The following is a 70003-nucleotide window of genomic DNA, read 5'->3' on the forward strand; positions in this document are numbered from 1 at the left end:
GATACCTTTATGACTTGGATTAAGTGAATGTCGTTGGATATACTATAGGAACATCAATGAACCTAAATGATGTACTACCTCTAAAGGTTATGGAGCACGACCCAAGTCGCCAGACACCTTGGGATGCTATTACAACATGGAAATAAAATAAATACCAACGAAATACCTATTCGTCTCCTAAAGTTCTGATCAAGGATGATTCTGATATTGATCATATCAACTGGTGCAGTCAGTAATAAGAAGTGAATAATAGTGAAGTATTACAGTCCTAATGATTGACAAGTATCGTAGTATTTGGATCTGCAGTTCAATCAAACTCGAAATCCTGATAATTCAATACATAATCTTGAATACCCCAAATCATCGCTATATCCTTATTGAATAAATTAATGAGGATTCTCCAAGAAAAAAAATGTATGGAATACCCCTAACTGTTTGAGTAATGGAATCACTCCTGTCATACTTGAAATCTTAAGCAACTCTGATGTACATGTCTTAATGCCTTCCTGATACTCAATTGCCTACGAAAATATCTGAATATTGTATGATATTGATAAATAACTTCTAGAATGATTGATGAATCAATTAGATATCAAACCCCCTTGTTTTAGGAATCTTGATTCTAAAATCCTATTAAATTACAAAAGTTTTATGGTCCCTACCTGATAAATACCAAGTATATCCGAATAATATATGGATCCTCTAGTGTATTCCTTATGTGACATGTAAATATTTTTCTTATTTTAAAACTTGATTTTTTGAAATCATTGATTTACTGATTAAATGGTTTATGAGCTATGGTTACCTAAAATATGTTCTCTCGTTACCTGTTTCACTGTAAAAAATTATCATTCCTAATTTATGGATCATGGAATCCATTGATTACTACTTAAACTATTTTATTGGGACGTTATCTGGGTAGGATATTGGAGTATGGAGGTTCAGCTTGGTCAAATTGGTGATTCCTTATATAGGTTTATACCGATCGAGCTGGTAATTCCTTACGTACCTAAGGTGACCCTTCGGTAGGCTCCGAGTCCCGAGAAACTTTCTTATGTAGGCTCTCAGGTCCCAAGGCACTCCCTTGGGTAAATCATGGGTGTAACCCCCCAGACCCGGTCTATAAGTTAGACTCAAACCTAAGTGGTCACATATCCCATTCAGAGATTTTTTTAATTTATAACAACTTATACAACATTACAGATAACACAGAACAAAATATCAATAATACAAATATATCCAAAACGATAGCAAAATACATGTCAGCAAACACAATTGAAAAACATATAGAGATATACTTTCGTACAAAATAAAGTAGTTGATCTCCCCTGATGCCAAATCTGCTAGCTTACTATCTGTTTCTATCTGAAAAAGGTTAAAATTTACAGAATGAGCTAAAAAGCCCATGTGCTCCATATAGTGTATAAAAATATACTAATAAAATATTTCAATAAAATTTGTTTATGCAACATGTTTTGAAAACATGAACACTACCCCCATTCTTTCACAATCTATTTGTGTAGGTTCCCCAGAACCATACACCCCGCAAAACCAGTAAGGCCCTGAGCACACAGTCGAGGAGCCTACAGATAATCCTCCTCCAACAATATTTCCCCCTCAATGATAGTAATGAACATGAATGTATTCAAGTAAAACAATAAATAATTCTTTAAAAACATAAGAATGTTTCAAGCTTGAAAACCATAAGCAGAAATACAGAAATCAAAAATCAAATCAGTAATGTATGGTAATTCAGATGTTGGGTAATCAGTATTCAGAAATCGGTATAAAATACCATAACCAGAAATCATATAAAAAATATGCGATAAATTAGATATCAGATACACATTATTCAGATATATATTTTAAAACAGTAATGTAATATTGTTAGGAAACACACCCGTAACAGTCTGAGAAATCAGATAGGGAAGCCTATTACTGGGTCTGTCAATCACGCTCTGCTGCAGCGCTAGATCCTACGAATTGGAAAAATCCATATTGGAATCCTAATATAAATAATCTTAATCCTTATTCAAATAATATACGAAAACCTACGGGTAATTCTTGTAGTATACGGTTCGGGAAGATATGAAGAATGGACAACACCAGACCTAACTGATCCTCGCTCAGGTGAAACACGAGTACCTTCATAAAATATTTTACTAAATCAATTCCTTAACCAAATCTCAAATAAATAATCAAAGACAAAATAACCTCAGTGACCAAAAATGCCTTATAATATACGATTTTAACCAACTTTTTTTGGATTTTCCAAAATGACCAACTAAATCGCAATGCGATCGATAATTCGCAACGCGATCTCCGGTATCGCAAATCAGTTTCTAGATTCGCAACGCGATTCTGACTATCGCATTGCGATTTTCCAAATTCGCAATGCGAATACGTAAATCGCAACACGAATTTGGAAAATCGCAATGCGATTACATAAATCGCAATGCGAATACATAAATCGCAACGCGAATACGTAAATCGCAACGCGAATCTGACTATCGCAACGAGATTCTGACTATCGCAACGAGATTCTGACTATCGCAATACTGAATTTCAAATTCGCAACTCGATTTCTGAATTCGCAACAGGCTTTAGTTTCGCAACACAAATGTTTTGGGTATATAACTACGCAGCAGCAGCAACTCATAACCTAAATCCCTAAATCGCAACTCATTCCATCTCCATCTATCACTCTCTCCGGTAACATCCGTTCCTATATCCAACGACATCCTTCCCCATCCGGCAACATGTTTTAGTTTCGCAGCTCGTTTGTTTAGTAAATTAATTTACAATAATGAAATCATCTAATGTTGATCATGTTTGGATAGATTTGTGTTTTGGAGGGTCATGGAGAATGTTCATGGTGTTTTACAATATATGCCTTTACCCATGAATCTTCAACTAAAACTGTCATTAAAAAAGTTAACTTATGAAACTCTAATGTTACGTGTTGCAAATAAATTGAATTTAGATCCCCTAAGTGGATTTAGGCTATCTTATTAGAGAAATGGTAAAGTTTATTTGTTAACCGACAATGAAGATGTTGAACGATTCATTGCTTACATTAGTGTTTCAAGTGATGATGTTACATTGTATGTTGTTGAACCTAGAAGTAGTGAAGTTGGGTCAGTAGCGGGTAGTAATCAACTAAGTTTTTCAACCCCAGTTTATGGTGCTCAAAATTTAATGGTTCCACCATAATTTCATCACCAAGCAAATATTGTTTCACCACATTTCCAATACCAAACACAATCTCAAAACCCATAACCTTTCCCTAATCCAAATCCCAATCAACTTTCAGCACCAAATTCCGGTTTTCGTATTGATCAGTTAGACGATGATGAGCTAACAGAAAAAATTATGAGTACTAGTCAGTATTCGAAATTTGATCTTGGTCAATACCCCGACTTTGATCTTGGTCAATACTCGGATTTTTATGATTTTTCAGAAGAAGAAACAGACCCTGCATGTAATGATTTTGATATTGGTCAATACCAGAATTTTGATGATGAAACAGCCGTTGCCGAGGAAGATGTTGTTGATGATAATGAGGAGGAAGTTACGACTGTAAATGAACATGTTGAACATCCATTCTTTAATTCATATAACACTGAAGAAGAAAAAGAAGAAGAAGAAATCCCCAAAGAAAAGTCCCCGAAGAAAATACCACGGGAGTATAACTGGAATATGCCAGAATTACTTCAGATACCGGAAGAAGAGTTGGTAAAGATAGTAGTTGATTGTTACACAAAAATTATTCGTATCAAGAAAGATGATTGTTTTGATACAAAGGAAGACTTGAAGATAGCTTTGTATACGAAATGTGTGGAAGATGACTATCAACTAAAAGTTAACAAATCAAGCAAAGATCGTTTCGAAACAAGGTGTATGATTGACAAAAATTGTATGTGGCGTATGATTGCAAAGAGGATAAAAGATTGCGAAATGTTTTAAGTTAGGACTTTTATTGATAAACATACATGTTCAAGAACCCAAGTTTTTCCTTACCATAGACAGGCAAACAAAAAGGTGTTGGGTGGTTTTCTGGCTGAGTTAATGATTTTGAATGGCAGGGTATATCGGGGACATGAAATTATGACTGATATGAATGCTCGGTTCAAGATTAGTATCTCATATTCTCAAGCTTGGAGAGCCAAATGTTATGCCTTGGAATTGTTGAGGGGGTTGCCAGAAGCATCGTTTGCCCAACTGCCGGCTTATTGTCACAATTTAAAGCTGAAAAATCTTGGGTCAGTAACTTATATCAAAACAGATAGAGATTGACGCTTTGAGTTGCTGTTTATCGCCATTGGTGCTGCGGTTAGTAAATCAATATAATTTTGTTGACTCATTTTTGTTAGTTACATGCATTTCACATTTAAATGATCATATTTCTTGTGTATATGATTTTGTAGATTTGTTCGTTTATTACTTGCATGCGCCCAGTTATTATAGTTGACGGAGCACATTTAAAAGGTCGATACCTTGGAGTAAACTTATTAGCAGTAGCCATGGACGCTAACAATGGGATACTGCCAATAGCTTATGGGGTTGGCAAATCTGAAATCTCTGATTCATGGACATGGTTTATGGGGCATCTTAGGGATTGCATAGGTCCTATTAGCAATCTGACAATCATATCCGATAGGGCAAACTCAATTGACAACGCTGTTAGAAGGTGTTTCCCAAATGCTTTTCATGGACTTTGTTGTGGTCATTTGTATAGAAATCTAAAATCAAGGTCTGCTGGTATAAAAAGTCACAAATGGATATACTGGAAGGCTGTAAAAGCTTATCGGGAAGTGGATTTTAATAAGCATATAAACTGTTTAAGACGTGTTTTGCCTCAGTGTGCTCAAACACTAGAAGATGTCGGGTTTGAAAGATGGTCAAGAGTACATCAACTTGGAGCAAGATATGGTTTCATGACGTCTAGTAGTGCAGAATCAATCAACGCTCTAAGTCGTCATTCCCGGAAATTACCCATTACTATGTTAATGGAGTTTTTTCGAGCCTCTATTCAACAGTGGTACTACAAGAAAAGAAACCATGCAGGTATTATTTCTTTAAATTCGTAACTTATCATATATTTTACTAAGTATTATTTATTTAAATTTACAGGAACATTGGAACATCGTGTTACACCATGGACTGAAAAAAAATATAACGAAACGTGTTGTGAAGTCAACGTCATGGAGAGTTGAACCATGTTCAAACACTTTGTTTGAAGTATTGGATAATAACTTAAATGGGCTTGTCGATCTAAATGCAAAGACGTGTAATTGTATGAAATGGCAAACATCTGGTTATCCATGTGGCCATGTTATAAAAGTTGCTCTTCATCTAAACCAAGATGATTCAAGCGCATACGCTATGGATTGCTACACTACAGAAGTATATCGACAGACTTATGTCGAGATTGTCTACCCTATTCCACATCCTTCTGAGTGGGACATACTAGATGACTTACAAACAGTTTTGCCACCATCCATGGACAGAAGGCTACTTGGTCGACCAAAAAGTCACGATCGTATACCGTCTAAGGGTGAAGAGAAGAAGAGATCGACATGTAGTCGGTGCAAGGAAAGTGGTCATACAAGGTTGACATGTGGATCACCAGTGCCATCACAATCATCTTTTCCTCTACCAAAATATGGATCCTCATCAAAATCCCAATCACAACCGGCTTCACCTTTTGGGACTGTTAACTTACGTGATTTTTAAATGCAAACATTGTATTATGTTTATATTATGTGTGAACTTTTAACATTTTCAGTTAGGCATGTATTAGTAACTTGAGTTTGAACATTGTTATGATATGTTCAGTTGTTATCACTTATTAGACATTCATTTGACTATCGCAACGCGGAAATCGCAACGCGAATATGGCTATCGCAACACAGAAATGACTATCGCAACGCGGAATTGACTATCACAACGCGAAAATGACTATCTCAATGCAAAATGAAAATCGCAACGAGTGAATCGCAATGCGAAAATTAAAATCACAACGCGAATTTAGTTTCACGTTGCGATTTTCATTTTCGCATTGCAATTCTCTCGTTGCGATTTTTATTTCGCGTTGCGATTCTCATTTTGCATTGCAATTCTCTCGTTGAGATAGTCATTTCCGCGTTGTGATAGTCTGTTTTGCATTCAACATAATGCAGATTGAAATCAACAAATCAACTATTACATTTCAATCAATTAAACAAGCAAAAATAATAATTATGTACACATCAATTAAACAAATCAACATTTACAAATCATCTTTTACAAATCAATTAAACAATCAAAAAATAATAATAAGAATTATTTCCTCATCAATTATTGAATCAACTTTTGCACCCATACATCCATTTCAGGCAGCTCACTTCAGGATTAACCTGCAGAAACCAAACATTGAATCAACAACACTTTCTACACATCTAAAACCTACAAACAACAAATTATTGAATTCTAGCCACTTAACCAAAAATTTTCAAACCAAAAAGAGTATATATGTTTAACAACACTTGCATTTGACTTACAAATTGTTTATGGACACTTTCATAACGCGGATGCAGGTAGGCAGCGTCTCGTATATATCGCTCTAGCCATAAAATGCCGAAACCACAAGCCTACTGCACCTCTATCTCTATCGGTGGGAGGTAGAAACTATGTACTTCCTGTCGTCAAACGCTCAAGCACATGCATACGAGAGGACCACAATCCCCTCTGGCTTCCTTCGTTTGTTGTGGCGCGGTCTCATCTCTGATAACTGTAACATTGAACTTCTTTGGCTTCTTGTTTCCAGAATTAGTCCAATAATTAATTGCATCCAAGAATTTAGCCAAATGAGAGCTCCATCCCTTAATAATATCTCTCAAATCAGACAATGATATGTAATTTATCATGCTGTCATATACTATTATCTTTAGGGATGGGAGCTGAAGCTCGACGAGAAGCCAATGAGTACGTTCCAAAACAGGGATAAACACCTGCATCGAAATGTAATAATTCAAATTGCGCACTTATTTATGAACATCTTTAAAATATTTAAACAAATATACTAACCTTATTGACCTCCCACCATGTAGGATAAAGTTTAGCTTGTCTATTAGCCAACACATATGATTCCTGTCATTGATTCTTCAAGTGAACTACGTGAAAAGACGTCGGCATAATTGTATATCGCGTTTTCTTATATTTTTCTTCAATTACCTTACAATTAGAAGACGTGTCACCCATGCATCAATATGCTGTTTTACAAAAAAAGACATATATTAGTGAATTACATAAATTTTAAAAAAAATTAATCAAACTGAAATATAAGAAGAAATATAAGACTTACCCTCCCATCGAAATAGCCGTTGTCTTCAACCCCTAATAATACACCCCACCAAGACCGTTCAATCAACAAATGCATATCATCGTTGAGTTTGTATATGTCAGCGTAACACCCTTGGCTCCGCTCATGTAGATAAAAATCAACTGCAGTCTTAGCCCAAAGGGTATTATCCATAATTGTTTCCAGTAGTTGTTTCATCTCCACTTCATCTTCCGGAATGGTACTGGCCGGTAACTTATACGAAAGCTAACAGTCATCCATCATGTCCGGCACGTGAGGGGGCTTCTCAATAATTCGATACATTACGCCATGTGAATCGGGCTCTAGAATGTTGGGAGTGACCTCTTCAACGATGACAGTGGCCTCTTGAACGGTGGGAGTGGACTCTTGAGGGATGATAGGGGCCTCTTGAACGATAGGGGAGGCCTCTTGAACAATGATAGGTGAGTCGGGCTTTTTCTTACGGATTCTTTGCACTATTAGGGTGAACAAGACGTACTGGCACGTGCACGCCGTCTGATGCGTGAACTCAGTCTTGCAAGAAAAACCCAACGTAGAGCATCCACCTTAGCGGGCCGCTAAAAATAAATTAATACATAAATCAGTAGATAAACAGGCATGATATTAAACAGTGAAAACAAAGACAAATATATTTCAAACTTGCACGGTATTCACCCAAGTCATTATTATATCATTGTTCACAAAATGCATCAGATAAAATTCCAGAAGTAAGCACTTATATAAACATTTAAAAGGACAACATATAGGTTTAGTGCATGTCTAATGACAACATAAAGAGTAGTAGTTTATTCTTGAAACTTAAATTTTCAACACTGTGAAGTTAGTATTTGTCTTTTGGTTGAAGTAATGCAATTCATTCATGTTTCAATTTGCAGAAGAAGAATAGAATCTGAAACTTAAAATCGCAACGCGAAAATGACTATCGCAACGCGAAAATGACTATCGCAACGAGAGAATCGCAATGCGATTTTCATTTCGCATTGCGATTCTTTCGTTGCGATAGTCAAATTCGCATTGCGATAGTCATTTTCGCATTGCGATAGTCATTTTCGTGTTGCAATTTTGTTGTTGCGATTTTCATTTCGCATTACGATTCTCTCGTTGCGATAGTCATTTTCGCATTGCGATAGTAAACTATTCTTCTTCTGCAAATTGAAACTTGAATGGATTGCATTACTTCAACCAAAAGACAACCAAAAACAAATACTAACTTCACAGGGTTAAAAAATAAACAGGTAAACAGTATTGGCAGCAACCGAATGAATTTACTAAGCAATCTAAGTGAAATTACGAGTAAATTTATCATCAAGTTAAATATGAAAAATATTAAACTTGCTTCGTTGCGTAGAGTATGAACCTCGTTCTACAACGATGCTACAATCTCACGTAGAGCTGCTACCTCACCACGTAAAGTAGACACCTCAACACGCCATGCACCATTGTCATCGCGTAAAGTACCGACCTCCTCACGCAAGGCATTGACCTCATTACGTAACTCCCCTAACTCATCCCGTGGAGGTGGAGAACAGGGAGATCAACGTCGTGGCATCTTTGTCGGTCGCCTATCATGAGGTGATGGTGGAGAAGAGGCTCGATGATGTGACAGAATAGGTGATGACTCTCGTTGTGGAGGTGTCTATTCGGGTCGATCAGGTGATGGCTCTGGGTGAGGTGATGGCTCTCGAAGTGGTGGCTGCTCATCATCCGTGCCATCACAAAAAAGCTTACTAGCTTACCACCAATCAGTGGCAAGCTCAGCTTCCGTGGGTGTCAGCCTCTGTAATGGAGTGTTGGCCTCCTAACAATATAAAAGCTCAAACAAAGTTAAACGTGTACTAGTAATAACTTGTTTATAAACATATGGTAGTATTTGTGTTAACTTACATTATTTATTGTAGTATACGGTAGTAAATCTTCCCATTGCTGCAAGGACCATTTCCTCTTCCAGGAAATAGCCCTAGGAATATCATTAGAAGTTTTTAATGCATATGTCTGCATGGCGGGAAAGGCCTCAAATATCCAAATCTACAAACAATATAATAACAGACATTAGTAATTGTTAAAGAATTAATTATAATTTTGGAAACATTATATAAAATTTATTACCTTAAAGGCCCAAATAAAGCCTGACAAAGTGTATTTGGAACCATCGCCATGCAAACTTTTTCGATCATCAAAGGTAGACGACAACTTATTCCATGTAGCTCTCCATAGATACGAACACCACGAAAACAGGTTCCATGCATTTAGGTCCTCTACAATTTAATTAGATCATTAGGAATAGGTTGTCGGGCCTCTCTGCCTAAAAAGTCATCTTGTAAAAGTATTAGAAGGCATACTCGGACAACATCGACGTCATCCATCCGAGAAAAACCATCTTTCTTATTCAATAATCTTGTCAAGTCTTCCACGTGTAAATTCGACTTCTCCGTTGACAGCTTAGGAAAAACCCGGGAAAACCATGATAGGCGGGTAATATGTCTAGTGTACCGATCTACATCATCGTGTCCGAAGCGTAGACCGGTGATTAAGCAAAACTCCTCCCGCCCAAAACACGTATACGCCGGTGGAAAATCAAACCATATCTCTTCATCACGACGTTGTATAGTCTCTGGTAGATCTCTAGTCATGGTTTGAAGAAACATATGGGTCAACATAGCATCTCCACTCGGATGTTGTACTTTCAGCCATGGCCCGAAGCAAGTATCCTCAAATATTTTTCTTTGTACAGGTGAAAGCTTCGACGTAATTGTTTTGGCCAGGCTTACTTTATTTCTTAAGGTCAATTGAGCCGAATAAAAGTTCTGCAAAAACAATAAGCATACCAATTTAGATATACCAAAACTACACTATGAGATATAACAAGAACAATAAACATAAAGTAGTAGTTTATTCTTCAAACTTAAATTTGCAACACTGTGAATTTAGTATTTGCTTTTGTTTTTTGGTTGAAGTAATGCAATTCATTCAAGTTTCAATTTGCAGAAGAAGAATAGTTTCTGAAACTTTAAATCGCAACACGAAAATGACTATCACAACGCGAATTTGACTATCGCAACGCAAGAATCGCAACGCGAAATGAAAATCGCAACGACAGAATCGCATTGCGATAGTCATTCTCGGTTTCAAATACTAAATTGAAAGAAACTTGAATGGATTGCATTACTTCAACCAAATGACAAACAAAGACAATACTAACTTCACAGGGTTAAAGACTAAACATTTAGCAGTATTGGCAGCAATCGAATGAATATAATAAGCAATCTAAGTGAAATGGTTATCTATATTGAAATCACTAGTAAACTTATCATCAATTTCAATATGAAAATCTAATAATAATGCAAAAATTTAAAAATAAAAATAATTAAAAAAACTAACCCTCGGTGGTTGATTTGGTTGATTTTCCATTTCTGACCGTGAATGATTTCACCGGAGATGAAGACTGATATCCTCGAAGATGGGGACTGATTTCGTCGGAAATGGGGACGGTTGTCGCCTAAGAGAGTGAGAGATGGAGATGAGACTAAGTTGTGATTTAGGGTTTTAGGTTATGAGTTACAATTACAGGATATACTGTGGACGGTTCAGTGTTCCGATATATTAATATATTCGTGTTTGAAATTTGAAAAAAAAATACGCGTTGGATACGAATGGCGCTATGTAAATCGCATTGCGATAGTCAGATTTGCGTTGCGATTAACGTATTCGCATTGCGATTTACGTATTCGCATTGCGATTTACGTATTCGTATTACGATTTACGTATTCACATTGCGATTTACGTATTCGCATTGCGATTTACGTAATCTCATTGCGATTTTCCAAATTCACGTTGCGATTTACGTATTCGCATTGCGAATTAGGAAAATCGCAACGCGAATTTGGAAAATCGCAATGCGATAGTCAGAATCGCGTTGCGAATCTGGAAACTGATTTGCGATACCAGAGATCGCGTTGCGAATTATCGATCGCATTGCGATTTAGTTGGTCATTTTGGCAAATCCAAAAAAAGTTGGTTAGAATCGTATATTATAAGGCATTTTTGGTCACAGAGGTTATTTTCTCATAATCAAAATACTAAGCCTTTTGGGTTCAAATGCTCGATTCGTGAATTTTGGGTCAGAATTTGGAAAAACAGACTTTGGAATTAGATTCAGGACGTCGAAAAACATAAAGTATGACCTTCCGGAAATTTGAATTCTTGGTCAAAATCAAAGTCAACGGGTTTGACTGACAATTTGGAGACTTTTGGGTTTGAATTTGGCAAAACGGGCCCCAAAAATGGATTCGAGACTTCAAAAAATATCAGGATAGGTATACTCAGAAAAGATTAACGGTCGTTTAATGGCCGGTCAAAGCTGGTCAAAGTTCTGGTCAAAGGTGGTCAACAGATGATCAACCATTTTACACAATTAGCACCCTTTTAAGAAATATTTATGAAAATGTTACCCTTTTAAAAATAATTACAACTATCACATTTTTAAAATAATTACGAAATATCACTTTTTTAAAAATATAAATTATCATTTTAAAAAATTACAAAAATAGCACCATTTTCAAAATAATTACCAAAATACCACCAATTTCAAAATAATTACAAAAATACCTCCTGGTCACGTCGGGTCGGGTCAATGGGTAGGGTCACGTAAACGGGTCGGGTCGGGTTGGAACCGGTCAAATTTTTGACCGGAGAGCTCGATTTCAACAAATCAGAAACTTTGACCGTCTCACCTCCTCACGCGTCGCAGTCGACGGAGACCAAGGATGATATCGGCGGACTCGAAATGGCACAAGGAACACGGTGCTGCGGGAGGTGTCGAAAACGGAGCAACGATCGGCGATGAATTTAAGATTTTCTCAGCATGGTGCTAAAACATGTCGAGGCTTTGACTTGAAATTCACGACTTTTGGCAGCGTTTAACTTTAATTAATTTAAGGGGTTTGTTCCTCGCTCGACGATGAACATGATGGTGGTTTCAAAAAGACGATCAGAGGTTGGACGGCGTCAGAATTTGGTTTGGAAGTTAGGCGTATGGGAGGGGATTTTATGAATTGGTTTCTGTGTTTTCACGTATAACCAATTCGTTTCCTTTAATAGAAAAGCCTGCCGACACTTTTTGGGTTAATTCAGGGCTTGGTCCCTGAATTTTCTTCAACTTTAGAACATGCTACAAATTTTAAAAACTTTCAATTTAGTCCCAAATTTTCACCAATTTACACAATTAAATTAATTTTTTTCCAATTATTCGGGTTGTTACAATGGGACTACATATGGTGTATGGGTGGATGGTATTTATGTTATTGAAATAACTACATGATCATTTTTACTATATATTACTGAATCATTATTTTGATATTAAAGTTATTGCTCAATCTGATTTCTACTGGTACTATATGGGTAGGCTAGAGTAGCAGGTTCAGCTCGGTCAAACTGGTAATTCCTTACATATGTTCAAACTGATTGAGCTGGTAATTCCTTACAGACCTAAGGTGACCCTTGGGTATGCTCCAAGGCCCAAGAAACTTTTTTAGGTAGCTCTCAGGCGCCAAGGCACTCCATTAAAGTGGCTCATTTGTTGTGTGCTTATGGTAAGTCCTTATGGATATAGTTATCAGGAAATTGCATAAAGGTGTTCGGTTGGAGGGTTTTAGTATGGTTTTAAAAATGTGTTTTAAACTATTATTATTTTAAAAAGATATGGACCCTTTTCACTAGTTTATGGTTGGAATAAACTCGACATCCTATTCTAATCTCCTGAAAACTCGATCCTTTGAATGTTCCTTTCGGCTTCGTTAGTACAGTACGATACAAGTAATTAGGGTGCATGTAGGTCACATTTGATTTTCATAATGAGTCTTTAACTTGTATTTTAAATATAAATTGTTTTACGATTTTACATGTTTTAACAAAAAAATTAAATTTTCCTGAATTTTTATTATGGGTTGCTCTGGTGGCCCTAATGTGACACTTCAGATCGGATCAGGTCACCCGCATCGGCATATGGGTGTTACATTTAGTGGTATCAGAGCTTAGGTTGAGACAAGTCTTTTGGGTAGATCGGTTGGTCAAATATCATAGGATGATTGGTCTGTACATGCCCCTAGATTACAGTCGTACTCTCTGAGTTGGAACTCTGATTTTAAGAAATCATCTTTTAATAAGTATACCAAGGTATTTTATCTACTATGACTTGAACTGTACAAAAAGGGAATAGTGCAGTATTTGTCCCAATTTTGGAATTTACCCTGCAGGTAACTAGGGGGATTATTTAGTTGAGAATTTTGACCTGACTCCCGACTTGAATTTGAGTAATTACCCCCAAACGCTCTATGATGATAAACTCATAACCAACCTTTATAAGTAAATATTTGAGGTTAATAACTACTATCCAAGTAGATTACAGAACAATGTATAGTCCAAACCTAAAGTCCAAAACCTAAATAAGGTGTTATTCCTTAAAAGGTTCTATAATGATGTACTGAATTAAAGAATTTTGGAAGCATGCTCATTCCAATTTTACGAGTTTGACACCCAATAAGTGTTGAGCCTTTTTCCTCAACGATTTGAGCAATATGAGATTAAAAGGAATGAGAAGTGTTAATGGTAAAAGTGTAGATCTTGAGGTGATTCCACTAAGTCTGAAAGAAAACATTTATGCATGCATGTTTTACTGAAAGTAAGCAAGTATTATGCTGAATAAAGATTGGTATTTAAGGTATGTTTTGTTCTACGATGAGAATTATTTTAGATTCTAGGATTTTGACAAAGAAGAGATATGTGCATAGTAGTTTAAAGTCCAGTAGAAAATCATATGCATGTAAAGGATACCCAAGAGAATAAAGATTGGATGGAAGCTCAGTTCCTACATTTCTATGACTTGAGTAAATTTTATGGACGAAATTTCTTTTAAGGAGGGGAGAATTGTCACACCCCGAATTTAGGGATCAAATTATAAGTTTTTGAAATTATAGACAGTTTTAGAAAGTTTCAGAAAATTCAGGTACTAAAATGCTTATTTTGAAATATAATGGTTGTTATGCAAGCTTTAAGATAATTGAGGGACCCAATCTTGAATTAACCCATTTTTTCTAGTTAGTGAAAAATAAACCCCGGTGATCGAGAGCCCCAAAAGTCAAATTCTCCCCCTTAAGAAAATTCGTCCTCAAATTTTAACTGTAGAAAGAGATGAGGAAATTGTCTTCTCATGTCCTCTTTACGTTCCCATGTTGTCTCTTCTACCGTGTGATTTCTCCAGAGAACTTTAACTAATCGAATCACCTTGTTCCTTAGTTGTTTGACTTCACATGCTAAAATTTGCACTGGTTCTTCCTAATAAGTCAGGTCAGGTTGAACTTCTATTTTTTTCGGTGCTATAATTTGTGAAGGATCTGATCGATATCTCCTGAGCATAGAGACATGAAAAACATTGTGGATCTTTTTCCATTTCCGATGGCAATGCTAACTGATATGCCACTGGTTCAACTCATTTTAAGATTTCATAATGTCCAATGAACCTAGAACTGAGCTTTCCTTTATGTCCAAATTGAAGAATCTTCTTCCAAGGTGATATACTTTGAGAAACACTTTGTCGCCTACTTGGAACACAATTTCCTTTCTTTTCAAACTCGCGTAAACCTTTTGTCTGTCTGATGCCACTTTAAGGTTATGTTGAATCACCTGAACCGTTTCTTCTACTTCTTTAATTAGATCAGGACCATGACTATCTCAATCTTTTAATTCATACCAATTAAGTGACGCTCTGCATTTCCTTCCATACAACTCTTCATACGATGACATTTTAATGCTTGATTGATAATTGTTATTATATGAAAATTCTGCAAGCGGAAGATACTTTTCCCACGATCCATGAAAATCAATCACATATTTTAACATATCTTCTAGAACCTGAATCGTTCGCTCTAATTGACCATCGGTTTGAGGGTGAAAAGCAGTGCTAAAATTCAATTGAGTGCCCAAAGCTCCATGTAAAGACTTCAAAAACCTCAAAGTGAACCTTGGATCTCTATTAGATACTATTGAAATTGGCACTCCATGTAATTGAACTATCTCCTTGATGATAGATATGCATACTTATCCATTGAATAAATCGTTCGAACAGGAATGAAGTGCGCACTCTTAGTCAATTTGTTCACAATAACCCAAATTGAATCTTTTTTGTTCGGTGTCAAAGGTAATCCAATTACAAAATCCATCGTAACTCTTTCCCATTTCAATTTAGGAATAGAGATCGGTTACAATAGTCCTGAAGGCACTTGATGTTCAGCTTTCACTTGTTGACATGTAAGACACTTTGTAACAAACTCTGATATTTCTCTTTTCATGTCTGGCCACCAGAAAAGCTCTTTCAAATCTTGATACATTTTGTTCCCTCTAGAATGCTTGGTCAATGGACTACAATGAGCTTCTAACAATATAATTTCTGCAACTCTTCATCATTTGGAATACAAACGTTATCTCTATAATATAAACATCCATCTGAATTTTCCTTGAAGTATTTAATTTCACCCTTTTTCAACTGTTCTATCCTTGTTAAGCACTTATCATCCATCCTTTGTAACTCCTTTATTCGCTCCAATAATAGCGTTTTAAATTTAATTCAGCCATCAAAGCATCGTTTTCCTTTAATGCAAGTCGAGAATCTAACATTTGTAAAGCTGCAAAAGTCTTTCGGCTAAGAGAATCAGCTACCACCTTAGCCTTCCCGGGATAATAGTCAATGATTGCATCGTAATGTTTAATCAGCTCGATCCATCTTCTTTGTCTTAGATTTATCTCCTTTTGAGTCAGCAAATATTTCAAACGTTTGTGATCCGTATAAATGTAACAACGCTCACCATATAAATAATGGTGTCATATCTTTAGTCCAAACACTACTGCTGCTAACTCAAGATCATGCGTTGGATAATTCTTCTCGTGTGGCTTAAGTTATCTCAAAGCATAGACTACTACTTTTCCATCTTGCATCAAGACACATCACATACCATTATGGGAAGCATCACTAAAAATTGTATAAGCCTTGCCCGATTCTGGTTGCACTAACACTGTAGCTTCCGTTAATACCTTCTTTAAGGATTTAAAACTTTCTTGGCATTTACCCATACAATTGAAGGGCACATCTTTCTTCAATAGCTTTTCCAATGGGGAGGAAATCATCAAAAAGTCATTTACGAACCTTCGATAATATCCAGCCAAACCCAAGAAACTCCATACTTTTGAAACATTTCTTATAACTTCCCAATCTAATATATCTTGAATTGTTTGAGAATCCACATGAATCCCACCTGCATAAACCACATGTCCATGAAACGTTACTTCTGATAGCCAAAACTCGTATTTAGACAGCTTATCATAAAGCTTCTCTTCTCGAAGTGCTTGAAGAATCACCCACAGAAGGGTGTCATGCTCCTCATTTGTCTTTGAATTAACCAAAATATCGTTAATAAAAATGAACATAAACTGATCTAGATAGGGATGAAACACTCTATTCATCATATCCATAAATGCAGCTGGAACATTGGTTAAACCAAATGACATAACTACGAAGTCATAATGGCCATACCAAGTCCTGAAAGCCGTCTTTGAAATGTCTTTCTCTTAAATATTCAACTGGTGATAACCAAAACGCAAATCAATCTTGGAAAATACCGAAGCTCTTTTAAGTTGATCAAATAAATCGTCGATTCTTGGGAGAGGATACTTATTCTTGATGGTTAACTTATTGAGCTGTCGATAATCAATGCAGAGACGCATCAAACCATATTTTTTCTTTACAAATAATACTAGCGATGCCCATGGTGATACATTGGGTTTAATAAATCCTATATCCAATAGCTCTTTCAACTGAGTCTTTAGCTCACTCAATTCTTTCGGGGTCATACGGTAATGAGCCATAGAAATTGATGTTGTTCTCAGCATAACCACAATTTGAAAATCAACCTCCCTATCTAGAGGTAATCTTGGTAATTTCTCAGATAATACTTCTGGGAACTCCCGAACATTAGGAATATCTTCCAATCTTCTCTCTTTGGTTCTAGTATCGATCAATTGGCAATGAAAGCTTGACACCCTTGTAACATTAGCTTCTTAGCTGACATTACCGATATTACATTAGCTAAAGGATTGAGTCTCTCGTTAATCACACTTACTTCTGATCCATCAAAACTTTTCAACACTACTCACTTTAATCGGCAATTAACATTGGCATGGTAAAGATACAACCAATCCATTTCTAATATAACCTCGAACTCATCAAAGGGTAATTTGATTAGATTAGCAGGGAATTCAATTCCCTGAATCCTTATAGGACACCCTCAATAAATTTGATTTACCCAACACTACGCCCTAGTAGATTAGTCACAATCACCTCACTACTGATAGATTCTAACAGAATTCTCAAATATTTCACTAATTTGCTATTAACATAAGAATAAGTTGATCTCATGTCAATCAAAACTAAAACAGGTTAATCAAACAACTGGAAAGTATTTGCAATGATCTCTAGATCATCGTGATCTTTATTAGTCTTAAGGTTGTACACTCGAGCAGTTGAGCAAACTTCAGATTGAGTGGTCGACTTAGACTGATTCCTTCCTCGTCCTCTACCTCTCTGAGGTACAGTAGCATATCTCTCTGTTTGTGCAGGCTTTCCAATCATCAATGGGTAATCCAAGATAAAATGTCCTATCTCTCCACATTTAAAATATGCTCCGAAAATGCTTTGACATATGTCACTATGTTGTTTCCCACAATTCTGACATTGAGTTGACGTTTTCGCTCCTGATTCAATGGATTGAGTTTGCCTAGCTCTTATAAGATTGGATCCTCTTCCTAAGGATACAGCTGACTCCGATCTAGTTGAGATTGAAAACTCAAACCTTAATTTTTCTTCGATAGTGATGCACTTGTTGATGTACCCGCTCTCTTATTCTACTAGATCTTCTGCTCCCTAAACCTTTCATTTTGAGCTTAGTCTAAGGCTTTAGCTCGATTCAATACTTCTTGAAATATGGAAAGATTCAATGCTAGCAATAACTTCTTCAATCTGGGGTGTAAACCCTCTATGAACCAGTCACAATAATCATTTTCCATAAGGACCAACTCCGCTGCAAATCTTCTCAGCTTGTTTAACTCACACTCGTACTCATACACAGTGTGATTCCCTTGTTCCATACTCATAAGTTCTTGTTTCATTTGACGAATAAATTGGTCATCTATATATTTGTTCTTAAATTCTTCCAAAAAAATGGACACGTAACTTGATCTCTAGATTCTCTCATCGTCACATTGGTCCATCATATTCGTGTTTGTCTTCGCAACAATGAGACTACACCATCTAATTTCACCATTTCAGAACAATAAAGACCCTCAAGTATAATCTTAATGTTGTTTACCCACAAATCTGAAGCAATGGGACCTTCTTCAGCTTCTCCTCTAAATTTAGGTTCCCCTAAACTTCTTAACTCCTTAGCCACATTCATCTTAGGAGCTGAGGCAGCAGATGGTTGGAAACGAGTATGTTCTTCACATTGCCGACTTGGGGCAGGTGAATTACTGCTACCCACATTTCTATCTCCCGCTTCACTTCAGGAGCTCTCATAGTCAAACATCAATTGAGATCAAATCACTATTTTATTAGTAAGGACAACATACAAATTACCTTATCATATCAGAGAGATTTAACTTTTAGTTGGCATGTACATTTTTTTAAAATTATTTCATTTCGAACATAAAATCAATTAACTCTTAGCTCTGATACCAATAAATATAACACCCCCAACCCGTACCCAACCTGGATACAAATCTGAGGTGTCACATCAACTTTTCAAAACTTTTACTCTTGATAAATGTATATAAAAATTAAACTATAAATTGTATTTTAGTGCTAAAACCCTTATAATAAAGTTTCTATTAAAAGTTCAAAATGAAAATACATCATTCAATAATTTACATAAATAAAAAAGTGTATGATTACAAAATAGACCAGAACATTACAATTTAAAACGAGTAATACATGCCAAAAGTTTACAAAATAACGAGAATCATATGATTTAAATTGTTCTGATATGATCTTTTGCGGGAGTATGTTGTCCTCGTCTAGCTTTAACCCTCTGTTTTCTTCGAACCTACGTGTGAAACAATCACACGCTAAGCCATTGACTTAGTGAGGCAACTACGAGTAAAATAAAACATTATAAATTAATTTCTTATTCATTTCGTAGAAAACATTTTATAAAAGATTCAATTTATATTTCATAATAAGAATGTATACTTTTATTCATTATTCGGTTTATATCACTTTGTTTTTAATAGCCTAGTGCATACTATTGAGAACTCTAGGTATTTGAGTACATTGAGGTTGTGCATTAATACAGTCACCACTGCTCACATAATTTACACCAAAATGACACAGATTTGTCCCATAGAACCACATAGTTTGTCCCGAAATACAACATAGGTTTGTCTCCAAGGATAACATAGGTTTGTCTCGAAGGACCACATAGAACCCTCGACTCTTGGAATGCCAACTATACATCTAATTCTCATACATATACTTTGGGCTTTAACCATATAATTATTTTTTCATTTCATTATTGAAGATGTGTCTTATTCACATAGGCACTTTCATATCAAGCATTTTCTTATAAGCATATTAACATATCACATGTTCAGTGTCATGTACATGTAACAATCAAAACCTATCTTAAGAAATGTAACTTGAATAAAGCATTGTAAAAATATTGCTTAAAAGAAATAAAACAGTTTTCAATCAAAAACTCTAAGGTTGGGTTATCGCAAGCAACCCTCAAATCTAATATAAAACAAATGAGTTGCACTCATATTTGCCTCACGTAAGTCTCAAAATGGAAATCCTTTTTCCTTTCGATCAATCTCGTACTATTTCAATTCTTTCTATACTCGTTTGATCCAAATCTACATATCAATATGTCCAAGATCAATAACGAATTTCCATTAATGATTTACCAGCTAGTAATTATGTAAATGGAACAACAACTCTTAATTTAAATTTCAGTATGAATAGTATCGGTACCCCCTATAGTATCGATACTTCTCTTCTATGGTATCGATACCATTTTGGAATTTTGGAATTTCATTTCAATTATAGTATCGATACCTTCCTCTTGGTATCGATACCTCCACATCAGTATCGATACTTCTTCAATTAGTATCGATATTGTTGATCAAATTCATACGTTTTTCCTTCAATTTACCCTTATAGTATCGGTGTTGTTCGTCCAATATCGATACACTTACCCAGATTTCCCTTATTTTACTTCAAATTTTACCCACACTTCACCTAAATCTAATGATTTTAACTCCATTCATACTCTCAAACTCATTATCAATTATCCTAGCTAATTTGTCTTCATTAATCCCTTTTATAACATCTAATTTCTCCATAGAACACATAAAACTAAAAACCATACCTATTCTTCAAACATGTCAAATATGTATTTAGAATCCAATTACTAACCATATTTCATAACTTCACTTAAAAACTAATTTTACCATTAATTCCTTAATCACTTAGTTTCTCTTCAACTTTTAACTTATTTAATCTTATATACTCCTTAAAGTTTCACAACTAACCCATAAATTAAAGAAATAACCAACTATAAGCATATCTCACCTTAGCATATAGGTTACGGTGGAAGAGAAGAAGAAGATAGATGATAATCCAAAAATTCCATATTTTTCCTTTCATTCTCTCTTTACCACATTTTAAATATCTCTTAAAATGAATTTTAAATTTATTTCCACCTAAAAAACCTCTTTGCCCTTCCATTGTTCCATATTTGTTAATAAGTCCCAAACACAAATATAAAAAATTAGTCCTTGAACTTTTCTACATATTCTAATTAAACCATTAAATTTTAAATTCTTACCTTTTAGTCATTGACTCGATGTTTGGGGTATTACATGAAAAGTTGAATTACATGTCATTTTTACATGGAGATGACTTTAATAATTCAATTATATATATTTCTATATTTTTATATGATAATTATCGTATTTTGGTTTATGATGATATTTTTATATTGAAATGACTTACTTTAATTTGCATATGCCTCACTAAGTTTATACTTAGTTTGTGACTGTTTTACATGTAGGTAAAAGAAATGAAAAAAATTGAGGAGTAAGGATCTTAGCAAGCATCACTTTTTGGGAAAATTTGACCTAAATCCAATATAAGTAAGACATCTACTGATGTTTTTGATATTATCTAGTTGGCATGTATATTATATGTATTGTTGGCTCTAATGTGTTAGTTATATAGATATATGATTTGGTTTGTAGTAATAAATTAATACTATATTAATATGGATAATACTAGGTATAATTAGTAGTTTTAAAAGAATAACAGTTATTAAATTATATTTTATTTGCCTTTGAAAGGATTTTTAAATTAGGTAATTTTTAGACAGCTTTATTTATGATATAATACAGTATTGAATGACCTAGTTACTGGCTAGAATAGAACTTAAAATGGAGGTTAAAACATTTTGTATGGATATTACGTGATTAACTGATTTTAGCAATAAGAATTAATTTTTTAAATTTTAAAAGAAACAAAATTTTACAGGTTATCAAGTAGAAAAATTTTATATGGTTAATGTAACATCTCTAACTTGTATTCAAGTACGTATACAGGATTAGGGTGATACATGTTTTAGGTAAGAAACATAAGGGTTTTAAGGGATTGCTTTGAGGGACCCAATAATACCATAATACCATGAAATAAAACTATAAGTGAGAACATTAATAAACTCAAAACAACTAGAAATAATAATAACTAGATTGCCATAAAATTAGCCTTGTTTGATACTCAGGAAACAGTCAAGACACCTGAGTCGCTTTAGTAAACAATGAATCGTTCAGTCTGGATATCCCAGTTAGTGCTAAGGCACTTCAGTTGCCAAAGTGGCGCAGATGCCCCAAGACTTGATGGAGTAAGTTGGACAAGTGTACGTTTTTGATGCAGTTTCAGATCTCACCCTATATACTCGATGGTATTTTAGGAAGGCTAAAGGGTTATAAGCTTCGAGATGCAAAACCCTCATCCACACCATGATTCCTACCACAACATTTCATGTAATTATCCTCATGTCTTCATATCTATGCCACTAGCATGCACATTTAGTGAAGGCTTGTAGTATAGTATAGTTATTAGTGTGGCACTAAGCTCGTAAGCTCAGTGTTCAGAATGTGTTTATGTGCGTAGGTTCTTAGGAGACCATCCATGGAGCGTTATCATCATCAAATATTTCAGCTTAGTAGAGACTTCAGAGTACGTCTTGATTTGTATTAGAGGGCATGTACTATTGTAGACTCTTTTGTATTCAGTGGTAACTCTATTTTCATTTAGACTTAGTGTATTATTTTGGGTGATTTGGGAGCTCCTCCATATTTTATTAACTTTGATTATTATGTTTTTATTTCCATTACCTTGGATGGATTTTATATAATGTTTTACATTTGATTTAAAATAAAATTTTTGGGTTAGCCACCTCGGTGGTCCCATGTGACATTTTAATCCTTCATTCTTAGGGTCAAACTGGATTAGAGTGTTACATTATTTTTACTTGATCCATTCTTCTTTAGGAGGGGACAATCATACTTGATATGTCCAATTCTTTGAAATTGAAAGCACACCGGGGGGACCTTTTTTTTTTGCTTGACTCATGTTTCACATATTTCTCCTTTGATGTCATAAATTGCTTGAATCTTTTGAAGAGCTTGACCATCTTTTCTTCTTCATCCTCTTCTTCAATTGAGGTTCTCTCATTTTTTGTAAAGGATTTCAAGGAAACACCATCAACTCATGAGTGAGAAAGTATCCAATAAGCTCATCAAAAGTGAGAAACTTTAGTTTATTCACTTCGATGATTTTCGTCTTCTTCGATTGCCAATAATTTGGAAGATAATAGACCATCTTTGTAACAAGCTTCTTTTTTGGGATGATTTCTCTATATTCCTTGAGACCGTTAACACTCATGGAAAATATATCCATCATAGCTTTGATATCTTTATCCAGTTTCATCTTGAATTTTCATATCTATGGTTGAGAAGACCAATTTTTGTTTCTCCCATTTCATATGTTCATTCATGAGTGACTTGGAGCTTGTCTATAATCTCCTTAGAATTTGAACAAGAAGAGACTCTACCATATTCATCCACCCTAATGCACAAAATAGAACTTGCATAGCCTTGACATTTTGTTCGAAATTCTTTTTTTTCACTCCAATCTTTTATATCATTGCTTGGAGTAGAGTGATCGTTCATGATAGAGTTTCATGCTCCCCGATCATTTGCTTAAAATGAATATCATCATCGTATTATTTCAAAAAGCATAATTTGCTCCATTAAAATAAGGTGACTTATTTCCAGATGAGAATCTTTGATGTAGTAAGCACCAAAGGAAAAAGTCATTTTCTCGGTTGAGTTGGAAAATTATAAAGTACTTCTAGGATCTTCACAAGATTGTTAAACCGCTGATTGTGACCTGCTCTGATACCAATTGTTAGCCTTGAATCAATCATCAAAATCCACCAAGAGGGGTGAATTGGCTTTGATAGAGCTTGGTGGAAACTTAAAGAAATAATTAAAACTTTTGGCATAAATCGATTTATAGTGGTTCAACTTTCTTAACTAAAGTCTACATCCACTATCTTAGTTTTCCACCACTAAGGATTTCAACAAATTCACTAATTTGTTCTTAGCTTTAAGGATAAGGTGTAACCTTACAACTCTATCTTTTCAATGGTTAAGATAGAACTACTCTAGTTTTTCTAAGTTTAAACTAGAACCACTTCCTTTTTACTAGGTTTGATTTGGATAAACAAGAATGCCTCACTAGGTAGGTGTTTATAAAGATTTAAGATCTTAAAGAATGAATTAAAAGATATGCAATAAGCTCAATACACTTATGTAAAAGAGAAAATGAATGAAATATGAATCAAAACTTTTTATCTTGATCTCTAAGCTTGGATAGGTGTAGTAACCTTCTTCAAGTGTCCTTGGAGTGATTTTATTATGTGGAATGAGTTGCTAGTCATTTATGACTGTTTGGGATGAATACGTTGGAATCTTTAAAAATATGCAATCAAGGCCACCTACACATGAAGTTTCGAAACTTCGATGAAATTTCGAAACTTTTACTTAATAATATGACCGTTGAATAAAATCGAGCCATTGAAACAATTTTAGAGGGCAAAGTTTCAAAACTTTATCAAAAGTCTCAAAACTATGAACAATACCCATGTATGAATAGTGTCATGAAAAGTGTCAAATAGTGATTGAATAGTGTTTTTCATAATTTGAAAGCTTTAAATACATTTTAAGTACTTTAAACATATTTTAATTAACTCAAAAATATTTCATTGATATAAAACAATTTAGAACACATATTTTAAAGTTATTTTGGAATTTGAATTATTTTTGAAATATTTGATTAAGTACAAAATCAATTTTACAAATATTGTTATATAAAATATAAGTTTAACATGTCAAAAACGTAAGTGATCAATGATATTTTTATGATATATTCATATTATGTAAAAATGAAATATTTAGGGCATGAGCTGCCCATTATGTTATATGAAATGTTCAATATATTGCTATCTTTTATACTTGAAAAACAAGTCAAAATTAATGGAAATGCCCAGTGTAAATTGAGAGAGTTTGGTATACTTGGCATGCCAAGAGGTGAAGTACTAGAAGCTGCATTATGTACATAGTAATATGATTTTGGTAATGTTGTACTTAGTTGCATTAGATACATAGTAATGTGATATTGGTACTATGGTAATTCTGATTATTGAAACATATATATACATCTACGTGGCAATAAAATTGCAATTTACGCATACTCATGTAACTCACATACAAAATATTGAGAAATGAACTCTAAATTAGTTAATTTTTCATTATGAGCAAGAGGAAGAAAGGTTGAAGCATAACAAGTTTGCTTCAACAAGTTTTAAAGTACTCATTTAAAAACTGCATATAAAGATAAGGGCAAAATAAAACCATAATGTAATTATTAAAGGTCTAACTCAAAAGAGACAATAATATGTTATAAAAGGGTTGTTCTTTTTTGCAATAAATTATAATATGTGAGGGGGAAATTGAATTATAAAACAATAAGAAAATACTTTGATTATTCTGAGTAATTCAAGGGTTATAAGTTTTATGATCTCATAATTAAAAATATTTTTAAGATTAGATCTATAACATTATTGTTGAGGAAGTTGAGTTTGGAGGGAGAAATAAGGTTTAAGGAATTTCTTTTGAGGAGGAATTGAATTATAACTTAATTCCTATTAGCACTTTTGATGATATTCATGTGTTCATACATATCGTTAATCAAGAAGTTAATCTAGAACCTCAACAAGATAATATTAAACAATTCTCCGTTTAAGATGAGAAATTGTTACGGAAGAACAAACTCAACAATCTCAAAGAACAAGTGTCATTAATAAGATCAATAAGATGAGAGAAATATTATTTAGATTATTATGTTTCTACACAAAAAAATAAGGATGATAGTGGAATGATGAAGGATGATCTGGTCAACTTTTATCATTTCATAAAAGTTTTGACTCTAAAAAGTGGATTAATGTCATGTAAGAATAGTATAAGTTTTATACAAGATAATAAACTTTCAGGACTTGTCTCATCACCTGAAGGTGCAAAGCTAATTGGTTGCAAATGGATATTTAAAACCAAGATATTGACATGTATAAGGCATGTCTTGTATCTAAAGGATATACTCATAAAGAAGGCATTGTTTTTGTGTAGACTTTCTCTTTGATTTTATTGAAAGACTCTTTCAAGATAATAATGATACTTGTTGCTATATTTAATCTTGAGTTACATAAGTTAGATTTAAAAATTGTGTTTCTCAATAGTAATATTGATGAAATATTTTATATGGTGCAATTAGAAAATTGTGTCTGATGATACAAAATTATTGATATGCAAATTATGAAAAATCATTTATGAGTTTAAGTATGACTCCCATTAATTGTATAGTGAATTTCATCAAGTGATTATCTCATTTAGTTTTCAGATGAATTTGATTGAAAATTGCAAATACTATAAGTTTAGTGAGAGTTAACCAAATGATATCCTTTATTGCTAAAGGAAACAAGTTTAATCTTGATCAGTGCCCTAAGAATATTTTGAAACTAAGGACATATTAAAGGTTCATTATGCTTAAAAAGTAAATGGGGAGTTTAATGTATACTTAGGTTTATACGCGTTTGGGTATATCGTATAATTTTAGGATATTAAGCATATATTTAAGTAATTTGAGTATGGATCGTTGGATAGTAGTTAAATTGATTAATACGATACATTTAAGAACAAAATGTTACATGCTAGGTCTAGTAAGTGAGAGATCATCAGGTTTATGGACTCCGACTTATTAGAATATGGATGCAAAATTTTGTCATATGAACTATTAATTCTAGATTGATAAAGAAATATCACTTCAGTTATTTTGTGACAATAAATTTGAAATCCTTTATTCCATATACAATAGAAACACCTTAAATTCTAAACATGTAAACATTATATTTTTTGTTGTTAAAAAATTTAGAGTGGTTATGTGTTTATAGAGCATGTTGGTATAAACTCATTATTACGCGCTTACTAAAGAGTTGTCACCCTAGGTGTTTCATGAGCACACTAATGATGTGGATGTAATACACTTAAGGATATTCAATTTTATAAAAAGATTATAACTTTAAAAATGCTTGTTTGATTTAAACATAATTTCAGTTACTTCAGTTTAAGGATATTTGTTTATGGTTATTTTTTGTAGAAATAAAGTTTTTTTTTATTTATACACACTCTGGTTTTGGTAAAATTTGATCCCACTAATGTTTAAAGATGAACAATTGGAAATAGACATGTGTGGTTCACATTACATTTAATTTTCATGCTACACTTCATGATTGATCAATGTCATTTGAATGTGTTTGTATATGTGACCATAGATGGGTCTAGTCATGATTGATTCAGTGAAGACTTCTTTGATTCAATATGGATATAGTTGATGGACAAGATTGTTATAGAATACCTATTGTATGATAAAAAAAATTTGAGCTCATAAGGTTATACATTTATTAGGAAATATATGTTGCCAAGTGGGAGATTATTGGATTAAAATCCTTAGTTATGGGCACATATTTATAATGTATATTATTTTAATAAAATATGACATAATTTAAGTGATCAATTCTGTTATAAAGTCATAAGGTATTAGAAGTATCATAGAAATAAAATGTAGATACTATTAAAGTTGTATTTATAATTTGATAAGGGGTAGAGTTATAAGTACAAACAATAATTGATTCTTAAATCAACTATATAAAAGGGTTATGGTGCCCAAGAAATAGATCATCTTTTATTTTTTTCTTATCCTCGTCAAATAGTTTATACTCAAGCGAATTTTGTTTGCTTGGAAGAACACAACCGAAGAAAGATTCAAAGATTTCGACCTATCAATTAATTTAGCCACGCTTTCGCATCTAGTATTTTTTTAATGATATGGCATGATTAGATCCTGGTTAATTTTCATATTTATGATTTGATTCTAACACATGCATCTCTGAATTGGAAATAACTTGGTACAAATTTGTTTTATATGTTCACTCTCATTTGATATGCTTTGTATTATTATTATTATTATTATTATTATTATTATTATTATTATTATTATTATTATTATTATTATTATTATTATTATTATTATTATTATTATGCCTCACTAAGTGTATAATTAGCAGGTGATAATTTTTACATATAGGTATAGAGAAAATATCAAAGTAAGGAGCGTTTAGCATCTTATCTATCGAGAAGAACGCCTACAGTATCAATAATGTCATCCATCTGATCTATTTGATTTTTCTAGTTGGCATGTATATGTTATAAGTATTGGTATAAACTTTTCTTAAATAGTTGGAAATTTTTTAAGAATTTTTAGGCAATTATATTGGTTACACTTTATAGTTATGAACTGTTAGGATACTTCCTGAAAACAGACTTAGTTTGAATATAGAACAAATAGAAAGGTATTTTATGCGATTAAATAAATTATGGTTTGTTGTTTAGCAAATCATTTATGTAATGGATATCTCGACAGTAACTGCTAAGACTTTATGCTACAAGGATATTAAGCTTATCTAGCTTGTGTAATGGATATTCAAACCTAAAAAGGGTAAAGTTGGAAAGTATTCCAACTATTCGTGAGTATCTGAATGTGTTTTTGGATGAATCACTTAGTTTAGTAACAAATAGAGAAGTAGAATTTGGAATGAAAGTTTTACCAAGTAATACGTCAATATTTATGGTTTCGTATAAAGTGTCCCTTATAGAACTCATGGAGTTAAAAGAAAAGTTACAAGAACTATTAGATTTGGGATTCATAAGATCCAGTGCCTCGATATTATCTATGAAAAAGAAGGATGTATGGGTTGTTTGGACTAAAAAGTGTTAAGAAAGTTCTAAAAGATTAAAGAAGATATTGCAAAAGCCCTTATGTTAGTATAATTCGAATCGGGAAAATATTATACAATTTATAGTGATGCATCTCATAATGGTTTGGGATATATATTTTAATGAAACACGAAAAAATGGTGGCATCTATTTCAAGGCAACTCAAAACTAATGAGAGAAATTATTCGACTCATGATCTCGAATTGGCACGATTGTGTTCGCTTTGAAAATACAATGTTAGTATTTATATAGTGAAAATGTTATATTTATACTGATCATAAAAGTTAGAAATATTTATTAACTCAAAAGGAGCTTAATCTGGGGTAGAGAAGATGGATAGAACATCTTAAAGAGTATGATGTTGTTATCGATTACAATTCAAGGAAAACTAATGTTTTGGTCGATGCACTAAGTCGGAAGATATTATTTGCTTTTGGAGCCTTGAATGTGTAATTGTCTATAAGAAATAATGGTGCATTAGTTGTCAAATTAAATTTTAACCTACTTTGTTAGATCAAATCAAAGATCTTCGGTCAAAAGATGAAAAATGTTTATCAATAGTATAACAAGTTGAGAAAAAGAAAACTAAAGACTTAGAATTTAAGTTTGATGGATGCTTATTTTATCAAGAGAGAGTTGTATACTAGATTACAATGAATTGAAGTGAGAGCTTAATAAAGAGGCACATTGTAGTCCTTTGACAAAGCATCCGAGAGGAAATAAGATGTATCAAGACTTAAAGAGTTTATATTAGTAGATTAACATGAAAAGAGCTATAATAGAATTTATTTCTAAATGTTTAACCTGCCACCAATTCAAAATAGATCCTCAGGTGCCTTCAGGATTGATACAACCAATTTCTATTCCTCGATGGAAGTGGGAAAATTTTATAATGATTTTTGTATCGGGCTTACCACTGAAACCAAGTAAAAAATATTTGATTAGGAAAATATGGATAGATTGACTAAGTCAACACATTTCATTCAGTTCGAACCAAGAATTCTATGGATAAGTACATTGAGTAGTATATTTGAGAGATAGTTCAACTTCATAGGATACCAATATCAATTGTGTTTGATATATATTCGATATTTACTTAGAGATTTGGAAGTCCTTGCATAAAGCTTTGGGAACTCAGTTTAAATATTAGCAATGTTTTTCATCCTTAAATGGATGGAAATTCTTAGGGCATGTGTAATTAACTTCAAGGTTCATGGGAAAAATATTTTCCTTCAATTGAGTTATCTTATTACAATAGTTATCAACAGAGTATTAAGATAACTCCTTATGAAGCACTTTATAAAAGAAAGTGTCAAACTCCTTAAATTGGGTTGAGCTTAAGGAACATGATATTATTGGTTGCGACTAGATTAAAGAGGTCAAAGATAAAGTGAAGGTTATTCAAGATAATCTTAAAAGTGTTGTTGATCGATAAAAGTCTTATTCAGATCTAAAAAGGAAAAACATTGAATATCAACTTGGTAAAAAAGTATTTCTTAAAGTACCACCTTGAAAGGAGGTGCTACACTTTGGACAAAAAGTGAAAACTGAGTCTGATATTTACTGATCCTTATGATATTTTGAAAAGAGTTAGTCTCGTGGTATATTAACTAGCATTACCCCAAAAATGGATAAAGTTTATATTATTTTCTATGGGTCGATGCTTAGAAGACATGGTTCTGATTCTTCTTACGTCATCACTCTGGAAGAAATTGAAATACAATATAATCTAATTTATGAAGAAGAATTGGTAAATATTTTAATTTATGGAATTAGAGAATTGTGAAATAAGACAATCTCACTTTTCAAAGTTTTTTAGAGGAATAATAACGTAGAGGAACCTACTTGAGAAAAATGAGAAAGTAATGAGAGAGATGTATCCTCGTCTATTTGAATCAGGAATATGAAAAAATTTGAGGGAAAATTTTTCTTAGGGCGAGAATTGTAATACCCTAAAATTTTGGTTAGTGACCAAAATGAATAAATTGAAAGTTTGGTAACCAAAGTAAAAATTTAGAAAGTTTAGGGATTAAAATAATAATTTTTCCAAAATGGTATTTATCCCTTAATGAATAGTTTACCCCCAAGAATGAAATTTTTGTGTTACTTAGATTTTTGGTACGAAATTTGTGTTAAAGGCTATAGAACGTTAAAGTTTGAGAAATAAATTCAAATAATCGGAACAAATTGAATATTTGGGATATTTTGTTAGATTATAAGGTAAGGTTAATGATGTTATTTTCATGCCTTAAAATGATCAGATTTAATATTGACCATTGAATTTAAGTTGATTTTTCATGTTAAATCTAAGTCGTTTGATGAAAATAGCAAGATTGTAGTTTTGAGATTTTTCAAAGGCAAAGTTGGTAACTACTAACTAGTTGGATTAATAGCCCTTAGATGAAGATTTTGACATATGAAAAGATGATGAGCATTGGATTTTAAGGGTAAATTGGCCATTTGGATTAAAATGAATTTTAAATTCATTTTAAGCTTTATAATTCAAAAAGGACTAAAATTTAAAGGAGAAAAATCAAGAAAGTTCTCATATTTTCTTGTTGTTTTCGTGAGTCTCAATGAGTGCCAAGTTGTTGTGTAATTGATGTGTGTGAACCATCCAAGTTTAATTGAGATGAAGTGAATAACAAATGAAAAGAAGAGAACTCTGATAAAAGTTTCGGGAAGACTATATTTTGGTTGATGTTTAAAGTTTCTAGGTGAGTGTATGTTTATGGTATTTTTATTGTTACTAAGGAAACATTGCCTTGCGATGAGCCAGTGATTGATTTACTATTGTAAGAAGTGACTCTTGAATATTATATGGCTTTTTGATTCATGCATTTAGGTTAAATTTGTATTTAGAAGATTAATAGAATTAGTGAATAAGCAAATGATGAAAAATAATGAAATTTACCTTGACTTTATGATCTTGACAATAGATTCAGGATATCATCATAATTTTATAAAAATTATTAGGTAGTTATTCTTATAGATTTGTATTCATATGCTAATCTAGTTTTGTTTAAAACAAACGGAGACTGATTTCGAAGTATATACTAGAATATATGATTTTTTTTATGGATGATATGTAAGAAAATAGGGCATCAGATTCTGCTCAAAATAGATTTTGTAAATTGGATTAGAAAATTCATCATAAATTGTACAACTCAAACTAGAAAAAACACTTTATATGGTTAAATTTTAATTCAAATATTGTTTCTAGTGGGATAAACATAACAAAATTCCAATGTGTATATTAATACAAAAAAATAATTCTTTAAAGGTAATGCAAATTGTCTTAATAAAAAAAAGGTGATGAATCATGCATTTTATGTTACCTTTGTATTATATGTCATTTTAAATGTTTGAAATGAGAAACTCTATTATATTGGCATGATAATTATGCTATTTATCATATGATGGACATGTTGTTTACATGTTAAAAAGGTAAGTGATCAATGATATTTTCATGATATATTCATGCTATGTGAAAATGAAATATTTAGGGTATGAATTGTCCATTGTGCCGTTATGTGAAATGTTCAATATATTGTTATCTTTTATTATTAAAAATTAGTGATAATTTACGAAAATACTCATTGTATGTACATTGAGAGTCCTTGGTATAGTTGGCATGCCAAGAGGTGGAGTACTACTAGCTGCATTATGTACATAGTAATGTGATTTTAGTATTATTGTACGTAGTTGCATTGGATACATAATCATGTGATATTGATAAAACGATTATCCCAATTATCGGTACATATATGCATATCTATGTGACACTTAAAGTGCATTTTACTCATACCATACATTCTCATTTATATACATTGAGCTATGACATAAAGAAATTTTGAAAAATGCAAATTATGTCAGAAAAGTGAGAAAGTTAAACTTTCCATTTATAAGTGATTTAGCATAAAATTATTTATATGTGATTTGATGATTTCAGGTATCTCTGAAATTAAAATAACTTGGTACAAATTTGTTTTATATGTTCATATACTCTCATATGATATGTTTTGTATTATTATTATTATTATGTTTATTTTGTATTATTGATTATGTCTCACTAAGTGTATACTTAGAGAGTGATTATTTTCACACGTATGTAAAGAGAAAATATCAGAGTAAGGAGCGCTTGACATCTTATCTATCGAGAAGCACGACTACAATATCAGTAATGACATCTATATGATCTATTTGATTTTTCTAGTTGGCATATATATGTTATAAGTATTTGGTATAAACTTTGCTTAGACATATTTGGAATAAGTTATAAGCAGTTTTTAGACTGTTATATTGGTTACACTTTGTAGTTATGAACTGCTAGGTTAGTGGATAAAAATGGACTTAGTTTGAATATCCGACAAATAGAAAGATATTTTTTGTGATTAAATGAATTATGGTTTATTATTTAGCAATAATAGTTTTAAAGAAATATTTTTTTATTGATTTTTAATAAGGGAAGTTTTGTAAGTTTTATGTGACATCTCTAACTCGTGTTCGATGACGGATATGAGAAGGGAGTGTTACATATCATTTAAGGCTGATATGTTTTTATAATATGGAAGATTATATTTTAAATACAAGTATGAACTGAGATATAAAAATATATTTAAAGAAAAAATTAAAAATAATTTTAAACTGGGTTTAAATATTTGATGTAATTTATAAAAAGTACTAGTATATATTCGCATGACTTTAGATAGTTTTTTATATTATTGTTTATGTTTTATTAAATTGAAGCCAAGTTTTTTTTTAATAGAATCGTCTCTTAAATTGTTAGTATGATGTTAATGATTGTTCAAACCGATAAGTATTATTTTTTATATTTGAATGATTTTTAATAAATGAAAGTATTTGCATAATATAATATACTAAAAATTATATTTTATATTTTATGAGACAGAATCATTAAACGAAGGGCGATTTATAGAATAATCTCTTAAATTGTTAGAGTATAATTTTATAATTCGTATGAATGAACAAATATCCACATCAATTTTAAAATGAATTGAGTTATTGTATAAATATATTTAAAAAGAAATTAATTTAATTTAATTTTTGTTAAAATTATATAATAATTTCATATCGCACACATCTCATTTATTTATGTTGCATTCTTAGCATGTAATAATCGAATATTGTTTTGATTACCTTTAAATAATAAGATAATGTTATTTGGAAAACTAACGAAATAATGTCCCAAATTGAATAAAATTTGAGTATTTATTTTACGATGAATGTACTACAAATGGAACTATTCATTTACATACATACACACATACATATATATATATATATATATATATATATTGATAGATACAGACAATAGCAAGCATAATTATATAAAATTTAGAAAGTTGATCTAATCTTCTTAACACAATGTTCCAATCTTTCACACAAAAATACCAATAAAAAATAAAAATTCCATCAACCAAGCTCTTGCTTCCTATTCTAAATATACATGACTTGTAATTCTAACAACAAACAGTTTAAAAAAACACCTGTACAGCTGAAATAATTCTGGGTTATCCTTGCAATTCTATTTTCTTTTCTATATGAGAGCTTATCTGCTTCTACTTGAAACATTTGAAATGTTTGGATAGGAGGAACTAAGCTTTTTTTTTCTTATCTTATTTTCTTCCACATATCAAATCTCTGGTTTTAAACGACCAGTGGAACAATGTCGAGAGGCTTAAGGTTAAACGATGGAAAACCGAGATAGAAAATGTAACTATATTCACTTTGACGAAAATCATTTGGTTCGAAACCGTCCATGTTTGAACCGGAATAAAATCCCATTTGAAAAAGATTTTGCAGCTCATTGTCTAGCACGGTCCATTGATAAACGGAATGTGTTAGAATCTGTATTCTGATGAGGAAGAGATTAGGAAAGGATGCTTCGACATCCCTTTTAATACATGTGGTAAGGGAGGGAATTGCGGCTTTGTATTCGGGATGCCTGAAGTTGTTCCGGGAAAGATGTCGGGAGAATGCGTGACTGGGGTTCATCCCCGGACCAAATCCGAGAGCTGCAGCACTTCCACTTCGTGTATGAAGAATCTGTACAGGAGGGAAGGGATTCATGTTGCGTCCTATATATCAAATCATAATTGATTGTACAATATCTTGGATACATATGGAAGCATAACTTACATCTTTGGATAAAATTCTGTCTAAATCAAGGTTTAGCTCTGGGTTGACAATGGCAAGTTTCATCGATAAAAACTGCATTGCAATAAGAAGTTAAATACACAATTGAAATTTAGTATATTATGATCCAAGTAACAATGTCACAAGCACTGATTCAAATATACATCATTGAAATCCATTCACGTTTGTAAATATGGGATAGTTCTCAAAGTAAACATATGTATGATACTGCAAAAGCTGCACTGTTAAGTCCTGAAGGAGTTCGTATTTCGTTACAAGTTGAATGCAAGATAAAGTTTCCATATGAAAGATGTGATCATCTCATAAAAATTGCAGTCAAGGATGAGATATAAATTTCCATTTCTTATTCAGAAACAGAAAAGTTAAGCAGATTTTCCGAATGAAGAAAAGTTTGCAAGAGATTTTGATTCAAAGTTCTCGTTTAGCTACTTGGTTGCATTAGTGAAGACTAAAGAACTATACCTAAACAAAAAAATCAATGGGAGCTCAAGTGAATGATAATTTTCAATCTAAAGGATAAATACTTAGCTCCAATCTTAGTATCATACCTCAACCTGCTGTTGCAATGACTGGACATAGTTGATAATCTCATCAAGCATTACAGCTTTCCTTGTAATCTAACACAATGACGCCAATACAAATAAACAAGATTCCATTTCATTTTGAAAGATCTTAATGCTATGCAACGTTACTCGGGAACCAGGATAATATTTAGAAAATCATATTCGCATACACTTGTATGAATGTGTCAAAAGCTACATAGATATAATGCAACCTCTGCTTACCTTATTGCATCCCGGTACGAGTTCTTGAAGCAATCTCATTCTCTCACTTATCTTTTCCCTTCTCACCTGCAAACACGAAAATTCCCAGATTCGTCTACAATGCAAGTAACACAAATATTGTTTCTTCGATATCGAAACAGGAAGTTACCCTTTCTGCCAGGCTATGACTATTTGTAGCCTGACCCCTTCTGGCTCTCACATTGATATAAATCTCTTTAGGAGCTTCTCCGGATTGTGATCCGTCTTTATGTTGTTTAGAAGCTTGCTTACCACGTGAATCACCACCTGTTTTCTGTTTCTTCCCATTCTGTTCTTTTGGACCATCGCAGCTGTCGCTAGACAGATCCATTCGAGGCTCCTCATAACCATTCTAATGCAAATAACAAAGCTGAATTACCATGTCTGCGGTGTCATAGTTCATCATATTGCTTCATTTATTTGACATTATTGTAAACAGATTCATAGAAGCATATATATACCTTGCATGATCTTAACGGAGAGTTGGATTCAGGAGATCGTTTTCGGATGTTTCCATTAGGAGAAGAGCCCACAAGCGCTTCTTCTAAGACTCGGTACTCATCAAGTGATCGCAAACTGTTTGTTAAACCCCTTCCATTGCCACCCTCGGCGTTTAGAGCATAATTCGAGGGGCACCTGCTGTTGGCGATTTGGTTGCATTGCGGTAGGCCAAAGGGACCAACCATTTGAGACAAATTTCCACCATCAAAGCCACTAAGCTTCGGCACCAGCTCAACAAAGCTCGGATGAGATTGATACTGGGAAACATGGGAAGTCCCACTAATTCCCTGACGTTCCATCACAAGATAGTAATGGGAAGCCACTGAAGAACCTCCAAGGCTTTCACTCTGTGAAACATTTGGATCCCAACCAGAACCTAAGAAAGGACCCAATGTATTTGAAATCTTGTTGAAAATGGATATTGAACTCATTGCCAATCCAATATCATCACCATTTTCACTAGCCATTTCCCAAGACTCCAAAGCCAAAAAGAAAACTCAAATTCTAAGGAAACTCAAGATGGTTTGACCACATTTAGTTTGGGGATATCTTGCTGAACAAGAACAAATAACAATGACAGCTTTATAGAACTGAGAGAATGTTAAAGTAAAAAACCTCTCATTGCATCGTCTTGGAGAAAAAAAAAGTGAAAAGTGGAAACCCAATGCATCTGTCACAATTTTTTTTCTTCATAAAGACCGATATTTACCTCTTGTTCCAATAAACCCTAGGATCAAATCTACTCTGCTGTTAGGGGGAAAAAAGGAAATTCTTTCCACATGATAATAAAGTACCTTTCAGAGCATAAAGTGGAACATTGACAAACAATGGCATTAGCTAAGTTACACCTAATCAGTGTAACAAAAAAAGAAAGCAAATTCCTTTTGTATCCTTCTAGCTTAGAGAAGAACAATAATTTTTTTCAGGATCAATTCATATAGAATGAAAAGAAATCTCTAGCAAAGAAAGCAATCAAATATTTTGTAAGTTTTGAATTAAACCCAGAAAAGGAATTTTGAGAAATGGGTGTTCCAAAGAACGACAAAAAAGCATTAAATTCTAACTTGAATTATGCAAGAACTGAAATGAAGCATAGTGTCAGTCACAGTCCCCTCAATTGGATGTTTGATAGTACCTCCAAAAGCATCAAATGCTAAAACTTTTTTTTTAAGTTGCGTAACAAGAAACCAAAGTCACCAATTTGGAACTAGCACAAAAATAATAAGGTGACGTTTGGTTCGATGGAATATTTATGAGAGAATTAAAATTTGTGAAAAAATTAGAATTTATGAAGGAATTAGAATCTGTGAAAGAATTAGAATCTGTAGGAATTAGAATCTAATTCCATATTCAGTTTGGTTGGTAGGAAATATAATTAAAATCTAATTTCATATTCTGTTTGGTTCACAGACATGTCAGATAAATTTCATTTTAGTAATGTAAAATGACATAATTATCTTTCTTTTTTATGCTTTAATTTAGTTTATTTTACAACTTACATGTAGTAATATATTATAAAAAATTTAAAAATAATTAAATTTTTATTTTATTGATTGATTATTTATTTCAATAAATTATAAAAATCATGCTAATAAACATTATAAGTTAAAATCATCGCAATCAAAATATGTTAATAAGTTACCAAAAGATAGAGCAATATTTCGATACATTCCAATCAGAGTATGTTAATTAGTTACAAAAATATACAAAAAACTATTTTTATTCAATATATGAATCAGAAACTCGACCCGACACGACTTAAAATAATAAAAAAAAATTATTTTTATTCAATAAAAACATTGACTTAATTGAAAAAAATTATATATAGTGGGGTATTATTGTTATTATTCCTAAATATATAAGGTAAAATTATATATTTTTTTCGGGTCGGTTTGGTTTTTTTCACCCTAAACCCGAACCCGACCCGAATATCACACTTAAAAAACTCGACCCGAATATCACACTTAAAAAACCTGACCCGACCCGAACAAAATAAAGTTTCATCCGACCGACCCGAATATATGAATTAGAAATCCGACCCAACCCGAAATAATAAAAAAGTATTTTTATTTAATAAAAACATTAACTTAATTCGACCCGACCCGAATTATATATATATTCGGGTCGGTCTAATTTTTTTCACCCTAAACCCGAACCCGACCCGACTCGACCCGAATATCACACTTAAAAAACCCGACCCAACTCGAACAAAATAAAGTTTCATCCGACCCGACCCAAATATATGAATTAGAAATCCGACCCGACCCGAAATAATAAAAAAATATTCTTATTTAATAAAAATAGTGACTTAATCCGACCCGAATTATATATATTTTCGGGTCGGTTCAGTTTTTTTCACTCTAAACCCAAACTCGACCCGACCCGAATATCACACTTAAAAAAACCTGACCCAACTCGACCCGAATATCACACTTAAAAAACCCGACCCAACCCGAACAAAATAAAGTTTCATCCGACCCGACCCGAATATATGAATTAGAAATCCAACCCGACCCGACCCGAAATAATAAAAAATTATTTTTATTTAATAAAACCAGTGACTTAATCCGAACCGACCTAAATTCTATATATTTTCGGGTCGGTCCGATTTTTTTCACCCTAAACCCAAACTCGACCCGACCCGACCCTACCCGAATATCACACTTAAAAAAACCTGATCCAACCCGACCAAAATAAAGTTTCACCCGACCCGACCCGATCCGACCCGAATATATGAATTAGAAACCCGACCCGACCCGAAATAGTAAAAAAATATTTTTATTCAATATATGAATAAGTTACCAAATGATTGATGAGGGTAGTATGTTCAAATTTCAATTCCCTCCAACAAGGGAATTGAATTCAATTCATTTTTGGATGGAATTCACTTTCCCTCATTTGATGGAATTGAATTCCATCAGGGATTCTAATTCCCTTGAAAAACTTGAACCAAACATGGAAAAGTGGTGGAATTGGATTCCAATTCCCACAAATTCTAATAGATTCCATCCAACCAAACGTCACCTAAAAAAAGCATCAAATTTCAACCCTTTTTTGCTTTACATCCTAAGAAATGCAACTGAGCTATAAGCCTAGAGAGAGAAAGCACATAAGAAACGTCAATATTTTTATTAAATGTTAACAAATGGCTTGATTGAATGTATTTAAATAGTTGAATAATCTGATTGATAATTTGTTTAAATAATAGTCAAAATAAAAAAGAATAATTAAATGATGATTGATATAGTTTATCTTAAAATTAAATAATAAATTTATTATAAATATAGAAAATATGTAATTGTCTCAGGAAAAGCGGACTAATATACTGCTAATATACGACGTTAACAGATATATTAAAAGATATTTAACAAATTCGGTTTAGTGCTACCGGAAATGTTGAGTAATAATAATGTTGTAGGTGGAAATCATGAAGAAATATTAAAAAAATTGACAATCGGCAAACATAGCTTGTCGGCTTGTATCGATACAAATAAAAATGTATCGATCCATAACAGTATAACAGGTAAAAATATTATCAAACCGATTTCATTATGATAAAACCGGTAAAGCGCTACCTAATATGTTTAAAGTATTGATTCTATTGAAATAAGTATCGACACTTTTGGAATTTAAAAGAGAAACAGTAATAGCGCCTATAAAGTGTCGATACTTTACAAAAATATATCGATCCATTACAATATAACAGGTAAAAATATGACAAAATTGGTAAAGCGCTATCGGATATGTTGAAAGTGTCGATACTTTAATATAAGTATCAACACTTTTGGAATTTAAAAGATAAGCAGTAATACGCCTATAAAGTGTCGATACTTTATAAAAATGTTTTGATCCATAATAATATAACAGGTAAAAATATGACAAAACCGGTCTCGAAATGAAAAAACCGGTAAATCACTACCATATATGTTAAAGTGTTAATACTTTAATATAAGTATCGACACTTTTAGAATTTAAAAGAGAAGCAGTAATAGCGCCTATAAAATGTCGATACTTTATAAAAATGTATCAATCCATAACAATATAACAAGTAAAAATATGATAAAACCGGTCTCGAAATGATAAAACCGGTAAAGCGCTACAGATATGTTGAAAGTGTCGATACTTTAATATATGTATCGACACTTTTGGAATTTAAAAGAGAAGCAGTAATAGTACATATAAAGTGTCTATACTTTATAAAAATGTATAGATCCATAACAATATAACAGGTAAAAAATATAACAAAACCGGTCTCGAAATGACAAAACCGGTAAAGCGCTACCGGATATGTTGAAAGTGTCGATACTTTAATAAGTACGCGTAAAATATTATCGATAATTTTTAAAGAAATAGGGTTTTATCCTATCGAAAGTATCGACACCTGACATAAAAGTATAGACACTTTGGTAGTTGTATCGATTAAATATAAATAACATATCTGGTTAAAATATAAAGGGCATAGCTAAATTTTCTCTGAAAATAGATAGAATACGACTGAGTTTTTGAGAAATCGAAGCGTAATTGTTGTTGCATTTCAGAAGGCGTTTCTAAAGCGAAGTTTGTTTGTTTGTTACTGCAGTCGAATCGAAAAGTATATTGTCGAATCCCTAGTTTTTTATTATTACAGAAATCGGAAATAGGGGTATTATGTGTTGTTTGGGGTTTTGGAAGTAAAGAAGCATTTGAGACCGATTACAGGTAGAAAGTGATATTCTAGGTAGATGATAAATATCGATACTTTTATTAAATATTATATGTAGAAAATGATATTATAGGTTGTATAAATGTGACGATACTTGGAGTATTGAGTGTTCTCATTTGTTTGAAGGAAATAGGGATTAGGGTTTTTGGGTTTGGTTTAGGGATTTCGTATCGAAGCCAGGAAGGATTTGGGACCGATTATAAAATATTATAGGTAGAAAATAAATATGGATACTTGTATATAATATTATAGGTAGAAAATGATATTGTAGGTTGTATAAATGTACCGATACTTATAATAGTGGCTATTTAAATTCTTTTAAAGGAAATCGTTTTACTACAAGAGTAGTTATCGATATTTGTATATTGAATAAAGTGTATGTAACTAGTATTTGATTTTGATTTGAGTAAACTGATATATGAAGGAAAAATGAAATCAACAGATCTTGAAATTGTTGGTGGCAAAGATGACTTTGGAATTGAGGCCAAGAGTCGAAAGCAACCAAAGGGTGGATATATGTACTCTAGTAAGTATCAATGTATTTCTGTTATTATTTTTGAAATGATAATTGGATTAAAGTATTTAAGAACTTTAAATTGATAAAAAAAATTAAATGTTGACAGTATGACCGAATGCTAAAGGATGAAGGAAGCTGACAATCACATCGGTTCGGTATGTAAAATGAAATTGACATTGAGTTTTATTTAGCGTTAATGTATTGATTAAGAAAAGTTTATGCTTAATTTTAGGCGAGAGATGATGTGTTGGAGAAATAGAAGTCGATGAGTGATGCTGAGAAGGAACCTTACATCACACAGTCAATGATGGATAGACAATAATACAAAGCTTGGAGGAAAGCACATGAAAAGAAGGTATTCATTAAACTTGTAAATACTTTGATACAAGATATATAGAACAATAACATTATATATTGTTAAAAAATGTAGGAAGTGTCGTCAAGGTGCAACTTAAAAAGAGTTAATTCATTAATTGAACACCTTAAATAGAATGAGCAATTGAATGTGCTGAAAGAAATGAGGTTTGGATCCTTGATAGGAGTGAGGGATCGACCAATTCGGAGGGAATTGTGTCGATCGTTGATGGAGCAATTTGATGTCCAATAATGTATGGTTAAATATGGTGATTATTCATTTCCTCTAGGGGTCACACGTGCTGCAACCATATTGGGGGTTTCAAATAAAGGCAAAAGTGTTGTAGAAGTCAGTAAGAATAAGAGCTGGAAATCACTTGCCTCCAAATATGATTTGAAGAACAAGGTGACATATGCTGAACTTTAAAAGGAAATAAAAAGTGGATCTTACGAGGGGATGACCTGAAGGCCCAAGTTCTATTGTACCTTGTCGGCATCTTTTTTTGTCCAATGGGTGATACATAAACAAGCAAGGACAATATGAAGTTGATTTGCGATGAAGGCTTGAAAGGTGAATTCAATTGGGCTGAATATGTCCATTCGAGATGATTGAATCAATAATCAGCTTTTAAAAGGGCTCTCAGAGATACCTGAAAGGGTGTATAACAATCTTAGAGGTAAATGAGTTGAAGAACATTTTTGTTTTATATATAAAATGATAGTATAGTTATTATATAAAAATAATAAATTTAATTATAAATGCAGTTTGCACTGTTTGATTTTTGGTCAGACCTTAATAGTGTGTCGGCATATGAAAGAACCAAAGTGGCACGCATCCGTGCATGGGGGAAGGAATAGGTGGTTAGAGTGATGGCAAAGTTGAAGTTGGATAGACCGAGGAAGCAAGAAAGGGTAATAAATGTAATTAAATAATATTAAGTATATAATCAATGTCTTAATATTGTAATTTAATTTTGAAGGTTATTGACAAGGAGACAGTGGAGGAGGAAGAATAGATGGTAGTGGGGGGATGACGGTGAGGGGGTGACGGTGAAGGAAAACATAGTAAAATTGACATTTTGATGTCTGAATTGGAGGATGTAAAAAAAATTCATTTTGATATTTCGTAAAGACAATCAAGAGTCGAAGAGGAAATTGAGAGGCTTAAGGGGGGGAAGTGGGTGGAAAAATAGATGGAGTGGTGAAAGAAGTTGTGGAGTTGAGGGGTAAAGTTAAGATGGCGATCGGTGGAAAAATAGAGTGATGAATGAAGTTGTGGATTTGAGGGGTGAACTTACGGGGGTGAAGGGAGTGATTGAGAAAAACGTGGATGAAGGGGAAAAATGAAGGGTGAAATAAAAGTGATGAAGAGTTATGTAGAAGAGAAATACGATGAATTGAAAAATATGAAGAAAAAATTATGGAGGAAGAAGAAAAGATGGAGGAAGTGAGGAGGAAGTATGTGGATGTGATTTATATACTGGAGAGTGTTATTGATGCATATTTGGATTCAAAATGTCATGCACCAAAGAAGAAGTAGCAGAAGGTAAGTTAAATAAAAGAAAACGTAATTTGATTTTTATTATATTGTTGTGACAAAAATTTGTATGCAAAATTGTAGGTTGAAAAAGCAGAAATTCCTAGCGGAATTGGTGGTTACGAGGCTACAATGTGTGATTATTTATAGAATAGTAGGTTAGAATCGTCATAAGTGAAATATATTACTTTGTGAATGATATTTTAATATTTCATTACAAAATATTAATCCTAATGCTTCATACAGACATGTTGTAATCTCAATGGGAAATCAATTCACTGATGTATCTGACGTTGCAACGTTGAAGCCTATGGAATGGGTTGGCGGTGCGGTAAGTAGAAAGTAAGAAATGTTAAAACCTAGTGAGTGAATATGTTCTGATTGTTTAATTGTTTTTCTTAGGTTATTGATTTGGTCGGCTGGACATTAGTTTACGACTCGAAAAAGTTACTCGGGAAGATTGGGCATATTCCATGCTTGGAAACCATAAGCGGCTACCTTCCATACCACTTAGCGGTGAGTTAAATTAATAAATGTTCCCAAAGTCATGTTATAGACGGTAAATTAATAATGATTGTCGCGTAAATGCAGCAACAGGCATTGGATGCCAACGGCAACGTAATTGTTATTGGTTCTGTGAGCTTTTGGGGTTCCATATTGGATGACTATATGAAATTCACAGAGTGTGACAAGGTAAGACACCATACAAATTGCAAATGATGTTTTCGGTTATATAATGTTGAATTTCGTCGATAGTCGTAGATTGTAAATGACTTGAATCTTCGATTCTATATTTCATCTAAAATCACTTCGGTCATGTTTGAAAAAAAAAACAAGTAACGCAGATGAAAAAGATTCTGAATATCTCATTTGGTTCAATTGGGCTGAAATCCTATGAATTTAAAGTATATTCCTGAATACCCCTGATTGTTTGGGTAATGGAATCACTCGCAGTAAATCTGAATTTAGAATTATTATGTATAAAGGTTCCTGAACGTTTTCCTAAAGCACACGAAAATATAGTGGGATTCTAATGTATCAACATTAAATGTCTGGCTAGATCGGTTAGTAATCGATTCTCCTCAATATGACCTTATTCCAGGAATTCGATCAAATTTCATAAGTTTCATGTTATCCAAAATGATAACTACAATGGCCTCTGGAAATACTTGGATTCTCTAGTGTGTTCCCTACTTATTACTGAACTGTTTTATTGGTTTTAATATGTGGTACACCGAATTCATTGGTTATTCTTTTATGGATGCACCAATTTAATGTGATAATTTATGGAATATGGCTGCTATCTAATTTTTGTTTTGAAATGGTATATGATTACCATGTTTTTGGATTTATGGAATTTATGTCACGGTGCAATTGAATTTTGGAATTGAATTACGATGGAATAGCTCTGATCAAGCTAAATGGGCCTAATGTGACTCTTGAGGGCCCCAAGATGTTTCATTAGGTCGGCTTTCCTTTGCTGTGTGCTTAGGGTAAGCTATATGGACTTATTGACTTGGGCTTAAGGATACAAGCTTCATAGCCTATCCTTAAGTCGGCTTTCTTTTTGCTATGTGCATAAAGTAAGCTATATGGAAAATAATTTTGGGAACTACTGATGGTGTACCAGAAAAGGGTTTAAACTATGATTTTCAAAAGTTAAACTCTTTTACGAAATTATGAGATTTACTGGACTATGATTTGTACCTATTATGATTTTATTATACTGTTGGAACACACTAGACATCCTATTCGATCTCCTGAAAATGTCATACTTTGAAAGGTTTCTTATGAACTGAGATTCATGGCTTCTACTCGATGACCTTCTAAGGGAACCCCAAATTATTCTGCAAGCTAGTATACGTATGATTCAATAAGGAAATTATATGGCTTTCCATTTATCTATATGTCATGTAGCATCATCTGGTAGTTCTGTATTACTGAGCTTTCCAAAGCTCACTCTATTACTCACCTTTTCAGGTTAAAACAATTGTACCAGTGCATCTATCGACTTCAGTAAGGGAGTTCTTCCGGCGTGGTTGCAGAGTATGGTACTTGTGATTAGGGGGCATGTAATTGTATTTTGATTTATATACGAGTTTGGAAATCTGTTTTATTTTTTAAATAGTGATAAATGATTTTATAAGTTTACATGTTCTGATAAAAAGTTTTAAAATTTCCGCTATTTTTACAGTGGGTCGCTTCGGTGGCCCTAATGTGACTTCCCGAATCAGATCGGGCTACCCGCATCGGTCTGTGGGGGTTACATTTAGTGGTATCAGAGCTATGGTTTAAGTCAAAATTTTTCAAGATAGACCGGCCGGTCGAATATCAAAATATGTCTGATCAGTACATGCCCCTAGACTGCAATCATACCTCTCTGAGCCGAAACTCCAGGGCTGAGTCCCTATCTGTAACGAATAAACTGAAGTTTCTATCCGTTAAGGCTATACTTGTACAAAAAGAAATATCAGTAACATCTGTCTTAACGCAGTAAAGTACCTTAGCCATGTGAGAGTTATTCATCTGAGAAATTCTGACTCGACTCCAGAAATAAAATTGAGATATGTTGCTGCTCTACGAGCCTATTCACGTAACCAAGGATGAATTGATTTCACAAGGATAAAGTTGTTTTGATTACTTACTTGGACTGAGGGAGAATTCTGAAGAGATTGATTACTCGAGAAAATTTTCGTTCAGATTCTTTTATTGAAATGAGGAAGAGTTCTGATAAGAATGTATACTCAATTGGTTAAGGATTAGTGGAGAATCCGTATTTCTATAAAAAGCTACTCGAAGATATGGAAGAGTTGATGAAAGTTTCATTTCTACAATTATGTGACATGAATGAATTTCGAGGACGAAATTCTTTTAAGGAGGGGAGAATTGTAACACCCCAATTTAGGGGCTAAAATTAAGAAATTATAAAGTGGCGGATTTAATTGATATTTTGAAAGAAACATTGGGGATTAAATTGTAAAGTTTTAAAGTTGGCAGACCGTTTTATAAAGTGCAGGAAATTCAGTGGCTAAACCCATGATTTAACCATTTCTTATATATGATGAATTATAAGCTCCTCCCCGTGCGCAGGTTTCATATTTTCCAGATTTCCCTTCTCCAACAACCCAACTTCCAACTCTGATCTACTCGCCGTTCGACCTCCAAACGACGAGCCAAAACCACCATCATGTTCGTTGTCAATCGAGGAACAAAACCCCTCAAACCTTTCGTCGTGAATCATCGCCGTTCGTCGTGAATTTCAGTCGGAGGTATCGTCGGTAATAACTCGATTTTAGTAGGTTTTTCATCGATTCACGACGATCGAGTCATCTGTTTACGACACCTCCCGCACCATCGTGTTCGTTGCATTGTTCCGAGTTTGCCGGTGTCATCCTTGGTCTCTGTCGACGGTGGCGCGTGAGGAGGTGAAGCGGTCAAAGTTTCCGATTTGTTGAAACCGAGCTCTCCGCCGTTCAAAATTGTGAACCGAGCTTTGTAAGTATCTCGAAATCGCTCAAAAAAATTTTTAGAAATTTTTCCGGGATTTTAGCACTGTTCACGCACCCCTACGCGCCGCCACTGTGCGTGGGGAAGAAAAAAATGACCGGTTTGACCGGTTTTGGTGCATAGTTGACCGGTTTGACCGGTCACAACCCGACCCGACCCGTTGACCCGATTCGAACCATTTACCCGACCCGTTGACCCGACCCGACCTGTTGACTCGACCCGTTGACCCGTTGACCGTTGACCCGTTGACCGTCGTTGACCACTGTTGACCAAAACTTTGACTGGCTTTGACCGGGCATTAAACGACCTTTGACTTCGACCGAGTATACCTATCCTGACATTTTTCGACGTTCCAAATCCGATTCCGCTGTTCGTTTTTTGAAATTCGAACCCGAAGGCCTCGAAATTGCCAGTCAAACCCGTTGACTTTGATTTTGACCGGAAATTCCAAATTTCCGAAAAGTCACATTTTATGCTTTCGACGTCCTGAATCCGAATCCGAAGTCCGTTTTGCCAAATTCGAACCCGGTAAGCTGTCTTTCATTGATTTATCAACCGATTTGATCCGTTTATCGCAATTAAGCTCCGTTTCTGATATAATTTATGTTGATATGTATATGAGGAATTATTTGAAGTTGAATTGAAGATCAAAGGCATTCGAATGGAATTTTTATGGTCGATCGGTATTGCACGGAAATCGAGGTAATACTTTACTACCTCTTTATGCTTTATGGAACATGTTGATATTGGTAAATGCATGAATAAGATAATGTTGGTCACTTTTGTGGAGTTGAATAATTTATTCACTCGATATGAATGTGGTAGAAATTCTGTAACTGAATACGGATCGAATGACTAAGATAAGAGATTGATAATTGTTAGAATTACATTACAAGTTTGTGATAGGTGATAAAGAAATCAGCTCTGGATTTGTAACTTATATTTTATATCATCAAGGGTTAAATGTTAAAGATACTTGGATGAAAAATTATGAGAATACTCCGATATGGTAAAATTACGAAATTACCCTTATGTTGGAAAATGATAAGAATTGCCATGGAAGTTGGTTAATAACTCTGAAAAGACATATTGATCCGATATAACTACTGATGTGCATAAGAAATATTAGTTTTATTTGGAAATTATGGATAACCGGTTTTAATCCTATGAGAGTTTGTGAAGGAATCATTTCAAAATCAAAGAATGTTCGGGAAAGCAATTGATCATAGGATCTCTAAATTATAATTATTTTCGTTAAGTGCTAATATTGAAATTATCTGGTTAAGAAATTACGAAAATGCCCTTGAGAGATAAAATAGTCTGAATTGACCCTGCATGAGAGAGTACTTTGAGGATTTGTACTTAATTCGATTAAGTACGAATTTAATTGTTAAGATCCTGTCTTTGTACAGAAAAATTTATAATATTCCGTTTGTAAAATCTGAGAAGACACTTGACCCGAAAATATTCGAATAAGGAGTAAATACTTGAAGAGTAATTTATCGAAGGTATTCTACTGACAGAATTGTTCGAAAGGACTGAAGTAAATGATAAGATTGAATCAAATAATAAGACCAGATGGAAGGAAATGATTGAAATATTCTAGAATTATAAAATGACCAAATTACCCCTGGAATGGAAATGACTCAAGAATGTCACCAAGCTCAGGAATGAATGGATATACTCAAGCTTTGAAATGAATAGAAAAAATGTTAAGCACCAAAATGACCAAAATGCCCTTATGACCTAGAATAAGTAAATGTCTTGGATTAATTAAGAAATCCAAATAAACATGGATGTTGTGCAACCAGTAAAAGTTGTGGAACGCAACTTAAGTGATTAACCAACGTTAGTACTATATCATTACCTGAATGATATAAGTATCACTTGAATGTTTGTTCATCTTCTCAAATTTGGATCGATGATAATTCTGGAAGTACTTGGCGCAGCTCAACTCTAGAGCGCATACAGTACTAATAAGTGGGTAGTCGTTAGTCAAATCAACCACGAATACCAGAATGACTTTATTATATGAATAAATTGAAATGAAATGAAGTACAACGTGTATTTGAAATTCAGAAACGTCTGAATTATTCTGGAAAACTTTAAAGTAATCGTGATAGACTTGCTTACCAAACGAACTAAGTAACATCAATGACTAAGGATTAAATAGGTGATTTGATGAGTTTGGAAACACTGTTGAACTTACATGATGAATTGTCATTATGGGTTATGAGCCATGGATCAAGTACGTCAGTATTTCCTGATATTGTTGAAACGTGGAAATGAAATAAAGACCGTTGGAAGATTTATTCAGTGATGATTATGGGGATGATCTATGGATCTGTACTATGGTATTAAAGAGTGAATACACTGGAAGGATAATGAATTGACTTGTTGACTTGCATCAGTTTGAGAGTTGTGTAACTCGAGTTGTTTGATAATATGATCGATAGTCGTAGATTGTAAATGACTTGAATCTTCGATTCTATATTTCATCTAAAATCACTTCGGTCATGTTTGAAAAAAAAACAAGTAACGCAGATGAAAAAGATTCTGAATATCTCATTTGGTTCAATTGGGCTGAAATCCTATGAATTTAAAGTATATTCCTGAATACCCCTGATTGTTTGGGTAATGGAATCACTCGTAGTAAATCTGAATTTAGAATTATTATGTATAAAGGTTCCTGAACGTTTTCCTAAAGCACACGAAAATATAGTGGGATTCTAATGTATCAACATTAAATGTCTGGCTAGATCGGTTAGTAATCGATTCTCCTCAATAGGACCTTATTCCAGGAATTCGATCAAATTTCATAAGTTTCATGTTATCCAAAATGATAACTACAATGGCCTCTGGAAATACTTGGATTCTCTAGTGTGTTCCCTACTTATTACTGAACTGTTTTATTGGTTTTAATATATGGTACACCGAATTCATTGGTTATTGTTTTATGGATGCACCAATTTAATGTGACAATTTATGGAATATGGCTGCTATCTAATTTTTGTTTTGAAATGGTATATGATTACCATGTTTTTGGATTTATGGAATTTATGTCACGGTGCAATTGAATTTTAGAATTGAATTACGATGGAATAGCTCTGATCAAGCTAAATGGGCCTAATGTGACTCTTGAGGGCCCCAAGATGTTTCATTAGGTCGACTTTCCTTTGCTGTGTGCTTAGGGTAAGCTATATGGTTTTAAAAATACGAGTTTAAAAAGCTCTACTACAGTATGGTCTATGGGATTTACTGAACTATCATTTAATTGGTGTACCTATTATAATTTTATCGTATTGATGGAGCACACTAGACATCCTATTCGACCTCATGAAAACGTGACTGTATGAAAGGTTTCTTATGAACTGAGATTCATGGCTTCTACTCGATGAACTACTAATGGAAACCCAGATTATTCCGCAATTGATATACGGTTGATTCAATAAGGAAATTATGGTTTCCCATTTATCTACATGACTTATAGCATCATCTGGTAGTTCTGTATTACTGAGCTTTTCGAAGCTCACTCTATTACTCACTATTGCAGGTTAAAAGATTGTACCAGTACAACTATCAACATCAGTAAGGGAGTTCTTCCGACGTTGCTTGCAGAGTATGATACATGTGATTAGGGGGCATGTAATTGTATTTTGCTTTATAAATGAGTATGAAAATCTGTTATATTTCGAATACTGATAAATTTTATTTTGTACTCATAAATGATTTTATGAGTTTACATGTTTTAAGAAAAGTTTTAAATTTTTCGTTGTTTTTTTAGGTAGGTTGCTCCGGTGGCCCTAATGTGACACTCCAGATCAGATCGGGCTATCCGCATCGGTCTGAGGGGGTTACACTTTGGATTTTAATTTCTTTTAGATTAGTTACTAATTAGAATTAGCCATTCAAACCCTTATATTTTTGGCCCTTTAAATTTAGTCACTCTTTAGAACTTGACTCTTAATTAGGTCCTTTAAATTTTAGAATTTTTTAAATTTAGTTCTTAATTTTAATTTGTCATATTATAATTAAAATTTAGGTTTAGAATTTCATTAATTTGATCATTATACTAAATTTATTGATTAGATCAAAGACCTTAAGAATAGGTTTTTTAGTATTAATCACTATTTTATAGTAAATTTGATCACTCTAAGTCTAATTACTTCTAATTTAGTCCAAATACTTCTAAAATTTTTAGAAACTCATTATAAGCACACAATTGAGATTAATTAAAAATATTTGTTTATTTTCTACAATTAAAAAGAATTCTCCTAAAATAATTGAACATTCAATTTTAATATTGGTAAATAAATAAATATTTTTAAGTTTTTACTTAAAATTAAATTAGGCCTCATTAATTAATGAATAAATATCAAATCATCCTTCCTTAATAACCCGATTAAATGTTTAATCCCTAGTTTTTAGGTCTTTATTATTTGCTTTCTTTTTTAAAAAGCTTTTAAATGACATTCTTTTAAACATTTTTATTTAAACCATATGAAATGATTCTCCTAACATAACTAGGGAGTCACTTTCTTCGTTAATAAAAAATAAATAAATAAAGTGTCATATTTTCTATTTTTTAAAATATAGAAAATGCTAATATTATTTCAATTAAAACATAAGAAATAATGTAATAACCCAAAATTTTGGTTAGTGACCAAAATATAAATTTTGAAAGTTAAGTGGCTAAAGTATAAACTATAGAAAAGTTTAGGGACCTAAGTGGTAATTTTACTAAAAAGAATTTTTATTCTATAAATGGATAGTTTACTCTTGAGAGTGTGGTTTTATTGAAATAAGATTCTTGATATGGAAATTGTGTTAAAAGTTATAAAGTGATAAAGTCTGGTAAAAATTTGGTAAATCGGATTGAATAGAAATTTTGAGAAAAGTTGAAGGATGATAAATTAAGCTTAGAAATATTACTTCCACATTTTAAAATTATGGAAAATAATATGGAGCATCGGATTTGAGAATCTATTTCTATGTTCAATTTGACCGTTTGATGAAAAATGACAAGATTGAAATTTTTGGAAAATGGCATGGGAAAAGTTGTAAAGGGAAAAATATTTTGTCCATATTTGACTTTGGAAGATGATAAGGTTTATGTGGCTTGGTATTAAGGTCATTAATGGCAAAATGTACATTTCTCATTAAATGAATATTTTATTATTTAAGCTTAATATAAGGTAAATTAACATGAAATTCATTAGAAATTTCATGAAAACTTAGCCATTTTTAGTCAACATTTCGTGCTACCCATGAACAAGGTAAAAGGATTTTTTTTTTCATTTTTGAGCAAATTCCTTTGGATTTTGGATCATGTCGTGAAATAGAAAATTGTTATATTCGAAAAACGCTATCATTTGATACCATTATTATTTGCTAATTTGGTTTATGTTCAAAGATCCAAAATTCTAGGGTTTATTTTCACATCATGGTTTATGGAATTGATGAAGGATTTTGATGTTATTGAGGTTGTAGAATCATTTCCAAGCATGATTGATGTTTAAAATCACTTATACATGATCATATGAACATATGAAGTTTTGGCCTAACCCTAATCTTGGGAGAAAGAAATGTTTTAATGAAATTAATTTAGGGTTTTGATTGTAGATATTTTATAAGGTTGAATCGAAGTTGATTTCATGCTTGAATCGAATCAAAATCGAGTAAAATCATGAAAACACTAATCTTGAACATATAAAGCATTCAACCTTGACTATAGAGGATGAGAAATATTATGTAGATGATGTAGGAAGTATTCTACAAGCCTTAGAAAAATTTGGGGATCATTATGTAATTTTATGAAAATTGGGAGACCTAATCGATAATTTTGGAAAAGTTATGGGTTGTTGTGTAGTTGTTCAATATTTGATGTACTATGCTGAAAATTAATGTTTGAGTGTTGAAATTGAAGTTAGGATGTGAAATTGGATTATTTTGGAAAGCTTGTAAAAGTTATGGTTTTAAATCATAAATATGAAAAGACTGTGAGCTTAAGTGAAAATATTTTGTGAAATTGGGATAAAAAGGAACTTGAGTGGTCAATTATAAGTATTAAGGCCAAAATTTATGTTGTGACATGGAAATTATATCGAATAAGGATTAGAAAAATTGTTAGGAATTTATTTTCCAAAATATGCCTATGTTAGTAAGATTCTAACATTTGGTTTGAATTTGTATATGTTTGGTAATGATGTTCATTTAGATTGAGTGCTTGAAATCAAGATCAAATATTATTAAATCTAAGGAGAAGCTTAAGGATGAAATGGGAAATTCCAAGGAAGGTTGCAAACTAAGAACACCAGGTGAGTGCAAATTTGGTGAGCTAATGAACATTGGCTTGCGATGAGCCAGTGACGAAGTTACTATGGTAAGGAGTGACTCCTAAATGTTATGTGATTTGTGATGCATGCATATATGTGCATTTGGTGAGCTAATAGAATTAGTGAACTAGTTGAAAATGCAAATTGGTGAAACCTGCTTAGAATTTATGTTCTGGACGGTAAGTTTAGAAAATTACCATAAATTCTAAAACAATTATTAGAGGATAATTTTTATACTGTTGGATTCTTATATCAATTTAGTTTTGTTTAGAACAAAAAAAAACTGAGTTTAGGCATTTAAAAAAAGGTATGAAGTTTTAATCGAGGATAGGTCAGAAAATGGGGCAGTAATTATGCTCAAAACAGATTATGTCGGTCAACTTTGAAAATTTACCATAAATTTTACAAATTGAACTAGAATAAGTTTCTTATATGGATATATTCTTATTTGAGTCTAGTTTCCAATGGTATAAACATAATATTTATTATAGGTTATAGTAATACAAAATAATATTTCTTTAAAGGTAGTGCAAACTGCTAGAATATGAAATTATGAACAATTTTGAGATTTAACCAAATTAGAAGCAAATGATCAAGTTAAAGCTTAGTGAGGCTTACATTTTGACTTGTATATAATGTCAAAGTGAGTGAAATGCATACATAACATTATACATGGATGTTTTATACATCATTGGGTAGAACTTGCGATAAGTCTATCTTATTTATATTGGTATGATATTTATGTCATATATCATATATTTGACATATTCTAAATATGTCAAATAAATATGTCAAAAGTTGAATATAAAATGTATTGATCACTGATTGTTACTTATGATGTTTATCATGAACATATATGATATTTAACATGAATGATATTTTGGGTATGAACTGCCCAATATTAAATTATGATAATATACTTTGCCATTGATGGATCAAATAAATAGACTTTATGCCCAGGTAAGTCATTGAGGGACATGGTAGTATGCCATAAAGTCTAGTATCAGGCTGCATATTCATGATTGCACTAAAGTATAACTAGTGCATATGGTGGGCACGACCTTATGTGTCATATTCAGAACTGCACTAAAGTATAACTAGTGTGATGGTGGGCTATCATACTCGGGTTAGCACTACGGGGCATATATTTGACTCGTGTACCCAGGGACCTCAGGGTTTAAATTGGGTTATAGTTTATTGGTTAATAAGTGATAAACAAGCAAATAAGCTTACGAGCTCATGTGATAAATGACAAGTATATTGGTAAGAAACTTTATATCCGATTATATCATGTTAAATTATGGTAACATGGTTGGAATGCATGTAAAGTGATCACATTGCGTTGAATATTATTACTCATTTATATTTATATGTTGCATTGCTTTGAAATTTATATGATTGCCTCACTAAGTGTATAATTAGCGTGTGATGATTTTCATGCGTAGGAGAAATGAAGAAAATTAGTAAGGAGTTGACCTTGGCATCAATCACTAAAGATATATTTACATGTAACAATGATGACATCCTACTGTGTTCTAAAAGTTCTAGCTGGAATGTATACGAGAATGAAATGTCTGCAATTTCTTAATATAATTAGTATTAATTATAATTAATATTATGATATTAAACTATGCTTAATAAAGAAATTGGTTTGGATTTTAAATCAAACGTGTTAGACATTCTTATTTATTTTATGAATCAAAATTTTACTTAGTTCAATTAAAGAAATATTTGAATTATGATGTGACATCTGTAGCTCGTATTGACTTGTGCATACTTCCTTTAATATAACTAAGAAATTATTTTATTATTTAATTAGAAATAATAATAGACATTTTTAGGTTTTTTCAATTTTTTAGAAACCAAATAATCTTCTAATATTAAAACACATGAAATAATTCTCTTAACATAACAAGGGAATTACTTTCTTCTTTCATCGAAAATAAATAATAATAATAATAATAATAATATTTTTCCTAAAATTCCTCTTAAAATATTTTGAGAATAAAAAGATTATAAATTCAAATTCTTAAATTACTAATAATAGGGACAACAATATAATTGACAGAACCGACTCTAGGCGCTAGGGGGTGTTAATCCTTCGCCAAACGTAATCGACTCATGGACCTAGAATCTCTTAAAACACATACCACTCGTGTCTTTTAAATTTATTATTAAAATTATTTAAAAGGATGATTTCCAGGGTATTCGACCTACCTAATCCCAAAGGTTGATGGGGACTCTAAACTTTTTCAAATGTTTTATTTTCCATCAAATACACAACTCACTAATTATTGCAGAGAAAAAAAAGTCGTCATGACAAGAAGTTCCTCAAATTAAGTAGGCGTGCACCAAAGTTGGTCTCGACATAGGAGTACCGTTGACATTGATTTAGAGAGGGCCTATACCTCGACATCATGTCACATTTTACGGCCGACCCTCCAAGGGTCTTCACTGAGTTATCCCGCTAGGTAAAGGCGGTTGGGAGGGTCTTGAGTAGGAGGCCCGACAGTCGAGCGAGGTAGTGGGATAGTCTAGGAAAGCCACTAAGTTGGCAAGGCCATCATAAACTATAGAAAATAAGGCCAGAGATAGTCAGGGTTTGTGGAGAACCTCAACAATATAGTCAATAAGAGCTAATTAGAATTTAGACTGTGAGGATAAGTCTGAGTATAGGAGGAGACCCTAACGTTAGTCTCTGGAGTGAGCACCAATGATTCAATGAGAGTCTTTACTCATCCAATCTGCACTCAGTGCGAGAGGAGATACCTAAGGATATGTCAGCATGGATCTAGGGGTTGCTTCAGTTGTGGCTCCTTATACCACTTTGTTATAGATTATTCAGGGGTTTAGGGAGTGGCTCCAATATCGACCCATAGACCAACACTATCTGTACATAGAGGTTGAGGGCTAGTGAGAAGTGGTAGTATTGTATCTAGACAGTAGAATAGAAGGAAAGACAAATCAGCGGTAGTTGCAGAGTCGAGGGTAGCCTCTAAACAATATGTAGTGAGATCACGTGAAGAGTACGATGCAGTAGACATGATATCATATACATTCACAATATTCATCATTCCAGGTATTGTATTTATAGATCTCGATTCTACCCACTCTTACATCTACTCTGATCTAGTTGTCAAGATTCATCGGAGATGCCAAGTAGAAATTTAGGGTCAGACCTTCCTAGAAGATGTGATGGAGTTACCCTTTAGAGAGTTCGACATGATGTTGAGTATGGATTGGTTATCATAGCATGACTCTAGTTTGAAGTGTAAAGGTAGATAGCTTAAGCTCAGAATAGATGATAGTACCAAGTTGGTGATGACTAGTGAGAAGTCAGGCCTGTTGAAGACCATATTAGCAATAAATTGTCAGCGGATGATCGATCGGGGATGCGAGGCCTTCTTGGCTCATATGGTCGACACCCAAATTTTAGTCCCAATACTCTGAGATATCCTAGAAGTGTGAGATTTCCCTGATGTGTTTTAGAAGAATTATAGGGTTTATCGCTCGATCATAAGTTTGAGTTTGGCATCGAGGTAATGTATGGTTCAACTCTGGTGTCTATTTCTCCTTATGGCATGGCACAGACAGAGTTGAAAGAGTTTAAGGCCCAAATTCATGAGCTACTAGAGAAGGGTTTCATCCGACCAACCATCTCTCTATTAGGAGCACTATTCTTGTTTGTTAAGAAGAAAGATGGGTCGACAAGGTTATCTATCAACTAGAGACAGTTGAACAAGTTAACCATGAAGAATAATTACCACTTCTTAGGATAGATGATCTCCTTAACTTGTTAAGGGAGTGTGTGTGTTCTCCAAGATTGACTTGTGTTTAGGTTATTATCAGATGGAGGTGAAGAATGCCGATATGGCGAAGATATCTTTCAGGATGAGATACGATCATTATGAGTTCTTGGTAATGTCATTTGGACTCACCAATGCCCTGATGATATTCATAAACTTAATGAACTGAGTGTTCCACCCCTGCCTAGATCAGTTTATAGTTGTGTTTATAGATGATATCCTCTTGCACTCACTACTTGAGGGAAAGCATGACTAGCACCCCCTTTCATTATTCAAACTCTCTAAGATCGACAATTGTATGCCAAGTTTAGGAAGTGCGAGTTTTGATTACTAGATGTTTCATTTATGGGTCATATCATGTAAGTAGATGGCATCTGAGTCGACCCTCAAAAGATTCAGGCCATAGTTGAGTGGGTGCCACTTAAGAATGTGTTAGAGGTGCACAGTTTCCTAGGCCTAGTTGGGTACTATCATCGATCTATTTAGGACTTATCGATGATATCTACTCCGCTAACAGAAGAGCTTCGAGCAGTTGAAGCTATCTTAACTTAGGTCCAAGTATTGACTCAACCAATGTAGGGTAAGGACATCACAGTTTTCAGAGACGCTTCATTGAATGGTCTTGTATGCATCTTTATGTGGGAAGGAAATGTTGTAGCTTACTTTCGACACCATTTTTTAACAACATAAAAATAGAATGACTTTTGACAAGTGATGGATTTGAAAAAACAAATAAAGTTAGAGTCTCCATCGACCTTTGGGTTAGGTAGGTCAAATACCTAAAGATGTTTTTCAAAACAATTTTAAGAAAAATCCTTTTAAAGATAAAATTATTTTGAGGTCTCTTTTCGTTCGAATATCATATGAAAATATAAATCATATTTGTTTTTTATCAAAATGATATCATTTTTCAAATCATATTGTTTTGAGGTCACCTTTCAAAATGGGTTAAATTTGTTTTGAGTTCACTTTTTGTTCGAATATCAAATTGAATCGTGCCACTCTTATCGAATAAAACTTTTCTCGCTCTTCTACTATAGATGTTCTCGAAAGAATACAAGTGAAATGTTTAAAATATTATCAAAATAAAAAAGGTATGTCATAATTTTCAAAAGAATATTAACTCTTAAGAATTTTAACAAATCATTCACACACAAATACAAGGGTAAAAAATATCTAATATATAGATGTGATATAATATTATTCGATATTAACAAATTCAAAGAGAAAAACATATAAATATTTAATACAACATATCCATATTGTAATACCCTAAATATTGAACTAGGGACTTTATTGAAAATATTTAAAAATATGAGGATTTATTTGAAATAATGATAAAAGAAGAGAATGATTTGGAATAATGTTTAGACTAAATTGTATCAATTGATAAAGTAAGAGGGCACTTTAGTCTTTTAGGAAGATGAATGAATTTAAATAAAGGAAAATAAAGCATTTCTCTTCTTCTTCTTCTTTACGTGAGTAGTGCTCTCCTCCATGGTATAAGGTAAACTTCCATTATCTAGTTATTTTATAAATTATGGGTTGCTTTGGTAACATCAAGTGATAAGTAACCTTAATGAATGATTAAAGAAGGTTAAAACTATGAAACGGAGGAAATATGGGAAATTTTAGAAAATGGGTTTTTAAGTGATATGTTAATATATGAGTGTTTGTTGATGTTTATTAGTTGATTTGATTTGTCAAAGAGGTAATTAAAAGATTATAAACATTGGATAATATTAAGAACATATTTGGAAATGTGGTGTGATTCTTAGAATTAAATGTTCTTGAAAGATTTTAGATGTTTTAAGAGGATAAATGAAGGAATGTTGTATGGATAGTTAAAGAAGAGTTTAATATCATTGTATGGTGTATGCATAACAAAATTTAACCTCATTTGGGTGATATTCAAGCTAAAAACTGGAAAATCTAGGCAAGGGTATCGGTACTGATAGAACAATACCGATACTATAGGCTAAAATAGGATGAATTAGCTGAGTAGTATCGATACTGACTCAATCAGTATCGATACCGATGAGGTATTATCGATAATATGGTAAGGGTATTGATACTACGCAACATCAAATCTAAAATTGGTATCGATACCGGAAGGGGATATCAGTACTATAGTATGGTAGTATCGATATCATGGTAAGTGTATCGATACTAGGCAACTTCGAACCTAAAACTGATATCGATACCGTAAGGGGTATCAATACCATAGTATAGAAGTATCGGTACCATGGTAGTAGTATCGATACTATTGAACTGCGAACGACCAATTAGGTTGAAATTGTTATGGAAATTGAGATAATGATATTTTGAATATTCTTAAAGTACAAGGTTAAGGAATATACTAACATTGGGTATGGTACATGTTTTAATGGATGCTTGAGTAGATCGGAACCAAGTACCGGAGTGATAAACTTTGCAATTTGGGTATAATAGCGAGACAATCCAGGTGAGTACATTTAATTATGTACATATATGTTACGGTAGTCATAGTTATATTAACTATTATGTAAGAATGGTGATTACCAAATGGCACTAAGTGTACAAAGTTAAGAAATTCATACTAAGTGTATGAATTTTCGTATTGGGCACTTTGTGTGCTAAAATGATAAGAAATTCATATTAAGTGTATGAATTTCCATATTGGGCACTTTGTATGCTAAAATGATAAGAAATTCATACTAAGTGTATGAATTTCCGTATTGAGCACTTGTGTGCTAAAATGATAAGAAATTCATACTAAGTGTATGAATTTTCGTATGGGAAATATATGTGTATAAGCATAAGAAAATCATAATAAGGACATGGCTTTTTATATTGGTAATGGTTATGCAAACCACACATATTTTAGTTATGGTTGATAAATGGTGGTAATAGCACTATCGATGTAAACCATAGAGTGTTTATTGAATTGAAAGAATCTCTTGATGAGCTACCGTATAGGCACTTCATATGCATTTTAATTAATGAACATGAATAAGAAGTTGGTAAATTACCATGTGAGCACTAAGGGTGTAAATGTATAAGGGTTATAATAAATTAAAAGAGAGTTAATTGATATTAAAAGTAAGTATTATAATAGAAACTATTCCAAATAAAAGATTAAAGGCCTAACTGTGCATTTGACAGAAAGATGTCAATTATGCCAGTTAGATGAAAAGCTAAGTGCCTTTGAGGCCTAATTGTGCATTTGACAAAAAGGTTTCAATTATGCCAGTTAGATGAAAGGCTAAGTGCCTTTGAGGCCTAACTGTGCATTTGACAGAGAGGTATCAATTATGCCAGTTAGATGGAAGGCTAAGTGGCTTTGAGGCCTAACTGTGCATTTGATAGAAATGTGTCAATTATGCTAGTTAGATGAACAGTTAAATACCATTGAGTAAAATAATAATAGTCTAGCTGTGCATTTGAAAGAAAGGTGTTAATTATGCCAGCTAGATAAACAGTTAAGTATCGTTGAGTAAAAGAATAATAGCCTCGTTGTGCATTTGAAAGAAATGTGTCAATTATACCAGTTAGATGAACGGTTAAGTATCGTTGAGTAAAAGAATAATAGCCTAGTTTTGCATTGGACAAAAAGGAGTCAATTATGCCAGTTAGATGAACGATTAAGTACCGTTGAGTAAAAGAATAATAGGCTAGTTGTTCATTCGACAAAAATGTGTCAATTATTCCAGTTAGATGAATGGTTAAGTATTGTTGAGTAAAAGAATAATGGCCTAGTTGTGCATTTGACAGAAAGTTGTCAATTATGCCAGTTAGAGGAACGATTAAACACTGTTGAGTAAAAGATGAACGGTTAAACATGGTTAAATAAAAGAATAAATGAATTTTAATGTATTGTGATATGAATGGTGCATAAGTGATATGAAGGGATGATATATATATAATGTTCAACATTGCATAACTAGTATGAATGGATGTTATAAAGGAAAATGTAAACGAAACAAAATGGGCATAAAATGATCCCCAAATAAAAATACAAAACGGTGTATTAATAGCATTTAAGGTGCTGCCATAATGATTATAAAAGAGACATGATGAATTGTCACCTTGGTGTAATACATGTGTAGTACTTTCAAATTAAATGTACATAAGGCAAATAAAGAATATTGGGGAAAAGATATAAAAGAATAGGTATAATAGACATAGTAGGAATAATTCCCTTGATGGTATGAAAGAATTATGGGTTAACTGAGAAGGACTTAACTGGTCCTTATGAATGATGTAATTAAATTCTTCATTCAATATTCTTAAGATATTGTCGTATAATTGTAATATCTTTATAGTATTATGTCTCACTAAGTAAATACTTAACGTTTTTTTATTTCACGCGTAGGTAAAGACAAAGATTTGTTGCGTAAGAAGTGCAGCAGTAGTAGGAACTTTCATCAATTAAAGGTTGACTCATCAGTAACTATGAAAATCTTATTCTTTTTTAGAACTTAGTTGGCATGTAATTAAACTATAGTAAAAATTTTATAATGTACTTAAATGATAGTTTTAGTTTGTTGTTTTCTATGAGTATCATATTTTGTAGTTGTTCAAATTGAAACAAAATTTTACTGGTTTTCAAATGATATTAAGTTTTATAAAGTAACGCGACCTCTGTATCTCGTGTATGGAAAGATATACGAGATATGGATGTTACATTTATTGGTATTAGAGCTACAAGTTTTGCCAATTGTCAGCCAAAACTGAGTTCAATTAAAATGAGAAAAAAGGCATTACATGTCATTAAGATTGTCAAGGTTACTGATATAGTGTCATTAATATGTAATTGATGACACTCCTTACTAACTGAAATGTTATTACTATGTATTTTTAGTATATGTAAGAATCCTCTAACTCATGTAGAGCGAGGAACAAGATATGAGAGAAGTAACTGGTAGCGAAAGTTATAAGGCTAATAGCAATCAACTGATCCCATCTGAAAATGTTAGTGCGCCTGCACAACAAAGGATACCAGTACCGGAGTATGGAGCTTTTATGCAAGCTTTCGATGCTATATTGACCTGTTTTCAACCTCCTCCACCCCACTGCTCCTCCAGTACCGAGAATGTTGATTCTAAAAGAGCTTAAGAGCTTAGGAGCTCCAAATTTTCAGGGAGAAGAGGGTGAAGGTCCTTTGAAGGATCACTTATGGTTGAATGATGTTATAATAATGCTTAAAAGTCTTCATTCTTCGAATATAAAAAAGTTTGATGGAACTGTATCTGTACTTAGAGGATCAACTCGAGCTTAGTGGTCAAATACTATAATGTATGCACCACCGGAGGAAGTGACCTGGCAATTCTTCATGGAAGAATTTAAGAACAAGTATGTGGATGAACAGTTCAAATGGACAATGCTGTTAAAGTTCCTAAATTTGAAACAAGGTGATCCAGCAGTACATGAGTACGAGGCTGAGTATAATAAGTTGAGTTGTTTTGCTACAGAGGTAGTTCCAAATGACAAGGCCCAATATGATTAGTTTATTGAGGGGTTGAGGCCAAAATTAAAAGAAATGATGTTGGCTTTGAGTTTGCCTAACTTGCAAGAAGTTATTAACCGATCCAGAGCAATTGAGATGGCTCAAGAGAAGACATTAGCAACAGAACATAGTTTGCAAATGGGAAAAAGGGTTGAAACTCCTTTAACTCCTCATTATGTTAAGAGAGGCAGGGGCTCAAATTTGAGAGATACAAACAAAGAGGGTTCTGTTGTGACTTCACAGAAAACAAAATAGTCTCGATCGGTTGTTGCCAACTCGGATAGAATATTTGGAAAAAGAATTGTGTGTCAGACATGTGGAAGAGTGCACTGGGGAGTATGCAAACTTCTTAGTGGAGCTTGCTTCCAATGTGGCGAGAGTGGTCATTTTGTCCGAAATTGTCCAAAGAAAGTTGGGGACAATTCGGTGCAATCCGAAAAATCTAGGGCAACCTTTAATAGAATCAGGCGAAGGTAAAGATCAAGGGGACAAGATGAATCCTTATAACGAAAAGAGCCTCGGGGAGTCTCCAGAATCTATAATGTTACGACCAATGAGGATCGGAATGATCCAAAAATCATAACAGGTACTTTTCATCTTTTTGATGAGCATATATTTGTATTAGTTGACCCTTGATCTATGCACTCATATGTTAGTATAAGGTTGGCTAGTGATGGCCGTAAACCTTAATGGGCGATGATATACAAGTAAGTGGAAAGGTAGTAAACGATTACTAAAGATTACATGGGCTATGTTCTTGGTGAATTTGATGGAATTACCAATTAATGAATTAAGATCATTACTTAAAGTGATATTGATAATGATTGTGAAGAGAATGATGTCAGAAAATATATATAGATATATATAGCTTTTCTGGTTAATGTGATAGATACTAAATTAATTAAAGTATTGAACATGTTTCTATGATTTGGTACCAAATGATCTTGAATATATAATTATTGGGGTTTGTTGGTCATTATTTAAGATTAGTAAAGAACTTTTTGATGTTAGCCTTGTTGCTAATTAAGTTTTTAAAGAAAGATATTCCTTTAAATATGTTACATACGTTAACTATGCATTTAGTTGAAAACAAGAGGTATTACGAGTTAACAAATTGGGTTGGTGACCTGGTTTGAATAGAGAACGCACAAAAATAGAAATCTGATTAGAAGAGGATCATGAAAATGACAACAAAACAATTCCTCTAGTTGTAGTATTGTGGTAAACACACAAGGTCTTTAAATTCGAAGACGAATTTTCTTAAGGGAGATTTATAATACCCCAAATATTAAACAAGGAACTTTATTGAAAAGATTTAAAAATATGAGGATTTAAAAATATGAGGATTTATTCAAAATAATGATAAAATATGAGAATGATTGGAATAGTTTTAGACTAAATTGTATCAATTGATAAAGTAAGAGGGAACTTTAGTCTTTTAAGGAGATGATTGAATTTAAATAAGGGAAAAAGAGGAAAATAAAGCATTTCTCTTCTTCTTATTCTTCTTCACGTGAGTAGTGCTCTCCTCCATGGTATAAGGTAAACTTCCACTATCTAGTTCTTTCTTTAAATTATAGGTTACCTTGGTAACTTCAAGTGATAGGTAAGCTTAATGAAGGAGTAAAGAAGATTAAAACTATGAAATAGAGGAAATATGGGAAATTTTAGAAAAAGGGTTTTCAAGTGATATGTTAATAAATGAGTTTTTAATGTTTATTGGTAGATTTGACTTGTCAAAGAGGTAATTAAGAGATTAAAAGCATTGGATAATATTAAGAACAGATTAGGAAAAGTGGTGTGATTCATAGAATTGAATGTCTTGAAAGATTTTAGATGTTTTAAGAGGATAAATGAAGGAACGGTATTATGGATAGTTAAAGAAGAGTTTAATAGCATTGTATGGTGTATATATAACGAAATTTAACCTCATATAGGTGATATTCGAGCTAAAAACATGAAAATCTAGGCAAGGGTATCGGTACTGATAGAATAATACTGATACTATAGGCTAAAATGGGATGAATTAGCTTAGTAGTATCGATACCGACAAGGTAGTATCGATACCACGTAACATCGAATCTAAAATTGGTATTGATACCGGAAGGGGGTATCGCTACCATAGTATGGTAGTATCGATACCATGGTAAGAGTATTGATACTAGGCAACTTCGAACCTAAAATTCGATATCGATACTAAAGGAGGTATCAGTACCATAATAGAAGTATCGGTAACAGGGTAGTAGTATCGATACTATTGACCTGGGAACGACCAATTTGGTTGAAATTGTTATGGAAATTGAGATAATGATATTTTGAATATTCTTAAAGTACAAGGCTAAGGAATATACTAACATTGGGTATGGTACATGTTTTAATGGATGCTTGCGTAGATCGGAACCAAGTACCGGAGTGATCAACTTTGCAATTTGGGTATAATAGTGAGATAATCCATGTGAGTACATTTAATTATGTACATATATGTTACAGTAGTCATAGTAATATTAATTATTAAAGTAAGAATGGTGATTACCAAATGGCACTAAGTGTGCAAAGTTAAGAAATTCATACTAAGTGTATGAGTTTCCGTATTGGGCACTTTGTGTGCTAAAGTGATAAGAAATTCATACTAAGTGTATGAATTTCTGTAATGGGAACTTTGTGTGCTAAAATGATAAGAAATTCATACTAAGTGTATGAATTTTCGTATGGAAATATATGTGTATAAACATAAGATATTCATAATAAGGACATGTCTTTTTATATTGGTAATGGGATATAAACCACACATAATTTAGTGATGGTTGATAAATGACGGTATTAGCACTATCGATGAAAACCATAGAGTGTTTATTGAATTAAAAGAATCTCTTGACGAACTACAGTATACGAACTACGTGTGCTTCTTAATAAATGAACAAGAATAAGAAGTTAGTAATAAGAAGTTAATAATTACCATGTGAGCACTAAGGGTGTAATAAGGGATATAATAAATTAAAAGAGAGTTAATTGATATTAAAAGTAAGTATTAGAGTATAAACTATTCCAAATAAAAGATTAAAGGCCTAACTGTGCATTTGACAGAAAAATGTTAATAATACCAGTTAGATGAAAGGCTAAGTGCCTTTGAGGTCTGACTGTGCATTTGACAGAAAAGTGTCAATTATGTCAGTTAGATGAAAGGCTAAGTGCCTTTGAGGCCTAACTATGCATTTGACAGAAAGGTGTCAATTATGCCAGTTATATGAAAGGCTAAGTGCCTTTGAGGCCTAACTGTGCATTTGACAGAAAGGTGTCAATTATACAGTTAGATGAAAGGCTAATTGCCTTTGAGGCCTAACTGTGCATTTGACAGAAAGGTGTCAATTATGCCAGTTAGATGAATGGTTAAGTACCGTTGAGTAAAAGAATAATAGCCTAGCTGTGCATTTGATAGAAATGTGACAATTATCCCAGTTAGATGTTTTGGGATGTGCATTGGGGCAAAGCCAATGGTGGTTACAACAATCAGTCATTAAGTGCTATGAATTTGTAGGGATTTTCCCCTTTTGTTAGACTTTTCTTTTTCTAATTAAATAATAATACATGGGTAAAAAATTGGTGATTACAGTTACCCTTCTTCGCTCATTGCTATGAAACGAGAATGGAACAAAGATACAAAACACCAATTTTTATCTGATATGACTACTTGAATATCTTCAGCTACAAGTTCTTATCATTATGAAATTTGACCGAAAATGTTGATCCACCTCCGGTTTGAGTGAATGGTTGAACAAATTCTTCTTATTATGAAATTCTTCATTCTTATCAGATGAGTTCTTCTCATTATGAATACTCCACTGGAAATACTGATTCATCTTCTTTTGTGATGGATGAGACAAGGTTGAAAGTTTTCTCATTAGGTGTAATACCCCAAAAATTAAGATAATGACCAAAATACAAATTTTGAAAGTTTTATTGGCAAAGTAGAAAATTGGGAAAAGTTTAGGGAATTAAGTGATAATTTCGTAAAAGAATTTTACTCCATAACTAGATGGTTTACTCTGAGAGGGGGTTTTATAGAAATCATATTTTTGGATTTGGAATTTTAGTAAAAAAAATTAGAAAGGGTTAAAAAGGTAAGGAATCGGTAATTCAGATCGATTGGAATTTTACAAAAATTGGAAGGATGTTATAAATGGTTTAAAATATTCTAATATTTTAGATAAGAAAATTTGGTTTTACAAATGTGAAAATTTTCAAATTTAATCGAAATAATGGAATTTAGTGACTAAAACGCAAGTTTTGAAAATTTCATGGGCATTTTCGAAAATCAAAGTCAAATTAATTCATCATTGACTTTGAAAGATGATAAAGATGGGTTTCATGGTTTTATGGCGAATAAGATGATTCATTAAGGGTGATTTGGTCTTATTCTAATTAAATGAATATTTATTCATTTATAGTGGAATATAATGTAAACTAAGATGAAATGCACCCAACATTTCATCCAAATTGCTTATCTTCTTCTCCAAGCTGCGTGGGGTTCTTCAAAGGTGAGAGAAAGCTTCAATTCAATTTTTAAGCAATTTCATTTGTATTTTGAGTATGCTATAAAGAGAAATTGTTATACGCAAAAAACGCTATCATTTGGTACCAATATGCATGATAATTTGTTGGTGTTCAAAGATCCCAAATTCTACTATTGTGTTCATATAAGGGATCATGAAATTGATGATGGATCTTAATGTTTGTGAGGTAGTAGATTCATATTCAAGCATGTATGATGATTAGAACATGTTTAATCTTTCTAAAAACTTGTTCTTTAAATTTCGGCCATGTATGGTTTGAGTGAGAAAATTATGGAAAAATTATATATGGGTTGGAAATGATGAAGGAAGTATTCTACATGCCTTAGAAATTTGAAGCCCATTTTGAAATTTTTGAAAAGTTGGGGATCAATTCGTAAATTCTGGAAATTGATGGGTTGTTGTGTAAGTATTATATAATTGATGTTTAGTGCTGGAAAATGCTATTTTGGAATTGAAATGAGTGTTAGATGTGAAATATGACAATTTTGGAAGTTTGAAAAGATTTGTGATTTAAGTACAACATTTGTATAGTTTGGGGTACTTAAATGTAATTATACTTTTGGTAAAAGCATTTGAATGGTAATAATTTCAATGCTGCAATTATTGGTATTAAGAATCTAAGTGATAAAATGGTGAAGGACCATTTTGTATAAATTGGAAAAGTTGGTTCAAATGTTAAAAGGAATTAATAAGTGTTTAAGTATTTGGTGGCAAATAGTTTCAAGTATGATTATGGAATTTTTTTGGGATGTATTTATGTTAGTACAATACTAACATGTATTATTATGAATTTGTGATTTATACAGATCGTGATTGATATGCGATTGAAGCAAGTCAAGTATAAAAAAGAATTTTACTCCATAACTAGATGGTTTACTCTTGAGAGGGGGTTTTATAGAAATCATATTTTTGGATTTGGAATTTTAGTAAAAAAAATTAGAAAGGGTTAAAAGGTAAGGAATCGGTAATTCAGATCGAATTGGAATTTTACAAAAATTGGAAGGATGTTATAAAATGGTTTAAAATATTATTCTAATATTTAGATAAGAGAAATTTGGTTTACAAATGTGCAATTTTTCAAATTTAACCGAAATAATGGAATTTAGTGACTAAAATGCAAGTTTTGAAAATTTCATGGACATTTTCGAAAATCAAAGTCAAATTAATTCATCATTGACTTTGAAAGATGATAAAGATGAGTTTTCATGGTTTTATGGTGAATAAGATGATTCATTAAGGGTGATTTGGTCTTATTCTAATTAAATGAATAAAATATTTATAGTGGAATATAATGTAAACTAAGATGAAATGCACCCAATATTTCATCCAAATTGCTTATCTTCTTCTCCAAGCTGCGTTGGGTTCTTCAAAGGTGAGAGAAAGCTTCAATTCAATTTTTAAGCAATTTCATTTGTATTTTGAGTATGCTATAAAAGAGAAATTGTTATACGCAAAAAACGCTATCATTTGGTACTAATATTGCATGATAATATTGTTGGTGTTCAAAGATCCCAAATTCTACTATTTGTGTTCATATAAGGGATCATGAAATTGATGATGGATCTTAATGTTTGTGAGGGTAGTAGATTCATATTCAAGCATGTATGATGATTAGAACATGTTTAATCTTTCTAAAAACTTGTTCTTTAAATTTCGGCCATGTATGGTTTGAGTGAGAAAATTATGGTAAAATTATATGGGTTGGAAATGATGAAGGAAGTATTCTACATGCCTTAGAAAATTTGAAGACCATTTTGAAATTTTTGAAAAGTTGGGGATCAATTCGTAAATTCTAGAAAATTGATGGGTTGTTGTATAAGTATATAATTGATGTATTGTGCTGAAAAATGCTATTTTGGAATTGAAATGAGTGTTAGATGTGAAATATGACAATTTTGGAAGTTTGAAAAGATTTGTGATTTAAGTACAACATTTGCATAGTTGGGGTTAAATGTAATTAGCTTTTGGTAAAAGCATTTGAATGGTAATAATTTCAATGCTGCAATTATTGGTATTAAGAAACTAAGTGATAAAATGGTGAAGGACCATTTTGTATAAATTGGAAAAGTTGGTTCAAATGTTAAAAGGAATTAATAAGTGTTTAAGTATTTGGTGGCAAATAGTTTCAAGTATGATTATGGAATTTTTTTGGGATGTATTTATGTTAGTACAATACTAACATGTGTATATTATGAATTTGTGATTTATACAGATCGTGATTGATATGCGATTGAAGCAAGTCAAGTATAAAAAGGGTTTATTGTGGACAATAGTGAGACACAAATATTTGGAAAAATTTTAAAGTGTCATGGTGAGTGCAATACATGCATGATATTATACATGGATGTTTTATACATCTCATGAAGACTTATGATAAGTCGACCTTGTTATATCAGCATGATATTTATGTATATTTTAAAAAATAACATGACATTGATATGTCACAGTATGAAAAATTATAATGCATTGATTATGGAAAATGTGATATTTTACCATAAATGTTTTCGGGTATGAATTGTCCAATATTAAATTATGATAATATACTTTGCCTTGGATGGATTAAATAAAATAGACTATATGCCCAAGTAAGTCATTGAGGGACAGGGTATAGTTGGTGCCATTGAGTATAGCAGCTGCAGGTTTATAATACACTTCGGTGTATATGGCGGGGACTTATGTGTAGCACTACGGTGCAAATATTACTCGAATACCCAGGGTCCTCAGGGTGTTATATTGGGCTATTGTCTAGGTTATGGTTTTTTGGTTAATAAATGGTAACATGAAAATAAGCTTACG

At 32.7% G+C, this 70003-nt stretch overlaps 1 protein-coding gene and 1 long non-coding RNA gene across 2 annotated transcripts; one reads left to right on the forward strand and one right to left on the reverse strand.

The window, feature by feature from the left end:
* Nucleotides 1-34286: 34286 nt before the first annotated feature.
* On the forward strand, nucleotides 34287-60723 carry LOC120215626. Its single transcript, XR_005524975.1, has 4 exons — nucleotides 34287-34402; nucleotides 43659-43667; nucleotides 55643-55652; nucleotides 60712-60723. It is a non-coding gene; the product is annotated as an uncharacterized LOC120215626 (long non-coding RNA).
* LOC120215625 (transcription factor bHLH74-like) lies at nucleotides 34365-37126 on the reverse strand. The gene is made up of 6 exons (XM_039213259.1): nucleotides 36351-37126; nucleotides 36020-36241; nucleotides 35872-35937; nucleotides 35635-35703; nucleotides 35069-35140; nucleotides 34365-34975 (listed from the first exon to the last, which is right to left on the reverse strand). The coding sequence occupies exons 1-6, from the start codon at nucleotides 36855-36857 to the stop codon at nucleotides 34577-34579; spliced, it is 1335 nt and encodes a 444-aa protein (XP_039069190.1). The 5' UTR covers nucleotides 36858-37126; the 3' UTR covers nucleotides 34365-34576.
* Nucleotides 60724-70003: the final 9280 nt, after the last annotated feature.

Source organism: Hibiscus syriacus, unplaced genomic scaffold, assembly GCF_006381635.1.
Source record: "Hibiscus syriacus cultivar Baekdansim isolate YM2019G1 unplaced genomic scaffold, ASM638163v2 tig00110129_pilon, whole genome shotgun sequence".
Taxonomy (NCBI): Eukaryota; Viridiplantae; Streptophyta; class Magnoliopsida; order Malvales; family Malvaceae; genus Hibiscus; species Hibiscus syriacus.

Excerpts from the sequence above, each read along its gene's own strand:
- LOC120215625 (XM_039213259.1), bottom strand. The coding sequence starts at position 36,857 with ATGGCTAGTGAAAATGGTGATGATATTGGATTGGCAATGAGTTCAATA. Across the intron at positions 35,704-35,871 it reads TCGTACCGGGATGCAATAAG|ATTACAAGGAAAGCTGTAAT; the intron begins GTAAGCAGAGGT and ends TCATTGTGTTAG. Across the intron at positions 34,976-35,068 it reads ACAGAATTTTATCCAAAGAT|ATTCTTCATACACGAAGTGG; the intron begins GTAAGTTATGCT and ends CCTCCTGTACAG.